A 60,948-nucleotide genomic window follows, 5' to 3' on the forward strand; every position below is an offset into this window, starting at 1 on the left:
TTTAATTTACTATTAGTTTGCTATCCGGAGTTATCTCGGGAAAGTAAAGAAAATTAAACAATAGTCTTTGCATGATAGTTTTTAAAAGTGACAATAACACAAATTGATACTTTACAACAGCCAGTGAAGTGATGCCCCATTTGTTTCACACTTATTTTTTCTATGTTCAGCAACCATCGTATAAACAATTGCACAAAACACGTTTGCAGTCCCACAATCCAACAGCAAAACTCCCTAACAAACTTCTGATCACAGCAGACAGATTTTTTTTTTTTTTTTTTTTTTCTTTCGGCTGTGTAAGAACGTAAGAAAACAAAGCGTACAGACAAATTCTGCTACGCCCGAGTTAACTCGGGATAATAAATATTTGCAATATATAAGACCCGAGTTAACTCGGCATAATAAATATTTGCAATATACGACCCGAGTTAACTCGGGATAATAAATATTTGCAATATATACGACCCGAGTTAACTCGGGATAATAAATATTTGCAATATATACGACCCGAGTTAACTCGGGATAATAAATATTTGCAATATATAAGACCCGAGTTAACTCGGCATAATAAATATTTGCAATATACGACCCGAGTTAACTCGGGATAATAAATATTTGCAATATATACGACCCGAGTTAACTCGGGATAATAAATATTTGCAATATATACGACCCGAGTTAACTCGGGATAATCAGGGAAGCGGTTAAGGACGGGAGCTGCAAATGACCTGAATGACGGCTATTATTTGGAACCCGTATTTTATAGATTACGGGCAACAACCCTCCATGTTTTGATGATAAAGAATCGAAATCCTTCAACAACAAAAAAATTCGTTTTAATTCAAGGAAAATACGGGTTTGAGTTTAGTTGAGTTATATATTTCTTAAAAAGTGTGAAAAGAATAAAGAAATAAAAACTGAAGAGGATAAAAAAAAATTTAAATGTATAAAATGAGAAACTAAGTAAAAGATTTAAATTACGACTGCAAAAATTCTTCTGATTGCTTGCCAACTTATTAATTATTTAAAAACCGCTCAAAGTTACTTCCGCCCTCCCCCTTCCCTTCCCTTGTGATCCATTTGTGTTTTTCAATCTTTTCTTTTTAAGAGATAAGGTCTCTTTTTAAGAGAGGAATTCTAATTTTTTCTTTCTTTTTTTTGCATGGTAACCATATTTAAGCCATTATCTTTTTTATAGCTTCCTTTCAAACTTGCTAATTCACTAAAAAAATTTTTTTAGTGTTAGATACGTATTAAATTAATAATAGTACATAAAATAATGACGTCACGCATGCAGGGGATGGGTGGAACTTCTTAAAACTGCAACAGTTTGTTACAAAGGGCAGAGAGGGAGTTCTGCAAAACGCACATTTCGATTAAAATCAAAACTTTTAAAATCAGTAGATTAAATAATTTGTATAACTAGTTTTTGTACTGTTTATATATTTTTCATCAAAATAAGTACACATGTTACCAATATTGCTACTATGCTTACAAATGTCATTAAAAACATGCAGTTAAAATTTAAAAATAAAATGTGAAATGCGATGCGCCTTTTGTTTCTGAAATTGTTAATATGTTTAGGTATTGTAGCGTGAATGCCTTTTTTAATATATTAATTTTTAACGGGACGTTTTAAATAATTCCTAACTAATATGCTTGCACGCAATGCTATCTAACATGCATGTTTTTATTTTTCCTAACGAATAACGTGCAATAAATAACAATCAATTGGTCAAAAAATAACATGCTAATTGTTTTTCTTTCTCGATAATTAAATGTAATTGTTTTTCCTGTGACATGTGTATTGTTTTAAAATATTATCTTTCCGAGGTGTATTTCCGTAAATAAATAGTATTTTTATTTTGAATAGGAACAAAAATCAAATAATGTTGAATTATTTAAACTAATGTAAAATAAATGTAAAAAAAATTAATAAGAAAAAAAACGACTTTTTTATTGCTTTGAACAAAAGATAAATATTAGGCATAACTTGTAAAAATCGAGTTGAGTCTCACACAATTTTCCTGATATTATGATCATTTCATAGAAAGGTTTATCTTAAAATGTGTCGTAAAGAATTTCTCGTAAATTTTTTTTTAAAGAAAGCAGATAAAAAGACGATGGTTAATTGGATGTTATTTTATTTCATAACCACCGTTGAACGGGTAACACATTTCTGAGTTTACGCATATCAATGTTCAATTCTGTAGCCTTAAAATATGAACCAACCCAGAAAACAAGGAAACTCCTGGGACAAGCATTGCGAAAATCTATAGCCTTCGTGCAGGACTTTTTGAAGAAACTAATCACACTTACGATAAGCAGGCATACCCTTTCCTTGAGGATATAAATAGTAGAAATGCATGACCAGTTAGTAGTACAATGTGTATGTTTGAGTAGTTTGAAAGTTATGGTAGTGATTTTTTTTATATTTTACAACCGTCGTTGAATAGCTGACCCACTTTTGTGTTTACGACTACTAATGTTAAACTCCTTAGACTTGTAATTTTGAACCAATCCAGAAGACAAGAACACTCCTGGATCAGTACCTCCAGAGGTATGATTTGTTATGGGAACATGGAGGATTTTGTGACTAGACAGATTTAACGTGCATCAGTCACCATTTTACTATGCGGGGAGTCTTTGGCCGGCGGGATTTGAACCCGCGTTCTCTTGGACATGGGCCCAGGCAGGCTATCCCAGCCCTTCTGTAGTGATTTGTGTTAAATAGTTTAACTTATTATTATAGTTAATTAGCTTAAATAGAGAAAAATAAACAAGCCTGTTTTTTTTTTCTTTTATCGCATTAACCTAAACAAATCGGGAATTTAATGCTACAAAATATAGGTTGTTTCGTAAAAGCTACCACGATGTATATTTTTAGTACCCTTTTACTTTTATGACTTCTATTTTTTAAAATAGAAGTCATAAAAGTCTGCGTAGTGGGAGTCGTGAATTTAATAGAGAGGAAAAAAGAAAGAAAACGCTATCAATCGCCGCCTGAGGGGATCGGTCTGAAAACATCAAAACTTGGTTCACTGACAGAGGAAATATGGAGACTTATAAAGCAATTATAAAAAACACCAAGTTTAAACCGTATTCAAAGTGGTTTTAATATTTTCTCTACCCCATCTTCATTACTGTAATGCAGTGTTTCCCAAAGTGTGGTACGCGTACCCCCAGGGGTACGGGAACAGTTTAGAAGGGGTACGCGTTCTTATGCGAACATCTTATAGCAAAAGAACATTTCAAAAAAAATTATTTAAAAACGAAGCTCTCCATGAAAATTTACAATTAAGTATTTTTCTATTGGCTATTTTTTGCTGAGTTAACAGTTAATAATTACTATTGTCAAAAGCCAGTTGTAAATTTTAACTTTCGTGCAATTTTTTTTATAGTAAAAGACACAGTAATTTTTTTTATTAGGGTACACAGCGTTACGAAAAATTTAGAAAGGGTACACTAAAGTCATAAGTTTGGGAAACACTGCTGTAATGGTTCGATTTTGACAAAGTATTTTCTTTTTCTCTCTATCGCTGAAATGCTGATTTGAGACTTGCTAAATGGGCATATTTATTATTTTTTTCTTCTTTCGAAAAGGATTCTGAAAGTTTATAATAAAAGCTTTTTACGAAGCACACCGCATGTTCTGTATGTTTTAAATCCTCGGATTTCGAATTCATAACAAACTTTTAAAAAGAAAAAATAATAATAAATCTAGCTCTACCTCTTCGTATTTCACTCAAGGAAAAAAGAAAAAATAGAATCCTTGAATATTAATAAATAAAATTTTTAATGTTATTTTAAATCATATAAGAAATATTTTCAACTCTAAAAATTAACATGTTTTAGTGTGTTTTTTTTTTATTCGTTTTAATACGATAAGGTAAAATGAAATTTAATTCATCGCCGTTAAAACCAGCATACGAACTCTTTTTTTCCCACTACCATAAAAAAATAATTTTTTTCAAGTATTTCTCTTTATTTCAAAAGAAGTATAAATCACGAAAAAAACACTCTTATTATGGCACATCTAACCATATCTTGAAAAATGGGTTTTCAAAACAAAAAGATTAAAATCAAAGTCGTTAACTAGGATTTTTAAAAAGATACTAGGATCATCAATCATTGAATTGGCGACTTTTTCCCAAATGCAAATACATCATAACCCTCTTAAGTTCTGAGGTGCAAATTTGTACGCGCATCGTTGAATTTGATTGGTTAACGAACGGCTTTGGCGAAGCGCTGTTATTGGAAATCTTAAATTTGCTAGTCGCTCTGTCTGTACATTTGTCTTTTTTTCCAGATAGATTTTTTAGTTTTGTTTTTGTAACTACAATATAATATCACTTCCGTTATATTAAATTAAGTGTTTTTATTTACAATTTTATGTATTTACAATTATTATTTCTCAGTTACAGCTGCCATAATGAAACAATTCATGAAATCTTTAAATTAAAAAGCACTCTTTTTATTTCAGTAACAAATTGACTTTTTGTTATTGGATGAAGTTAGTTCTTTAGCTTAACTTTGCAAATCTACTATTTGAAATGTTTGTTGTTTCTTGTGTTTTATTTATTTTCCTATAAACTACTGTGATCAGCGGTGGTCTAAATTGAGTTTTAAATCTGTTTACATTTTCAAATGTATTAATGTTTTAATTTTCCGGTGATTTTACAACACTCAAATTAAAAGAATACTTTTTTATAGTTCAGCTACATAGAATTAACCATTTAATGTGAGTAACAAGTAAGCTTTCTGTTAGTTGCTTTGGTTTTACATTGCAAATTTGTAATTTTTGTTACTTCTTTTGTTTTTTATTCTTTCTATCTACTAATTTGCTGACCCTTGGCTTAAATTAAGTTTTAATATAGGTTACATTGTGCAATATATTAAAAGGCAATAGGTATTTCATGATTTAATTTTAAGGTTACTTATTTTTGAGCTCAGTTTAACCATTTATTATACTAGTAAATATTTTATGCATTTCTATATTGATTTTCTTAAAAGATATAAAATGTAATAATTTTCATTTTTAAATTTTTCTAAAATGTAGGTGTAATATCAGTATATTATATTTAAAATATGGTTTAAGTATTCATAAACATTATATGATTTTAAAAATTCCTTTGCTAAGTTGTGAGGTAAATTGTGATTTGGAGTTGTGCACCTGTTATATTTAGTTGTATTAATTAAAATTCATTATATTTCAATAATTTTTAGATCATAATTTTTTTTCTAAAAAAAGAGTTTTATATTACTTGTTTACGTAAAATATTGAAGGATTACAGCTGTTTTAAGCCGTTAAATTTATTTTTCTTGCTTATTGTATTTTAGTTATCATATATTTGAAAAAGATTTATTATAGCTTGAAAATTTTTATACAATCTATATTATCAATTAGATTGTAATTATAAGATGCTTTATAAAAAGTTGTATTAATGTTTGATATTTCTCTAGGAAAAAGTGTTACTCGGGAGAAAAAAAACATATATATTCTTGGGCAATGGAAAGATTTCCCTATCATGATCTGTAGCTGAATAATCTCCAAATATTTGCAACTTCCGGGCAGTGGCTTACAAGGTACTGGACACCTTACAGACGAAGACCAACTTGAAGGGTATATATCTCATAACCTCCAATCAAGATTGTATATCTTTTTTTTTTTTTTTAAATTTAGATTTTGAAATCCATTAAATGCATTGGCAATTGCAATTTACACGACAGGTTCTTGTGATATGGAAAAATTCCTGGAGAGATTTCATTTACTATCCAGGGTTTTAGTTTTTGCATCAAAAGCTGGTTTTGACACGACATGTCAAAAACCTGTCAAAAAGTAAAATAAACTGTTTGTCGAAATGTGGCAAAAACTTATAAAAACCATGACAAGTATCTTTTTTGTCATTGAAGATATTTTATTAAACACCCATCTACTTAATTATTTCAATCATGCATAATATTTGCATTATAATTACTCATATAATTATTATTCATATTATACATCATATATTAAAAATGTATCTAAAATAATTTATTTGCTTTCTTAATGACTAATGTATTATTTATATTTTAAGGTTATTATGTCCGATATATTATAACTGTTAAGTTTACATTACAGATAATTACTATTGTTCTAATTGTTGAGTTGGAAGTTGTTATTCGTCTGAATATTGATGGTACAATTTAGACAGATTTCTTAGCTTAATTAAAACTAAAGTTGTCACTAATAATTGTATAATATCAACCTGTGGATTTTTTTTGTAATTCACATTATTTGTTTTTCATGCTCATGTGTGCAGCGTGAAAAAAATAAGCAGACCACCCGGAATGATTTTTGATCTAATGATCAGATCTTCACATTCTAATCTTCTTCTGATCTAATGTTTTTTGCACTAATGTAAGATGGACAAATACCTAGTAAAGGCAAAATCTTCTATGATGCAGCAAGAATATTCAATGCTTTAAAAAATAGAAGATGTTAAAAATGTATTATAATGAAAGAAATTTTTTTTTCAAGGCTATATGTATTTTTTCAGTTTTTAGAAATCTTACCCTGTTTTTGAGAAATTCTCACCCATTTTTTTTCTATGATGAAAACACTGGTGTATAATATTTGGTAGCTTCAGCATAACTTAATATGAAAATATTGGATTCACACAAATTTAATCAAATATATTATTTTCAAGAAATTTTATCTATCATTTAGATATTTCAAATGGAAAATACTAATAAACTGCAATAGATTTGAAGTGAAAATTAAAAATTTGACTGTAGCAACTGTTTTATCTGTTAAACTCTGACTTATTTTATTAGATCTGTGGAGAGGAAAAAAGATTTTCTTCTATTTTTTTATTTTGTAACTTCATTTATTAGACTTTCTATTTTTCAGTGACTGTACTTTGTGCTGAAAAAAAAAAAAGAAATCACAATTGTTCTCAATTTCTATATTTTTTTTCCAGTAGTGAATTAGATAAATTGCAATTTTACAAATTCTGAGTCATAACTATTTATTATTGATAATCATCCTCTTCACCAAAGCTTATGATTTTCGACAGTGATTCTCAAAACTAAAAGGGGGTTAATGTCAGAACGATTGAACATCATAGTTGATCACTTGTTATTTTCTTTGTATATTTATTTATAATTACTTCACATTTGTATTAGCTAATTATTTTCTCACCTAAAATTTTAGGTTTCTGATATGACTGTTAAAACTATGGTTAAATCTGGATAAAACAGTCAATTGTCAAATGCGTGCCAACTTTGACTTTAGTGGTTTCGTTTGTCAGTTTTCTCCACTGTGAATAAACCTTGTCCTCTTAGCTTCAATTTTGATTTTTTTCCCAGGCATGAAAATTTACTTCATTTCAATGAAGTAAGTTGTCATGCCTTTACTCTGAAACATTGTTAAATACTCTTCTATGGATGTTTAGTTGAAATTTTATAACATTTTTCTATTCTCTTTCAGAGCATATTCTCAAGTTTGAAATGACTTTTTACAAAGTACACTGGATGAGGAACACAGGTTCAGGATCTATTTATCCTTGTGGTATGGGTTGACAAGAGAGTATGAAAACAAGGTATTTTTCAGTTAGCTTGGCAAAATAAATTTAATTATTTAATTTAATTTTTATGTGTTAAAAAAAGTTGGAGGTCTACATTTTTCACCAAAAATATTTCTTTATGCAGGTGTAATTATTTCTTCCTTTTTTGCTGTTTACTTATATTTTGTGGCTTTTTTTAAAAACATGGTATTTACTTTGTAAGAGGAAGATATAATAATTTATATTTATTAAACATTTCTATGTTTAAAATTTTTGTTTTTCTTTTAAATTCTAGTTTTTCACTAAGTGTGGTAAAGTAATAAGCATTTCATTCAAGTTATTTGTTGATGAAATTATTTTATTAAAAGTCTGTTTATTTTTATAGATTAGTTTTTAGTTTTCACATACAACTTATTTAATGTTTCTTTTGCTTTTGTTATATTGCTTCAGCCAAAAAATTTTTAATCTTTACAAAAATTAATGATCAATTTAATTTGCCATTTTAAAGTTTTTATAATATTTTTCTCAATGTTTTCTGTTCATTAAGTAAATCTATTGTGTATAAAGTGCAAAGTTTAAGATACAAAATATTTTCAAGTCAAAATCTACCATCCTTTTTTTAAACTCTTAATTATTGAAGATTGTTACCAATTGAAGATTATTATGGTCTTTGGTGTAATGTATTCATAACATTTCAATTTTATAGCTGATTTCTTTTATAGCCAGGCAAGAGATTCATCTGACTTTGGACAAAATTTCAAACTTTTTAAACATCAGAAAAAAATTCCGGAATTAAAAAAAAAATCTCTTGTGTCTATTTTTCTTAATATTTCTACATTATTTTGTTTTACTTTACTATGTTATCCTATTTAATCATGATAATCTTTAGTTTGTTAGACTGCTAATGTGCACAAATTAAAGATAACTCTAAATAAGTATGTAAATAATGAAAATTAGTTTTACATACTTTTTTTTAATTATTTTTTCATGAGTTGATATGTGTATTTTAGCTTTTTTATTCTTTTCCCACTCTTACAACAAGCCTAGTTAGTCACTATAATAAGCTATCTGATTAGAGGAAATAGTCACTCCTGGGTCGGGGAAGCCTGTTTCAGATGCCTCAGACTTTTCCGTTGTCTTGTAGAATTTGGTCAGGCATAAATTATAGTATTGTAAGTTTTTAGTGTCACACCAAACGAGAAAACTTTAGTAGACCAATGGGACTACTATTCTTTTAGTGGTCCAAAAACTTAATGTGGTAGATAAACTTGAGGGTAAAAAATAGAACTTACATTTGCATAATTTATGTTATGGTACACATGCTATGAAATAAGAGACAGCATGTAATAAGAGACAGAAAATAAAAAACAGAAATCAGGACACATATAATAATGAAACTTCACTAGAATTTATTTGCATTAATAAATATTAATAAAAAAAATTAAAGTTCTCTGTTTTTAGATAAATGCAGTTTTCATGAACTTCTATCGACATAAAAAATTAAAACCATACACATCAATAGCATTACACTGCAATGCATCTTATACATAAATCGGAACTTCAGTTTTTTTTATTTTAACAAATGCATTGTCTGAAATAGTAAATATCATGTAAAGTAATTTTTATCAACAACATTAAGAATAATTATTATAAACACTAGGTATGCTTTTACCGTAGTTATAATATAAGATGTAAAATCTTTTTTCTTAACTATCCTGTTCCTCTCTATCCCCAACATTTAAAAACTAATAGTTTGATATAGAATGATTTAGGAGTACTATTTATTAAAGTTCAGTTTAAAAAAAAAGCTATAACATTTATAAATAATTTAAACATACTGAGTAGAATAATAAATTCAACATACTAATGAAAAAGGGAAGTGCGTGGAGAGACCTCTCCAGAGTAGCCACTTTCCAGAAAAATTTAAAAGCTGGTAGCAATTGTCATCGAAAAATATTTCTAAATTTATGTGTTAACAGCTGACAAATTGTATTCCTAAAACTTCCCTAAAATTAAAGCCTTTAAAATGTACAAGAACATCATGAAGTAGTTGACACCACTTTTAAAATTTTTCTAGATTGTGGCCACCCTGAAACACGCGGGGGAACTTCTATACTTATTTATTTCTATTATATTTGCTGCCGAAGCCTTCAGCTTAGAATAATAAATTTAGAAATTTTTTTTTCAAATGCATGGAATTCAGTACAAAAAAATTTTTTTTCATTGCCATTTTATTAATTCTAAACATTTCAACAAATTTGTCACCCATGCATATTATTTCAGTGACTTTTGTAGAACGTTTCACGAAGATTGTCGCCATATTGGCGTAAAGCTTATAAATTTTAATCAAACTCGTTGCAGTATCTAGTTCTTGTGATACCGACCCATTTATTCAATTCAAAAAGTTAGCAATTTCAAACAGTTGATAGTTCTCTACATCATGCATCTCAAATTTATTTTAATGCTAATACAATTTTTTATACTTTTAGGATGAAATGGGCATGGTCTTAATAGACTTCATCCTAATGGCTGTGATAAGAAATCTTATTTCTTTTTAAAAGTTATGCTGCTGATCCAAAAGTGCAATTTTCTTTCCTAATATTTCGGGTAAGTACATTTTTTTTTGGGGGGGGGGATTTTCTTGTTTCTCAAAATCTATTGTATTTATATAACTTTAAGTATTGTTTTTTCTATTCACTTTATCATGTTAATAAAAATTTATCTTTAGGTTTGCAGATAAATAATTTTTATTGTGCAAAATTTTTTTTCTATTGCAATTGTTATATAAAAATAGCATTTTACTAATTTATTTAAGGAAATGCTTACAAAAAACTTAGATGTTGACTAAAAACTGGGTAGTTTTGTTAATTAAGTAACTATTCAACTGAAGCATATTGTTTAAATGTAATTTTAAAAATGTAAGCAGAAATGTAATAATTCTAAGAGGAAGTTTGGGCTTCATAGCTACTGCTTCGCATAGCTGCAAATGCACTGAGACTCAATAGTCATACAGTGGACTGATGGTCATGACACGATTCCTAATGGAACACAGAAGTCAAACATCACTGGCTGAGGTCAGCGTGCGGGTGGGTGACCTCTTTCATCTGCCCACAAAGGGACTGAGGGTGCATGGTATCGGTATCTCTAAACTGTTCTGAGTAAAGTGCTCGACTTCAGGCACAGATTATCCTACTACAGAAGTAGGGGACTCTGGAGGATCAAAAATTGTGATGGCATGTCTTTGAATCATCCTCAGGGATGTTTCCCAAATCGTCGCCAATAGTTCATACCCATTGTTCAGATCAAGTTTGATGTAAACCAACAACTGAGACTCAGGTGTTCTATATTTTAAAAAATTTAATTTTGAACTAATTATGTGTACTCATTTTATTTTTCTACCCATATATATTTTATTTTCTTGTCCAAAGTAAATTGCGTTGAAGATTATTTGTTTAGAAAAAAAAAGTTTCATTTTCTGTTGTTTAATTGCAAACTTTTATTCATTAGTACATTTCCCTTAATTTATTTCTTGAATCATAGTTTGTTGGTTTAAAGCAAGGTCTAAAACCTAAACATTTTTTAAACAAAGTATTGGTTTTCTTATAAAAAAAATCTTTTAAATAAATTTTCCATTATTTTTGTGTGAATGTTTTCAGCTTGATTAATGAAAAAAGATTTCTCAGCTTTGTTACAATTTTTAGTTTAATTGATAATTGGAATCCACATACTTTAAATAGACCTAAATCTGCAATTTTTCAATGTAGAATTAGTTTTGACAAAAAAAAAAAAAAAAAAAAATTATGTAAAACAATTTAATGCAAGCAAATTTTAAATAAAATCATAAGGACTCTTAAAAATGTTTAAAATAAAATGAATTGTTAGTTATTCCATGTTCTGTTAGTTTTTCATATCAGTTAAAAAGCATGTAGTTCCTGAAAGAATTAAAGTTTTTCAAACTTTATTTTTACATACTTGTTAAAGATACATGTTTGCTGCAGTGAAACATGTAAACATGAATGGAGTACTTTTCTAAATCATATCTTTACAGTTTAATTTCAGAATTATTTTCTATCACTTTGGTGATCAAATTTGTATTGTATATATGCAGTATGCTCTTATTTATTATTGTAATATTCTAAATTACTATTTATATGCTATATTAAAAAAAAAAATTTTCTTTAAACTACAATATAACAATAAGAACATTGTTACATTTTAAGCTCTGTATATTAAATTTTAAAAATATTAATTTATTTTTTGTGTTTTAGAACCATTAAGACTAAAATATACTTTTACAATTTTAATGTTTGTAATTATGTAGCCCATTTATTAATTTTACTCTTTACATCATTCTAATTATATTTTTTCATTGAAATATTACATTGTCTTCTCTCTCCCATGGTCCTGCATTTTAAAATTTGTTTTGATTCAAAAAAAAGTTTCTCTTTCTTTCATACATTTTCACCTCAATTACATTGATTTCACATTGCCTCGATCACAGTGTTTCAAAGTAGCCAGGTTGTATAAATTTTTTTTTTAACTATATCAGTTCATAAAAGCATGTCTAAGCAATAACAAAAATAAATTATCTATAGACGGCTGTTATAACTGTAAACTTACACTCTGAGTAATTTGTTTTATGTGTTTTATTAATATTCATACATAGAATTTTCATTATAGGTAAAAAAAAAATTATTGCTTAAGGGATCGCAGTACTCTTGCAACATTTTTTTAAAATAAAGGTATAATCATTCATTCATTTTATGGATGCTTTACCTGCTCATTTAACTTATAATCAATAATTTATCTTCAAAAAATAGTTTAAATTTAAAACTGTTTAATTTTTTTTTTTTTTTAAATTGCATTTTTTAATCTTTAAGGCCTTTTTTATTTTAACATATTTTCACTTTTGTTTCCTTAGTGCTCACAATATTCATCTTAACAATTTTATGCATTCAATTGTTGATACATCAATTAAAACATTTTTTATAGATTATTCTGTAAAAAAGTGGAAAAAAAAACGGTTAAAATTCTTGTTAGGTATATATAACATGCTGTAAAAATTTTAATACCACATAAAATGCTTATTCCGTTCACAGTTTAAATAAATATATTATACTTAAGATAGAAAAGTTTACTTCAAAGCTTTATCTTAAATAGAAAAAATTCCTTAGGGATTTAATTAAGATTAAAATAAAAAATTATCATCTATGAGATAAACCACTTTAAAGTCTGTCTGCTGATCAAGTTTCTGTTTTAGGGCAATCTGTTTTTGTTTTGTTTTTTTCTTCATAAAAACCCAAAAACCAGGTGTTTTTTTTTTTTTTTTAAATTTTATTATTTTAAACGAATGGTTAAATAGTATTTAATATCTAAACGTTATTTTAGTAATATGTGAATATGTATTCATATTGTGACAAATTTTAATGTAAAGGAGAATGATATATTCAAGAAAATGTTTTTCTTTTTCAATTAAGAGATATTTAATAACAGAATAATGAAAAGAAGTAAAACTGATAAATGTGTTACATAAATATGTACACACATGTAAAATAAATGTAGGTATAAGTTCTGACCGTTCGAAAAACAAAGAACTATTTACTTTTTTGTCATTTATTTTAACATAATTTAGCTTTAAATATAATAATGTTCTTATTGACATATTGCAAAATTAAAAAAATATTACTTAAAAAATATTTTAAATGAATTTTGAAAATTTTACAATAAGGAATATTAGCATACAATTCAAAATTTGTTTATCTAAGTAGCCAAAAACAAATATGAAATTGAATTTGAAAAAAAAATTTAGAAAAGCACCTTGTTCTTATTTATACTTTTGACTGTAGTAAGCATTATGTATATTTAATTAGTATATATAAAAATAAAGTTTAGGAAGTTTCAGTTATTATATGATTGGCTAATTCTACTAATTACAGAACATGAAATTAGTTATGGTCTAATTTATTTTAAGCATTTTTACGAAACCTCATGTTTTTTATTTTAACTTTGCTTACATTAATTTATTTTACATTGGCATTTTTGTGAAAACTTTGCAATTAAACTCAAAATTGCATAAAATGTGAGAAAACTATCTTTTTACTTCCCAATATTTAAATAAATAAAAAATCAATAAACATACAAGAAAATGTATTTATTAGAAAGATTTTTTTTTTTTTTTTTGAATATTCAGGCTTTTTTTAAAAAAATCATTTGGTTTAAACTGCATTGTTTTAAACCAGCTAAGTCTACAGCTGAACAGTGTCCCACATCATTAGTGTAAAATATTCTAATGCATTTATTAATTCAACAATACATCGAAATAAAAATCCGGATAACATATTAAAAAAATATTTTAGGAAGAGAAATGGGAAAGTCATGAGTTTCGATATTGAACAAAATTTGTCATGAAATGTCATGATTTTAACTATTTTAAAAAAAAAATCATGGAAAATCATGAATTTATGTCGCCAAAAAATTTTATTTTTAAAATTTAATTACCACCTCCAATTTTGTGTTCCAAATATCTGAATTTGTAACAAAATCCACACTCATAGTCATATTTTATTACAATATAAAATGTTTTTATCACGTTCTTTAAAAATTGTGTTCTTTCAAAAAATGAAAGAAAAACCCTTCTAGCGCAAATTATCTTTTAAACTTCTGTGATTTTAGAATTATTATATTTATTTTTTTATTTTATCAATTTAAAATTCTAGCTGAAGCAAGCCAGTCATTGGCAAATTTTTTTTATTCGGAAATGAGAACAGAAAAATCAGGAGTATTTCTTTTCTTTCCGATGAACAAGAAAAGTATCTTTCAAATATAATTTTGCAGAAAAAAAAATTATTATTTCCTTTTGTATTTTTTTCTGCTATTTTATTGGTTTAACTCTTTCTTTACTCTATTTTTTAAATTTAAAATCTATGAACATGAAGATGCAGAGTATAACAGTTTTGTTTATACCTATCATTTCAATTAATGTCATTATAATGCTTTTTTAAATTTATTGTGTTTTTGTTGGAGAAAATAATAACTTCGTTAAGTCATGAAAAATTCTTGGCATTAGTCATGGAGAGTCATGAATTTGAAAATCTAAAATGCAGCAGATACCCTGAATGGGGCAAACGATTGTTAGAGTGATTAAGAGTTTTCATGGAAAAACTGTAATGAAATGTGATAATTTTAATTTCCAAACATTTGAATGTTGAAAATTGTTTAGAAATAGACATTTGCTTAGAAATTTATAGAATAGTTGATATCTAACTAAGCTTAAAATTAAATTAAGGAAATGAAAATACTAATCTATAAAATAACTTTTTTGTTCTATGAATTATTCTTAATTATTTCTTTTAAATTAAATTTATTAATTTTAAACTTTATTTGTGAAAAAAAGAAAAAGCTTCATTCTTTTTCTAATGTCTTCAATTAGATATCTCATTTTATAAATTTTTTGCATTTAGCTGAACAGGTCAAAAAGTGTCCAGTGGTAACAGCTCAACTAATAAAGAGCCATATGCTCAACTGATGTTATTTCTTGACAAGACTGGAAATTTAAAAAAAAAAAAATGAGTATGTTCATTTTAATTATGTCTTAAATTAGTTGTAGTATTTTAGTATACATTTTTTTTTAAATATAGTCTTGAGCAAAATCCCTGTATTAAATTAAACTTGTTTAACACTTGAAAGACTGAAAGTTAGTATATACCTATATTGCCCATAAGCAGTCAAAATGATTGGATTGTGGATGCATAACTAATGTATAAAGAAATTTGTTTAAAATTATATTTTTTTATATTACTTACAGTTATATTACTAGTTATCAGTAAATATTAACAATAACAAAAAATTACATGTTGTACAAAAAGTCACAAAATTTTAAGAAATTGTGTCATTATATTATACATCATTGTTTTTCTTATTGAACGTAAAAAGCTGTCAAAATGACTTCTTTGGGCAATCTAGAGTAATTTAAATAATTTTGTTTTAAAGCTCAAAAGGTTGTGAATTTTTTGTTTAATTTTTACAGTTGTTTACTGTCTATTGTAATTAATAACTGTTAGGTAATTAACTTAGCTGTTCATCTTGTTTTAACTTCTAATTGATCTTGTTTTTTGGAACAGTAAATAGAAAAAAAAATTCATAAGTTCAAAAACTTTTATAACTTATGATCAATAGAGAAATAGGTTTAAGTTACAGCTTGTTAAACAAAATGATACATGAAATAAATATTTTTGTTTCTATTTTGAAAGTGATGATATCCAATATTTCTGCGATAGTCAATCACATATCTAAGTAAGCCAGGCCCACCGTAGCCCTTTGAATAAATGTACAATGTTAAAATTCCTGTTTGTGTGTAAATAAGAGCAATAATTGACCCTTATGATTTTTATCTTCATGTATTTTATCCTTAATACATACCCCATAAAACATTTCTTAGTTAAAATTTTATTGATCTTGCTTTTCATGATAATTCCTCAAAATGGGCTAATGCAAAATGTTATTTAATAAAGTAGCTTTTTTAGCAGTAAAAATATTATTTTTTCAAACATTCTTTATTGTATGAAATTAAGCTTCAATAATGGTAATAATATCAATCTTAAGCTCAAAATTTATTTTTATGAATCAGAAAATTAACATTGATGAAAATATTAGTAAAAAAAAAAGTAAAAAGTTTTAAAATATCTTTTTGTAATTTTTTATAAATATATTAATTTTAGATCATTTTTATTTCTACCCATTTTTGTATTTCCAACAAGTTTTATCTAAATAGTTGTAATGCAGGTTGTATGATGTAAAAGAAAAATAAATTGTGATTTTTTACTTTATAAATAATTTATTCTTCATTTGGATTTTTTTTACAGGAAATAAAAAAATTTCATACTAAAACTATGATACATAGATGAGTTTCTGTTAACTGACATGTATGTGACTTATGCAGATATCCATGAGATATCTGAGGGACTTCTTTTCTATATTAATTGTATGCATTATCTGGATATCTCAGATATATTTTTATTGGATATTCGAGCAATATCTTAATCGTTCAAACACTTGATTCTATTAAATTTAATGATCTTATATAACTAGTAAATTTAAGTTTTATGTTTCATTATTTTAGAAGTAAAACTGATGTTAGATTATTTAATTTTGCAATATAAGTTCACTAAATTTAAAGTTTTGCAAATTATTCATGATTTATAAATAATAAAGGTGTGGGAGAGATGTGTAAAATAAAAAGAGTTTGCGATGAAAAATTTTTAGTCTATTTTGAAAACTATTGCATATAGAGAAAGCATCAAAGTAGTAATTTTTTTTTATTCACAGAGAAATGTTTTATCATAAAATCAAACAAAATTATGTAAGCAATTCATGACTGTTTATTCATGATCATAATAGTTTTATTTATTGTATTACAAATTTAGAATTGCTATAACTTTTTTTTTAATAATGATTGACTACAAAGCATTAGTAATACATTGCAAATCTGTATCTGTTTAAAATTTGGCTTTGTGAGTTTGGTAACAGAAATTTTTTTTCCAGATAAATCTGTTACAGCGAATTCTTTTATATGAAATTGTATCTTCAACAAGATAAAATACACTTTAATTGAATAATATTTATAGTAACTTCACTAATATTTTAAATAAAAGTACAGACTGAATAAGATTTTCTGTACAAGTGCAACAAAGTAATTAAAGTTTATAATTTGTATTCTAGATGAGGGAAGTTAATGACAATACTTTTTCAATCAAGAAAGTGCTTAATTTTAATCTGAATACTTTAAAATTATCTGAATCTATTTGTTTTTACTTTGTTTTGGCAATTTTGTAAATGAACAAATTTCAATTATATTTCTATTCTTAATAATTATTAGGTAATAATTTGTAATAAATCTTTTTTAAAGTAATGAATATAAAAATTTTGTAACAATTATAAGTGCCTAGTACCATTATCCTTAGAACTAAAAATATTTTACATCAACTTATTATGCTGTATGAATTTAAATTAACAACTACTTTCTAAATTTACCGTTAAAAAAAAAGAGAATTTTTTTTAACAAACTTTTATTTAAGTTTTATATCAAGTTCACCTACTTAATACTTGGATTCTAAAATTCATTTGAATGGACTATGAAAATCATAATGTGTTTTAACCACCAATATTATGATATAAGTGTTTTTCTTTTAATTTAGACTATTACAATTGTTGCAATTGTGTCCAATTTAAGATGCTTAATTTTAACACTTACCTGTTTCTGAAAGAAGAAAGAAACGTAAAATAAAATATGCTTATCTTTTTCATGGGTGGAGCATAAAACAAAATATTATTGATGCCAGGGATACTTTTTTAATGGTTGTATTATTAGTTTGCTACGGGTTTTGTGTTAATATGCACTGTTATAAAAGGTACCCAACCCAAGTAGCACCTAATATTAGGTACCATCAGAAAATCGGCAAAATCTAACGTTATATTGCACAACTTCTAATATTAGAAAGATACAAGAGGTCGCTGTTTGCTCTGCATTATATAATATTAGATTCTATGCAAGCTAATATTATCTAGCGTTCACCATAGTATTAATTCTGCATTAGTTTTGATGCTATATAATATTAAATTTTGTGTTTTCTGATATTATTTTGCTTTGCTTTTTATTTTTTTTTGGAGTAAGCAAGAGGAAGATATGGATGGTAGTAGAATAATTCGGCGATACAATTTTACTTAATTTTCTGTATTGTTGTGAAGCAGTAAAGCATAGAACAATAGTTTTATGTCATTCCATGCATTATTTACTTAGCAATACAGAAATACTAAATAAAATTATAATAGCGAATTCTGCTACCTTCCATTTTTCTCCTCCTTACTTCAAACTATATCTTATGTTCAACTGATTTTTTTGAATATTTTAAACTTAATTAGGAAATAATATTTTATTGCAACTTTTATTGATATTTTTTTCTTTTATTCATACAATGGGTTTTCTGGCAAATTTTATACCATTAATAATTTTCAAGTCTTTAATTTTAAAATGTACTCTTAAATTTTTTTAAAAAACTGGGCATATTTTATCAAAATCTCAATTTAATTTGTCAGTTTGTAATATATACATTTTTTAAATGTGTAACTTAAGCCATTTGAAATTTCACAATTATCATTCATTATTTATATTCTGAAATTATAAAATAAAAACCACACTATATAATTATAAAGTTATATATTTACATTTGAACTGGGTGGAAATTTAAACTTAAATTTTTTTCCCCTTATAAAATTAAAGTTGTTCAATTTTTAAGTGGACATTTCTTGTAATAATTAGCACAATAAAGAACAAAATTTAAAAATATTCAAATTACTTACTTCAGCAAATTTACACATATTTTTTCCCTTCTTTTTTCACTGGAATTGCTAAATGGAGAAATACTTATGTAACTTTTTTCTTTTAGTATTGAAATTTTATTTAGCGAAACACCTAAAAACAAAACTTCAAAGCAAGGTAGAAATTTTTCCAGGGAATGAAACCAGGAAAGCAACTAATATCATGAAAATTGCTAATATTTTTTTATAATGTTAAAATAACTTTTATAGGCACATCAGAAATTTTAATCAATTCGAAAAAAAGTGTTATGTTCTATTAACCTAACTATCTTTGCAAAAAATTTACATAACATTTTAATTTCAAAACTGTCAAGTAAATATTATGTGTTATCTAAATTAAATTTGCACAAACATATAATTGCATACAAGAATGAGATGAAAAACATTTTTTACATTATCTTTTAAAAGTTGCCTTTAGTATTAATGTTTAAAATTTGACTACAATCAACTACTCTTTTGAGATAGTTACTATAACAAAATAGATTTTTGATTAAGACAATTCCATTCCTCGTTTTTCTCTGATTATATAGTATACGTTATGAAGAATTAGCCTAAAAAAAAACATATATTATGCATTTGAAAAAGTTGCTCTTGCAAAGAACCTTATATATAAAAATTTAAACCATATTCTTCTCTAAGTTGATTTAAATTTTCTGTTTTTACAATGATGTAAATACATGTTTTGCTAAATTTTAAATATTAAGCTAAAGAAATTTTTACTACTATCATTATTTTACAATTACATTAATTTAAACATCATTAAAATATAAACACATTTCTTATCTCAAATTTGAACTACAAAATTGAAGTAATAAATACAATGCTAGTAGTATAATTGCTCATACGTTAGAGTTAATGTTTAACAATGATGTTAAAATAAAATTGCTTCTGATATCTTCAAAATTTCTTGAATTTTCATAATACTTAAACATAACTATAATGACTAGAATAAATTACGCAATGCAGTAGTTAAGAATAAAAAAATTAATAAAATCATGACAAACATTTCACTACTTAATTATTTTATTTCAAAACAAAACACAATATAAATATAACTTCATTCAACTATAAGAGCAATACATTCTTACCATCATTGTTTAATATAAGCTTATCGATATTCTTTTGTTAAAATATAAGTTAAGAACACGTATTCGTAATTAAATAAAATAATTTTTATTTCAAAAAGCAACAGTAGGACCATGAGTTATCATTTTAATTATTACTATTTTTAAATTTTAAAAAATTCCAAAACTTTACAGTCATTTCATACAGTTTAAAGTTTTTCTCCAATTCAATTTTTTGTTTTTGTACAACTGAACTATATTTCAGAGCAATAAACTGAAAATCTTTGCTTTATTAAAAGATTTTATAACATGGTCAGCAACATATTTTATATCACACGAACACACAGCAGGGATGAATAGCACAGGGATGCACCTTTCTTGAAACTTTCAGCTCCAGCAGATTTAAAGAGAACCTCCAGTCGTTTTGTTTTCTGTCAGGATCGAACATATGGCTCCCAGTTTTCTACCAGAATATACAGCACCCAATTTCAAAAATGAATGGCTCCTTCCTGGTAGATAAGCTTGTTTATCCAGCAGACGAAGCTAAAATTATAAGAGAGAAAAGTTAACTTTACATTGAAAACACTAAATTTAAACCTCTACATTACTTTATATTGAAAACATTAAATTAGTTGAAGTAAATTTAAAACTATTAAGCATTGAATATTTCTTTAAAACTTAAATCATTTCATTTGAAAATGTTTACAATTTAATGGGTAGATTTCCGTAATAATACCTGCACCAAAAAATCTCAGTATCACCGAACAAGAATAGAAAAATATTTCACTTATAACCGCTTTCAAATAATAATTTTATTCTTTCTTAATTATTATTATTTAAAAAAAAAAACATGAAATTATAGTTCAAAATGTTTAAGCCCTTTTCAATTGAAGTGAATATTCAATGATAAATACAGATACAAAAATATATCAAATTCAATACTTTTTAATTTTTTTTAAAGATTAAGTACAATAACACTTAACTATTAAAATATTTTTGTACATTGTATAAGCTCATAGAGCCAATGTTCACATCTTTTAAAAAAAAACTTCATAAATAAAAATTTTAACACCTTTTAAGCACTGTTCTTCATTTAACGTAAACACATTTTGAATAAACCATATTGTTTGCTTGTTTTTTAACTGTTTGCTATCATTCATAAATTAATATAATTAATCATATATCAAAAACATCTGTCTATATTCATAAAATGAAAATAAAGATATTTACCTCATCATTTTACAATATATTAAACAGGAAATTCAAATAAAGTAACAACAGTGCTCGACTTGTGAATAAAATTTCAAACATTCTAAACTGCAATGGTTTTAACTTAAAATTAGTCGATTAATTAATAATTAATTTAACATGGCAAATTTGTTTACTAAAAATTTATTTTTATCTTTATCATTGCAATGAAAAAAATTCAAACTGCAAAACTCTTCGTGACAAGCCAACAAAAAAAGTGGCGAAAAGCGTTAAATAAACAATTGCTTATTTTCTTCCATTGTTTATTATTTATTTAAAATTCGATTAATGTAAAAGAACATCAATGTAAAAAGATACTATGAGAATTCAAAATCATCAATTCATGGTTGAAAAAATCATGTAGAAGGAGAATTCTCTAAAAATTCACATATTTCAAAGTTGTAAATATATATTAAATATAGTTTGCCCCTCCCCCCAAATATGTTTACATAACGTTTTTTAAAAGTCAGTATGCATAACATTAATTTTTTTATTGTTTAATTAAATTTTTAGTCACAGATTATATCTAAAAGAAATTTATTTAAAATCTTTATTATACAATAATTATTTATTAGACTAATTATTATCATAATAATTATTTAATAAATATTTATTAAACTAAAAGAAACATTACAGGATAGGACAAACTCAAAAGGTATAACCCCGGGCAAACATATACATATTTTTGTTTAAAAAAAATTTAAAATCTATTTGGCATCAAGTTTAAAATCTATTTGGCAATTGCACTTGGTGAGACAGATCACAATACTGAAATATCCCCAAGGGATTTAAATAAAAATGTTTAATTCTTTGTTTTACAATATTTTAGACATGAAATTTTAATACAGTAACAATATTGTTTGTATTGAACTTTAAACATTCTAGAATGTAATGGTTTAAACTGAGCTAAAAGTAGCAGATCATTAATTTTCTAATTGTTTTAACTTGGCTAATTTGTTTACAGACAATTATTTTTATCTTTTTCACTGTTGCAGAAAAACTTTGTCACAGTCGAATTACTTAGCAAACGTTGTTTTAAAAGCATATTTTGAACTAATTACATTACTTATTATTTATAGCTAGACAGTAAGTTAACAGAGAAGTCAACTACTATGTGCGAACAATAATGATCACAATTCATAATGTTAACTGACTTTATCAGATACATGATTTATCACATACAGATACTAAAGCGAAAACATTACTTACATCTTTAACGTTTCATGTAACTATCATTGAAATGTATAAAGTTTTCAAATAATTACTAAATTATAAATACCTTATGTAATTGAAAAGAAAGCAGCCAAGCTCTAATGGCGTCATAAACAAACGTACAGCAGAAACAACAGTTGAAAAAGTTTTTCGAGTTCAATCGTTCGCAAACTACCACTAATATTATGTTTCGCTTTCTTTGCATTGGCTAAAAAGGATATTTTAAGTAATATTTAATTTATCGTTTTCTTTCATAAATAAATGTTTATTTATTAATAATATGGGAAAACCTTTTGCAAAAATGTGGCGCTGAACCAAAAATAATGAAATAGATATTAATTTTGAAAGTTTGAATGTGAGATTGAATACTATTTAATTTTATATAATATTAGCTCTAATATTAGAAGATAGGATTCAAGAGTATTGCGTTTTCTAGCACAGCAGTATTATATTGCCTCTTTCTAATATTAGATCATATCTTTTTGCTACCTGGGAAGTTACTCTTATAGAGACCTGATGTAGCTAATGTTTTAATATACTTCTTGTATTATGTGTAAAAGCATAAAAAATGCTTTTTAAAAAAAATTGACCCAATAAATATTTCGTGTTTAAATTTTTTTTATCCATACTTTATATATTGCTGTAGTAATAGGCTGCAAATTAATTATATAATTAGCAATTTTTTTTACATATTATATAAATCACAATCTTGTAAACAGAGCAAGATTAGTTCTGTTGATATTATATTTAATGTATCTTTGTTCTAATTGATTTTAAATTTCGAATGTTTTAATGTTTTTGAATTTTTTAAAAAATTTGTTATTCTTTATGGGCCAGTGTGGAGGGTTTTTACACTCCAGTGAATGATGCACACATCAAGTGCTGCTGCTAAAAATAATAAAAAAATGTTTAAAATTTCGGGTTAGTTTTACTATGCAGTTTAATTAGTTTTACTTTACAATTATGTAATTAGTTTTACTTTACAAATATATAGTTAGTTTTACTTAACAGTAGTATGAAATAAATAAAAACCAAAATGTTTACAATTTTTGTAATATTTTATTTTGCCACAGGATTGTCATTTGACACAGGACATTTTATTTTAACTTTTTTTATGAGTTTAATGCTTCAAAACTTGTTTTTCTTTATCATTGATAAGTTAAAACAAACCTAATGTTTCTAAATTTAAAAGGAAATATCATTTTTCAATTAAGTCATTTATAGTGTACCCATTTTTTTTTTTTTTTTTTGTAATATCCTTTTGTCATTATTCGCTACAAAATATGAAATTTTAAATATGTTTTTGATTTTCATATAACCCCTAGTTTTTCTACTTAAAATTTGAACAAATATTCAAATTTTTGCGGCTGAAAGATGGATCCTACTTGCCGTGGTTTAGACTGCCTAAAGTATGAGCGATTTGTTTAAAATAAAGAAAACTAAATTTTCTGTTAGGAAACATTTCAGTCAACTAGCCAATGAAAAAGGCCAGTTAGTGTCAACCGACATTGCTATTTGTATTATGTTTTGCTATTTGTATACAGTTTCTTCAAAAGGTGGAAGTACAACAAATTTAACCGTACTCCTTAAGGTTAACCATCCAATGATTTTTTTCACAAACTTCTCTTGATAATCAATGCATGCAGGTTGCAGCAATTGCTGAAGAGGAATGTAATGGTCTTGTACCCGTTATTTCTGACTGAAAATGACCTCAAAATCTGGTCATATTGGTGATTTGCCTCTCAAAAAGAAGCATAAAACGACACTTGATTTTCAACCACTTGATAGATATTCTGCTAAACAGTGCACCGAATCTGTTGCACAATGCATTGTTGGCAGCTTGCAACCATATAACATTGTTCAATCTCAGTCATTCATAAATTTGATTAAAACCTTAAATCCATGGTATAATATTCCTAACCGAATTTTTTTTTTGCAAACAGCAATCCCAAAACTATGTAATGAAACAGTTGATAAGGTAAAAAAAGAATTATCACTCATAGAGGTAAAAGATGTAGCCATAATAACTGATTGTTGGACATCAGTTGCCTATGCCCCTTATATTGCTATCGCTGCACATATCATTGATCTTCAATTGAATTTAAAATCTTTTTGCCTCTCCTGCATTGTTTTTCAAGATGACCTTACTTCTGTAAATATTGCAGAGACCTTAACAGGGATATTATCTGAATGGAAAATTTAAGTGCCAGAACTTAGCTGTTGTACTACAGATAATGGGGTCAACACACCTAAAGCTATAAAAATTTTAAATGCGCGTCATAGGCCATGTTTTACTCATACAATAAATATAGGAATCAATGAAGCCTTGAAAATACCAGGGCTAAATAAGCTGTGGCGAGTCTAAGAAAGCTCAATAGCACATAGCTGGAGCTAAGGATTTTAAAGAAGCATAAGAGTTTTTTCAAATGAAAGTTGTTTCTTTGCCCAGCACATGCGTAACTAGGTGGTGGAGCATTATGAAGTTTTGTAGATTTTTGGATAACCAATTGCCACTATGCAGGCTCCTTCAGATAAAAAGCATCTAATGCTTGATAATAAGGAAGCTAAAACTATAGAAGAGTCATCAACAGCAAATCTACCACAGAGTTAAAACAGCGAAAACTACCCTACCATGTCATCGATTCTTCCTCTTTTATGAAAAATAATACTATGCTTATTATGAGGAATATGATAGCAGTTTGTGGAGACAAATCAAAGTAGAAATTTTGTCATCATTTCAAAGGTATGACGATAATGATTTTATTGAGACTTAGCTCATTCAGCAATCCACGATTTCGTCTCGGCTATGTGGAAGATGCAGAAGAAGCTTTGGAAGAGATGAGTAGTCTGTATATCTAACTTTCCAGTACCTTCGAGCTGTGAAAGAATAATTCCACTGCCCAAAAAAGGAATAGAAAAGCTCTTAGAAGACGACGAAGGGACTGAAAGCATAGGTAATTTTCTTCCCTGTAATGAAGCAATAAAGAACTGAAAAATTATTATTTATCTAAACCTGAATAAAAATCTACTCATCTGGTGAAAGTTCTTGCCAAAAAATTATTTGGCTATCCATGGATTCCAGAATAAATTAAATAATTTAAATGTTCTATATTACATAACAATTTAAATTACTTTCTTTGAAATTATTTTTTTGTAATATTTGCAATTTAACCTCTATTTTTATTTGATACAGACTGTCCTCATGCTTTTATCATTTAATGAATTTTTTTCTAACTACGTATAGCAACTTTGTGGATGATATATTTTTGTTTTATTATAATTTGTCATTTTATAGAGTTATTGAGTACAGCATAATTTTGTTTATGATACATGCAATGTAAATAAAAATTTGATGCCAAATAAAAGAAATATAACCATACTTAGTTTTTTTCTGTCTCGAAAGTAATTTTTACAGTGATTTTTGTACAGTTTATTTACAAAAAGGTATTTTAAGTTATCAATATTTGATTATAAGGTTTGTAAAATAACAAGGTACAAGGTAATCATTGTGAAATAATGGTTGTTTAGTAAAATTGATTTTCAATATCTGATTACAATTATATTGCTTTTAACATATTCATATTCTTATATAGTATGCACTTTCATCTGGTTTTTTTTTTTTCTTTTTCAGTCGGAAAAAATTACTTGACAATTAATAATTACTATAAGGATTACATTTTGTAGAAAATAGTGGATATGAGAAGGCCCAGTATAAATGCATGCTACTAATATGATTTATTTTTAGTATTAAGACATATTTATTAAAAGTTTTGATGTGTTATGTGTTAGATGATTAAAGATTGAGTTTATTACAAAAATATAACTGCCCCAATCAATCAAATGCTCAAAAAGTGCAAGAATGCAAAATTAGAATGCAAGAATGTGAAACAGTAACGTAACATCGTGATGTTTCAGTGGTGAAATCGTAACATCGCCTAGTCCTAATAATTGTTAAGTTTTTAAATATTAAAAAATTAGACCACAAACGCATTTCATTTTCACATGAGTTTGGCTTTTCACAATATTGACGTTTGTTACCATTTTCAGAACAAGTATAGACAGCGCTGGCTTAAGGTAGGCTAAATCTGACCTAACAGTTAAAGAGAGTAACTGCTGCCAACTCACAAGAGCTATATAAATAACATGTTTCAACGGAGCATTTGAAAAACTGGCTTATATGTCCTAATTACCAGAGAAAAAGATTTTTTTTTAGCTCTTTCTTGTTTTTAACATTAAACAGTTAAAATCGATAATACTTAATTAAAATTTTCGTTATTTGTCTGAAATATTGAGGGGTATCATTTAAAGATTTCTAATTATTTAGGACGTCCTTTCCAGGGACGTTCATGTCAAAATGCATGATGCAGAAATTCTACACAGCTCATAACAAAGTGGGTTTTTAAAGAAATGTTCACAGCTCAAATTGTGTAGTTTCTACCGGAAGTAAATTTTAAATTAGGTGAACCAATCATGGAACAATAAGTGCTTGTAAGAGAGATTTTTAATAGTTCGATAGCTTGTTTCAGAATTGAATATTTGTAGTATATATTTATTGTTCGCCTCATATAACCGTTGTTCGATTCGTTTATTCTTTGTTGTAGCAGTTAGAACTTGTTCACAAATTGAAAGGTTATTTATTTTAGCTAATTTAAAATTTGATATATGGTACCTTGTGGTATCTTAGTTAACCGTAAAAGCTCTCTTAATATGATAATTTACAAATGCCCTTTTGTTTATGTTTTAACCCCTTAACGATCGGTTAAATTTTCAAGAAAAAGATCATAAAATTGCCTTTTTTTTATCCCTGAAAATTATATAAAAATATGTGTATGAACAATATATATATATATATATATATTCATTTTTGATTTGTTTTTATCTTGAAATTTTAAAAAATTTTATTTTTAAGAAAAGTTAACATTCAGGATTACTATGACTTAATGTTGGTTTTCCAGCAAGCAAGGGAAGTTTAAAAAATATATGTTTTAAACATTAAAAAAGAATTTTATAAAACTTACGTATAAAATAAATAAAGATTAGTAATTTTTTCTTGGGTGATAAATTTCAAAGCATGAGATACAGAGGCCAACGTCACAATCGGGACAGTAGTACCTAGTTTCCTTCCTACATCTCTTATTGTTTTCATCTCTTTTTCTAACTATCTACAATTACCTTAAAAATATACTGGTGCCGCCATCTGGTGCGTAAAAGGAGAAATAAAATGTTTTCCGGGCAAAAGAAAGGAATTAGTTTTATTCTTATTGGCTCGTTGTTACTGAACACTCCAGCCCGGAAATATCACGGGAGAGAGAAATAGAGGACGAAACCTCACTCCGTCATTTTCACGGGAGCGAGAAGGAAGGGGTTAAAGTTCATACAGCTCTTAAAGGCATAAGCAAATGAAAATAGATTTTGACCAAATATAACATTTTAATGTAATTCATGTAACATTTTTTTTTCTTCTCTTTAATGTTTCTGTTCCCCTCTCGACCTGATACACTTACAACTTTGAAATTTCAGGGGAAAATGTTCATGTCAACAAAATTTGTTCAATAGTTTCTAAATAATTAAATTTTGAAAAAATGCATGCCGTAAAATTTAATTTCGCACGAACTATTTGATCGATTTTGTATTTTACCGGTTAAATTTACATAGAGCGACGTCAAAAGTTATATACTTTACCATTAAAAAAAAAAAGTGTTTTTTTTTTTTTGAATATTAAATAAAAGAAAAATTAACAAAAAAATTATTTTGCTGGGATTGCGTTAACGAATTCTATAATTTTGTGCAAAAATCTGTCAATTCATTAAGAAAATATCCAATATGGCCAAAGTTATGGCGAAATACAGAAAAAGTAAAATGAACATTAAGGGGTTCGAACTTATGACTGCTTTCCTGAGCATTAAGTCATGTCACCGTATGGCACGTATTAGTAAAAAATTTATTTCGGTCATTTTGTACCGAAGTGAGAACTTTCGGGATCGGTAGAGTTTCTGAAGACTGCAGGGCCCTATCATGAGCTACAGAGAATGGAATTAAGATTCCCGTCTCGAAAGTAAAACTGGGGCAAGTTTGGTGTTTAGTACCGTAATATGAACACTCACTTGGAATCAGACATTCCACGATAATTGGTTCTAAGGGTGGGGCTAAAATATGTCCTATCATACAATTTACTTAACATTTTCTTTTTAAGTGTAGCTATTTACATTAGCATGATAAATTAGCGAAATGAGCTTTTGCTATTTAGATAATATTTTTGACTATTGTTTTTAAACATTATTTAATTAGACTAAAAAAATATTCATTGTGAATACTGTAGACTAATGTTTAATCTATTATATACAAATATATATATTTATATACACATACTATTTTTTATTAAAAATTGTCATATATATCAATTTATAGAATAAAACCCTTTTTTCAATAATAAATGTTTCCGAAATATTCTTTTTATTATTATTATTATAATTATTTTTTTAAAAAGTGCAAATTTTAAGTACTTTATATATTTTAATGAAGTCAAATGCAAAATTCTGTACCTGTACTGCATATGACTTTAGTAACTACTACTTCTTTTATAACTTAGTTTTATTTGCTACATTATTAAAGTGACTGTTTTTACTGATAGTTAAATAAATATGTTCGCATGAAATTACATTAATTTACAGAGTTATGTACTTATAATACTGTATACTTATAAAAGTATAGTTCAATGAGCTGCTTTCACTGCTTTTATGTTATCCATCTTAATGGAAGAATGAGATTTTAAAATTAGAAGAAGAAATAAATATTTATTTCCAAAATAATTTTCGAAGCTACGTTATTCTAATTATTTTTCTTGTCGTTGTCATTCGCATCTTTTATTGTAAGAAATGTTTTCTTCTCTGCACCAAATTCTTTTAATTGTGCTGCCATCTGTGAATCGTATTAAGAAGCATCGTTCGGAATAAAGTTAATTAAAATACTTTTGAATTATAAGTTCATCAATAGAGAATTAAAAAAAAAATGATACGGGCATTAAAAAGACAATTTGGCCAGGGAATATATCCAGTAACCAGTGATGTAACTAGCCTATTGGGCGCTTTCTTTTTTTTTTTTAAAGCATATATTTCAAAGCTTAGGCTCTTTAGTTTTCTTTATGACTCCGTAATTAAAATGTTACTGTTTGAAACCATTTCTAATAATCGTATCGGAAAAAAAATTATAAAACAAGCACTAATTTTACTATTAATTATAACTTATTAAAACCTTTAACTGATTAAAAAAAAATAGCCAATACATTTTAAAGTGCATACACTTTTAGTTATATTTAATGCCAACACCGCCCTTTATATATTATCAATATTATCCCCTCATAAGTTGTCAATATTTAGAATCTATGTATATATAGTTTCAACTTACTATGTAAGTGAGAAAGGAAAACAAGCATTCGTTACCTAAATCAGACAAATCAGTATCGAAAACCATCTAAACGTAGGTTCCAGTAAGATAATTGAACCTAATTCATTTGACTGATAAAACTCGAAATGACCGACGCCCACCATTTAATTCTTTCCAACAAATAAACTGGTTTAATTTTTTAAATTTTGCGTTAACGTTTACTGCCTTCTTTTAGGGGCTGAAAAGATTTTGATAACTTCGTTGTTTTTTTTCTCACTTAAACATTAGTTAGCAATCTATAAAGATTATTCAGTATATATACAGTGAGTGAAATAAACAAGGAGCGCTCTAATTACTGTAACGCACTAAAATACATTTAATGGTTCGAGAATCTAACTTCAAATGTGTTAACTGTTAAGTGGAAGTCGTGGTGGCTCAGGGGATAAAGTGCTACCCTAAAAATGAGCTGACCCTGGTTCGAATCCCAGCGGTGGTATGCGATACGAATTCCGCACCGATCACAGGGCGGAAGCTAAATATCCTCGGTGGTAGGCGGATCATGGGTTAGTGCCCCCTTGCCTTCAGGCTAACCGTGGGAGGTTTTCGTGGTTTTCCTCTTTTCGTAACACAAATACGGGTTAGTACCATCAAAAAAGTACTCCACGAAGGCAAATTTCTCACGAGACTTGATCCAGGATTTCCATTGTCTCCCGGATTGAGTTCAAAATTGCAAGATTCATTATATTTTTCGAACGGTTCGCTTTTATTGACCGTAAAAAAATATGGGTGAATTTGTGATCTGTGAAATATAATCCTAAAAGATTAATCTGTTGCTTGGTTGATCCAATTTTCAAGAGTATAAGGGATAATTGTACTTAAAGAAGAAGATCACAGATACCCACATTTGACCTATGACGTCAGTGCCAGCCTGATCGTTTATAGGCAAAATGGCGGGTTAAAGTCGAGTTAAGTTTCTCCTCAAAAGTTAGAATTTTAATGAAAGTGTTGTAAATAACGTGCTATAAACATTAGTACGTGTGAACGAAAAAAATACTTTTAGAGTTAGCTGAGAAATATAAATTATCCTTATTCAGGGGTCTGTTTAGAAGAAATTTGGGTACGTTAACGGACCCTTCACAAAATATCTTTCCATAAAAACGGACCCTTCACAAATTTGTTTATCTTCATTATTGTTTTGTTAATCGAAGAAACCCTTCCCGGGAAGGGGGGGGGGAGAAAGACAGATGTATACGAACTAAGTTTTGTCTTCGGCAGACGCTTCTTCCTTTATTCGTCCGAAATTAATATTCTGCGTTCAGCAGTATAGGCTAAATACCAAATATTTGTATGTTGCATCTCTAACTTATAATTTTACTGTGTTGTGCATGAATCTATTTACAATTTAAAAACTCATTGAAAAGGTTTTTGCAATAACAGGACCCTATTTGCACAAAAATTTCAGGACCCTGGTTGAAAGAATGTGACGTTTATTTTATGTTCACAAATTACGAGTCATTTTTTCACAATTTTACAAAAACAGGACCTTTCACAAAATGTCTGGACAGACCCCTGTTATTATATGATAATTGCTACTATTTCTATGTTACGGGATATATTTCCTGGTCCATGCGTCTTTTTGAAATCCCATTCACATCTTTGTTTATTTATTTTTAATCTCTATCGATGAACTTTTTAATTCAACAGTTTTTTCACTTTATTCCGAATGATGAACAAATGGCAGCACATTTAAAAGAATTTGTTACAGGGGTGTATTATAAAGAAAGCAATTTATTTACAATAAAAGTACAATAAGAATAACGGGAAAAGCAATTAGAATAAAGTAGTTTCGAAAAATATATGTGAAATAAATATTTATTATTCTTATTCGCATCCATTAATATATATAATATGATTTCACAATCAAGCATAGACCCGCGTAACGTTGGATTCGAGCAGGTGAATGACCATGTGAAATCGTAGGAAGTGGTCAGTTGTGTAAGCGGACCAATTTGTAGCTGCAAGCGTTGATGACCGTTTCCGATTGTTCTTTACAATTAAGATTATTTTTATTAAGGTGAATGGCATTTACTCGATATTCCTTCAATTAATGGAAAACACCAGCCACAGTGTTGACTTAAAATATCTTCATTATTAGACTGATGATGGATCCGAGTCCCCTTCCCATCAGGCTAACCATGAGATGTTTTAGTAGCTTTCCTCACCGTGTAACGCAATTGTGGGTTTGTTCCATCGAAAACTATCTCCAAAGCGGGAATTTAATTTCTCCAATAGTTGATTCGGGAAGTTCGTTGTCTTCTGGATTGGGTTCAAAATTACGGAGACTAACGGAGTTGAACAATGGTAGTCGAAGATTTGGATCGGCTGTTCAGCGATGGTTATAAAACCAATTCATGAATTCTTAACCACCACTAAATGGGAAAAAAATGTTCAAAATTCTCAAATGGAAAATAAATTATGTGTGTTGTGACTGACAGATATGCATTCCTTTGTAGCGACTAGTATCAACCACCATCAACAGATGGCGATACCAAAGGAATGACGTCAAACCCCTTGGTATCGCCATCTGTTGATGGTAGTTGATACTAGTCGCTACACCTTAATTTATTTAAAAAAGAAGAAGAAAAAACGAGAACAACAAAGAAACAGAACAATAAAAGTTGTGATCGCCTTATTACGATCACTGGTTTCCCATTGGTCAAATGCTTTTTCTTTCTGGATTAACTCCGTTAAACATTTCAAATCATGGGTTTCAAAAACTGTCTCCAATTGATGTTTGTCGTCGGATTGATTTTCATATCCTGCCTTAGTACGTGTTTCTAGACGTCACAAAATACTTTTCCTTCTTCAGCATTATATTGAAATCACCGTCAAGCCACACAGTAGTTATAAGTTAATAATAAAAAGAATATGAAATTACTTTATTTATCATTATGTAAATACGTTAAAAATGGCGGTAAAAATATATTTGAGGGTGTCTCCTTGGCGATTTTTTTTGTTCGGCGACATTCCTGTTCGCGTGGAACACTGCAAACAGAAATGACGGCTAAAACATAATAAAATTTTAATAAAACATTGGAAAATTTCAATGAATCATCGGGATAGCCTGGTTGGTTGGTCATTGGGCCCATGTCCAAGAGATCGTGGCTTCGATCCCCGCCGGCCGAAGACTCCCCTTGTAGTAAATGGTGACTGATGTCGGTTAAATCTGTCGAGACACAAAGTCCTCCATGTTTCCATAACAAATCATACCTCTGGGGGTACTGATCCAGGAGTTTCCTTGTCTTCTGGATTGGGTTCAAAATTATAAGGGTGCGGAGTTGAACAATAGTAGTCGTAAACCCATAAAGTAAAATAAAATAAAACATCGGCCAAAACTTAAAAAATGGCAATGAACATAATCTAAGCAAAATTAATAAACCCAATAAAATGTATTTCGAATCGAAACAAAAATTAATGTAGTAAGCAGCACAGATAAAAAAAAAAAGGAAAAATATCGACTCACTTTATTTAGCTTGAATATCCTCACTTTTAGGTACACATTCATTTCAGGACCAGAAGCACAATTAACTTTACCTGCCGACATCCAACGTAAAACTAACTGACCTCTGAAATTACATATACCGTTGAACATAAAATAATACATATACCGTTGAAAAAATAACGCTAAAATCTAAACCAATCAGAATCCCGATTGGGTTTCCAAAATAGAACTGTAGACGTACCCATAAATAAAACAATTTCGCCCAACTTGGCGAGAATCCGAGAATCAAGGTGCACCCTCAAATATAGTCTAACCAAAATGCCTCCTAGTGAAATTAAGAAGAAAAACAGCAACGGTCGTCATAGCAACGCAAGCAATGACGACGCATGCGCACTGTGTACTATTACTCTTGAACACAGTTGAAAAGTGTGTGGACGCCATCAAATCCAAATCTAGACCCATTTTGCCAATGGGTAAAAAAAAAGAGAGAGGATTGTAAAAAACACAAATTTACAGAAGAAGCCTAGAATCGACGGGCTTGGTTAAATTTCAATTCCTTGGCGTGATAACGTGACTCTCGATGTGAGAACTTGGATACGACCAAATAGTCTTCTTTGTCCTTGCATAAAGCTGGATGATGTTAGATCATATGTAATCAGAAGTTTTATTTTAAAGTAAAATAGTTTCAACAATTGGTTGCTATTAGCAACCACTAATTGAAAATAAAAGTTAGTTTAGCTTCAAGATTGGGCATCTCTACAAGTTATGAATATTTGATAAGAGCTAATTTGAATAACTACAAAACAATATTTGATTGTAACCGTTAACGGAAATAACATCAGTTCTAATCCAGTTCATCCTTGAAAAAAAAATTTTAGAAATTCCCTCACTCAAAATTCATTGGTTTAACAAGCAAGAAATCAATTTTAAAACGAATTTTTATTTTCTATCAGCTGAGTTGAATTTAATATATTTGTTATTTAATTCTTAGTTTTTGATCTTTGAAATGTCAGATCCCTTTGATGACAATCCAGATCCTGGTCAAAATCCAAAGAAACCTGAAAAATCCCCTGAAAGAAAAGATCCTCCGATTCCTGGTCAAGATCCTAATAAACCTGAAAAGCCTCAAGGAAAACCTGATGAGAAACCATTGTAAATAAATAAAAGTAAGAATTTCAATATCGATTTAAATAAAATGTAGAAAATTACTTTTCTTATTTCAAATTAATAATAATAAAGATGTAGAATCTTTATAAAGATCAGATGCTGGGGTAGACTATACTTGAGGGTGCCCCCGCCAAGTTGTGATCGCGATTGATCGCCAAACTGGGCGATGCTGAAAATCAATCGTGATTCTGATTAATTTAGAATTTAGCGTTGTTTTTAAATGAATTTTTAAATGTAATTTCAGAGATCCGTTACTTCTACTTTGGATACCGACTGGTAAGGTTATTTTTGCTTCTGGTACTAAAAATGAATACTGTCAATAAGATAAATCTTAAGTTTCTGTACGATTTTAATAACAATGAAAAAAGACAGTGATTGAATGGTGTATGAATGAAGGTTTAATTAGTAATAGATATAAATGTCCTGTTTGTGAGTTACAACGGCGTTCCGGGCAAACAAGTATGGTTCCAAACATAAGTCGCCAATTTCGCCAAGGGGCACCCTCAAGTATATTTTTCCCCAGATGCTGTCATAGAAGCATTTGGCTGAAACCATATCCATCGATTCCAAATAATTCATGATGCATTGGAATTCAAAATCTTTATTTGATCTTAATAGTGATGAAGTAAAAAAAGAAGAGCTAGTGATTATAAATCGTAACATTTTAAATTATTATTAAAAAAAAATAAACATGTATATTGCGTCAACGTTATTTCATGGGCATTTGCATTCTTAGATATTTTATTTGGCGAAAATACTGAACACTATATATTTGGCGAAAATATTGAACGCTATATATTTAGTTGAAAAACTAAATACTAATACTAATCATGAAGATAAGTCATGAAACACTAGAATCGCAGTTACAATCGGCTTTATGGCAATAAATTATAAAAGGCTCAGGGGATAGAGCGTTCGCCTCCCAATGAAGTGAACCGGGTTCGAATCCCTACGATGGCTGGTCGATACGAATTCCGCATCCGGCTTGCACCGACCACTCTGCTGACGTAAAATATCCTCTGAGGGAGATGGATCATGGGTTAGAGTCCTCTTTCCGTTAGGCTAACTGGGGGAGGTTTTCGTGGTTTTCCTCTCCATGCAACACTAATGCGTGTTAGTTCCATCAATAAGTTCGACACGAAGGCTAGTTTCTCCCGATGCCCGTTCCAGGAATTCCCTTGTCTTCAGGATTGAGTTCAAAATTACAAGGCTACGGAGGTGAACATTGGTAGTCGGAAACCTAAAATTGGGTTGGCTGTTCAACGACGGTTATAAAATAAAATGTATTTTAAAGTATAGAATATCTCTTGCAGCAAATTGATTTGGTATACGCTGAAATTCAGGCAGTATTTCAATTTGCAAACTTTATCGTAAATAGTCAAATACGTATGAATAAATAAAAAAAATCAAGTGCATACAAAATCGAATAGCGCCATAACAATGGATAAAACTTTTCGATTTGTCAGACGTAAGTTAAGTTCAACTGTTGATTCTTACTTTTTATTTTTTTTTAACATAAAACAAAATGGCCGTTAAGTATTTTATTAACTTCATTGGATTTATGTGTCACTAGATATTTAGTTTTTGCGAAATCATTTGTGTTTATGGCATTTAAATCAAAAAGGTAACTTCTAAAACAATAAGTAGAATTATAGAGATAACTACCTTCGTAGAATTAACATCTCATCTCTGTAGTAAATCGATTTGCTAGTACTGAATTTTTCCTCAACATTTAAATTCGCCAAGTATCACAATACTAGATAATATGAAAGAAAGTGAAAATAAATGCATATTATAATAAAGATTAAAATAATAATTAAAAAAGGATATTTTTTAAAAATATTTACTTAACGTTATTTGAGGAATGTAGTGCGACATATTTTATTCAGTGAAATTATTGTTATATTGTTGGAATACGAGTTCCGAGTAATTAAAAAGGCAACTAATAAAATAGTAAGTGATAAGGCAGTGACGTAATAGAATAATGCAGTGAAAATCACTTTCATTGAAGTGACATTTTGATAGTAAATCGGTTTAATCGTAATAATATTTACTCAGCGTTTAAATTCGCCAATTATGACATCAGTAGTAAAATCGGGGACAGCAAGGCTCTAAATTAGCGGTACCCAAGAGGAGTTCCTCGGAACCCTTGGGTTAAGTATTTTTGAAGACCAGTAACAAATTTGAAGTCTGTAATTATATTTATATCAAATTATTATTTATATTTTATTTTATGTTTCGGTTAATCCTATTAAATTATTCAAGCAAAATGACAGTAAAAAATATAGCAATTTTTAAAAAATAACAATGATTACACTAGAATTTTCCATCAAACTTTTTTAACACAAAGGAAATAATCATATTCAATAGTAAAGAAATGTGTTTCTCTGATCGCCATTTTAAATGCTGTTGTTGTTGTAGTTCATTTACGTCGCACTAGAGCTGCACAGTGGGCTATTGGTGACGGTCTGGGAAACATTCGAGAGGATGATCCGAAGATATGCCATCACAGTTTCGACCCTCTGCAGAGGGAATGGCTCCCCTTTTTCGGTAGCCCGACTACCTTATTTTCAATGTTTGCAACAGTTCTGTTTCATTTCAATAAAAATCATACTTTAACTTATTTTATTCAATTTTAGTTTATGCCTGCACTAAATACAAATTCAGAACTAAACAAGAAGACTGGGAATTAAACTATTTGAGATGCCTTTATCGTTGACCCCTAGTAGTGCAGTGTTGACAGTCTGGCAGCACTTAGAGAAAAAAAAGGTGACTGCAAGCCACTAAAAATTTAAAACTATTTGCTTCAATACGCCCACCGCATTTTAGCAACCAATATTTTTAAGCAGGATGGAGCTTAAATATGTTTCTTTACTTAAAAATCACAGTTGCTACCAATTTAAAATTTTCACTCAAAATTTGCTGTGCTGTAATGGTTAAAACGATGAAAAAAATTTTATAATTCCTCACCTCAAATAGTTTCAAAATTATTGGTAGTCTTTCTTTGGTTAATGCATTTACAGTTGGGTACTTGCACTTCGAGAAGAAGAAGACCTCCCATACCCACACATGTGCCGTCAGGGCCATCTAATCTTTATCAGCAAAATGGCGTATTAAAGTTGAGCTAAGTTTCTCTCTCCAAGAATGTTAATTAACGATAAGTTAGTTAAATACGGAGCCCTATCGCACATTGAATTGACTGAAATATAAAATTCTTTCTCGCCTAATTCTTTTACTTAACTTAGATTTAGTATTTATTTATGTATTTTATAGTAACCGTGATATTTTTTTCTTTTGTGAATCTGGTAACTTAGATACATAATTAGTTTGTTTATGTTCCACGTGGCTTCGTACCTGTCTCTGCTTCAAGTCTCTGTGTAAATACATAGTGACGGAATTGAAATCTTTGAGAAAGAATCTTTGCGAAAATTGTCACTTAAGAGAATTGATACTTGTCGGGCTTGGCTTACTGGATATATAATGGAAATAACAGTTGCTAAAATAAGCAAATGCCACATTTCAACAACCAATCAGGTTCAAGTTACCCACACTACGTCACTTGCAGGCTAAAGAACTTAGAATCATATTGCTAAAGAACTTAGAAAAAGAAGGTCAATCATTTAGGGTTCAGTATACGGGAAAATGGTGAACCGCTGCTCTCAATAATAATTAAATTATTTTGGTTTTTTTTTAATATTATGTTAATGCTATTTTAATGAATGTGGAGTTATTTAAAAAAAAAAAAAATTGAAGCGAGATAGTGTTCCTTAATTGAAATTTTCAAAAGTTTAACAAAATAGTTGTGTTGTTTTAAACAATCTAATTTTGAAAATATTTGATTTGATTTTTTTTTTACTTAATAGGTATGTGAGTAAAATACCTTTCATACTCAAAAAAGAAGAAAGTACAAGAACAAAGTTAAGAAGATGTTAGTTGTGAAGAAGACATCATTCTGTTCATTTTCATTGTCTACATAGTTTAATAAAAATTTATTAAATTTGTTAGTCAACTTTTTCTTATTTGCCTAACATTATCCAAGTTTTAAATTTTTGTTATATTTGCCAAAGATTTTAATTTTATGGCTAAAATAGATGTTAAGCATGTGGTTTTAAGTTTTCGTGTCATTATAAGGACATGACATTTTATTAAAGATTCCACTTGCCAATTCCAAAAACTGCTGCCCACTCCTCAGAGGTACGAATTAATTGAGCGGCAAATTTTTGTTGATATATACTGATATTCGTTAGAAAAAGCACAAATTTATAATTTAAATACATCAAAATTAATCAAAAATATAGACAAAGACATAAGGCCGAGATAGCCTGGTTGGTAGGGCCCTGGACCCATGCTCAAGAGGTCGTGGTTTCGATCTCCACTGGCCGCCTCGCCGTGACTCCCCGTGTAGTAAATGGAGACTGGTGCACGTTAAATATGTCGAGTCACAAAGTGCTCCATTTTCCCATAACAAATCGTACCTCCGGGGGTACTGATCCAGGAGTTTCATTGTCTTCTGGGTTGGGTTCAAATTTGCAAGGCTACGGAGTTGAACATTTGTAGTCATAAACGCAAAACTGGGACTGCTGTTTGAGGACGTTCATAAAATAAAAAACAAACACATAGTTTATTCGGATTCATAAGAAATCCAAAAGATCAGAATTTCATGAGAAAATCAGATCTAATACTTTTCACTAAACTAATTATGCGACGCAAACAATATGACTTAAAATAACTCATTTTATTATAGAAGCTACGTTTAATACTCGTTGTCGATAGCGAACACTCAGAAGTGTTTTTCAGATAGTTTTGCTATCTGAGCTTGCTCATTTCGCCTGTTCTGAAATAAAAATAGCATGCCACTTCCCTAAAAATTCCAACTGTAGCATTTAGAAACCAAGGTTCATATTGATAAAGCGTTTATTTCCGATTTTTTTTCTCCATTATTTCTATTTTGAAAAAAAAATTCTCCCTTAATTGCATGAATTTTTATTTTTTATAAATAATATTTGGAATCAACTCGTAAATGGGAGTAGTTAATGGGAATAATGGCAAAAATAAATAAGTAAAAAACATTGATGTACTTCTACATTTTCATGAACATTTACTCTATTAATTCTAATAATCTATTGTATATATGTTACATCTAAATTAATAAATCAGGTAATTATTAATGTGGGACTACTTTGTGCAAATTCGAATTTGGCACTTTTCAAGTGCTGCTATTCAGTATTATGTTTTTTCCACGTTAAAAATGCGTGGAATTTGAAGATAGAAGTCTCCTCTATTACTACAAACATTTTTTTTCGAATTTTGAAACAATCTCAGAGTGTGTTTTGTTTATCCAATGTCAACAACTTTCCGAGAACGTTCGACGTCGAAAAGTGTGCGTGGAAACTTTAGCTGTGAAATGCAAAGACGTTGATAAAACAATTGTCGTAAGTGCAAAATTTTTATTTATATATTAATAAACAATTATATCATGTTAGCGTTAAAAAATTTTGAAAATTAATAACAAATAAACGGAAAATAAAAAAAATGCACTGTGGGGGCTACTTTGTGCAAAGTTTCATTCGTTTTTTTTTTCGACAGAAAAATGGTCAGACGTTATAAAAAAAATACCTGGAAAGAGGAACTACCGTGATTACACTTTAGAAAAGCTGCAACAATGCTTGCAAGCAGTTGCTGGTGGTATGTTGATTGCAGAAGCTTCTCGGAAGTACAAAATCCACAGAAATAATATCTCTATTAAAATTCACAAGAAACACGTGAAACGTGCTGGTAAACTATTATTTTTCTGCTACAAAGATTTTTCAATGAATTAATCAAACGATTTAACATATAAAAATATATTTTATAGGGCATCAGGTGATTTTGACAGAAACTGAAGAGCAAATTCTGTCATGTTCATTCAAGCATGTTATGTTCAAATTTACCAATATTATAAATGTTAATGAATATGTAATAATTATTATTTTTGAAATTTCATCTATTTCAATGTTCAAAAATGTATATGGTTTCCTTTTGTTTAAACTCAAATGTTTTGAAATAAACATTCTTTTTAAGAAAAAATTCTTTACAAAAAATGTTTTTTTAACGCTGAAAATTATTTTCAAACTAATATCTTTACATATCTTGATGTTTTTGTTTTTAAAATGTCAACAATTAACTTTTTTAACAATTTTATATCAATATTTTACTAAAAACATGATTATTAAACTGAATTCCTATCACTGCACAAAGTAGCCCCACTTGGGGCTACTTTGTGCAAGATATGTTTTGACTTATTATTTGTAAATATTACATACAAATAATGCCAATATTGATCAAATTCACTCGTCTGAGTCCAGTTATGAATATAATATCGATAAATTTTACTGAAGTTTGAATTAACATAGTTTTTTTACATGTCAAAGTTCAAAAACTGCGAAATCCTGCACAAAGTAGCCCCACATGACGGTACTAAAAGGTCAATTTTAATAATAACCGCTTTTTTTTGGTCAAAGTGAGAAAAATCGCAAATTATTCACTTTAACCGGTTATTAATAATAATAACCAATGAAGTTTTTACAATGTTATTAAACGGTTTATATTGCATTGTGACAGGGGTGTGCCTCTTTGTATATTATATGTGTTACGGCTAAAGTGGTAGATACGGTTATTACTAATACTAACCGTACTATTAATAATAACCGCTTCTTTTGGTCTAAGGGAAAAATAGAACGGAGAGATTTCCGTATCGTGATCTGCGGTTGAATAATCGCCTCGTCTTGCCATCTTCTGGGCAGCAGCCCGCTAGAAACTGGAAAAAAAAATCACTGAAAGCGACCAACTTGACGGGAATAACTCGTGGCCAACCCCGGTCAAACATCTACAAGTTTGTTTTTTGTTTAAAAAAAATTCCACTTTAAAATCAATTTGGAAATTGTAGTTGACCTGACAGATCACAACACGGAAATATCCCCAATAAAAACGCGAAAGAATGACATTGACCTAACTTCATTAGTTATTATTAATAATAACTGGTTAATGTGATGAATTCGCCTAAATTATTCCATTTAACCGGTTCATTTGGTTGTTATTAATATTGACCGGTTAGTTATAATAATAACAGACTATTCACATTATCGTTCCCCTGCTTTGGAAGCGCGGCGCGCGAAGTCGAGCACTTTACTGTAGAACAGTTTAACGAAAACCGATACCGTGCTCCATGGTCCCTACGCAGGCTGATCAAAGTGGTCACTCATCCGCTCACAGACCACAGCCAGTAATGCTTGACTTCAGTGATCCACTGGGAATCGTGTCTTAACGATCAGTCCACTGCGGGACCCAAGTTGCGACAGAGAATGCTGTTGGTTTAAATTGCTCATCACAAAGAACTTTAGTAGTTACAAACTAATATCCTACAAGTTACGTAAAAAATAAAGTTATCTGTAAATTTTGCAGTGCTTATGAAAGTTTGTCTTCTACAAAACACTTTTAAGCAAGGAGTTTGCGGGTTCTATTCCAATCGTAACCATGTTGTATCTTTTATATTAGTTTTTCATGTCTACCTGCATTTTGGATAACTTTACTTTCGAAATTAGAGGCACATTATCTGTTGTTGTTGTAGTTAATTTACGTCGCACTACAGCTCTACAATGGGCTATTAGCGACGGTCTGGGAAACATCCCTGAGTATGATCCGAAGACTTGCCATCACAATTTTGAACCTCTGCAGAGGCGATGGCACCCCCCGCTTCGGTAGCCCGACGACCTGCACGCGAAGTCGGACACTTTACGGTAGAATAGTTTAACGAGGACCGATACCGCACACCCTCGGTCCCTACGCAGACTAATCCAAGTGGCCACCCACCAGCACACTGACCGCAGCCAGTGATGCTTGACTTCGGTGATCTGCTGGGAACCGTGTCTTAACGATCTGTCCTCCGCGGGACTCACATTGCCTGTAATTGTACTAGCCTGTTAATTTGTGTATGATTGATTTTTCTTCAGTTATACTTTATTCCGTATTCAGTTATTAAAATATTTGAGGTCCCGCAGTGGATTGTTCGTAAAAACACGGTTCCCAGTAGAGCGCCGAAGTCAAGCATCATTGACTGCTGTCAGTGAGCGGGTGGGTGACCACTTCGATCAGTATTCGTAGGGATCGAGGATGTGCGGTACCGGTCCTCGTTAAACTGTTCTGCCGTACAGTGAGTGCTCGACTTCGTGCGAAGTTATCGTGCCAAAGTGAGAATGCCATTCTCTTAGCAGAGGATCAAAATTGTGATGGCATGACTTCGGATCATCCTCAGGGATGTTTCAAAGACCGCTGTTAATCACGCATGGTGGAGCTCTAGTGTGACGTAAATAATGTACTTACTTACTTATCATATCATCAACTCAACTCAACTGTTTCAGAAATTAATCGTTATCGATATTAAGGGATATAAAATAAGAGGCACGACTGGTATCTAATGAGCTCTTTCTGTCTCCGAACTGTAAGTGTAGTCTTGTGTGCTTAGTCTCATTTTAAATACTGAGATGGATGTTTTCTCTGAAGTTTTGGTTCAAAGAAGCATTTTTGTCCTAAAGATTTTCAAGAAATAAATTTGTTACCGATGATTACCACTTTTCAGAAGGTTGTTTATGGAAGACTTTTCTCTTGATGTTTTTTTAAAGTAAGTTTTTCTAATTTTTTTACTTTTTGCATTTAAGTTTTTCGTGGTTATTAGTGGTACGCTTGTAATTGTGTGTGTCTGTAATTTGTGATTGCTTTTTCAGAAAGATTACTATACCTGTTTTAATAATTGATTCTCTTGGATAATTTTAAAAATATTTTTCTTCGTATTTGTTTATGGGATATTAGCTTGCTTAAAATTTAACACATACTAAAAGTAATTTTTAAAGTTTTGTTTTCTCAAATATTGAGTTTTCAAAGTTTCGTGATTGTTTAAAACTGAAAAGATATCCCCTCAATATTAAGAAATATCTTATATTTATACATTTGTATAAGCATGTATGTATATTCTATACAACTATATTAACGCTTCATTTTAAACTGAGTTGTAATATTTTTTATACTCTAAATATTTTTAATCCCACTAATTTGAAATTTTTAAGATCAATAGTTTAATAACGGTTAGTGTATACCAAAATTTTTTTAAAACTAATTTAACTAATAAAGCTTGAGTTTGGTTAAAGAAAAACAATCTTCTGTATTGAAAGCACTTTTTGCAATCAAACTAGGTTTTTAGGTCTCGCAGATTTTTTAAACAACCCCCATACATTTTAGTATCTTTTGTCTCCTTCTGTTCTTTTCTTTGACCAGGTAACACCGTTTACTTTCGTTATCCAGTTAAGTAGTTTGCTTGTTGCAGTTGCGCAAATAGTTTCAACTTTAAGCCGGCGGTGTTTTGCTTCAAACTGTTGTCCAGTACACCAGCTAAAATGTAAAGATGTAATACTGAAACTGATTTTTTTTTTGAGAGTGCCAGTTTAAAATTTGAAGTCAAAATTAAATTCCAGGAATTAAACTAAAATGCTTGGCGTTCGATTCTCCGATAAACCATATTAAGACTAATAGAACTTAATATTAAACTTTATTTTGGTATTTTACTACTAAAATAATCATTAAATCTTCACCAAAATAATTTTCAGATGCGTGATTATTATAGCAATATTTGAGAATCTGTTGAAGTAAAAGTACTAGTTTCAAAATATAGTCTAAGGTTAAAATACACGTAATCTAAAAGTTTAGGCCAAACTTTAAAACAAATGATCTAACAAAATTTATATCGAATCTATAAAATTGTTTGCTCACATCTCGATTTTGTCTGCTGTGATTAAAATATGCTAAATCCAGGCTTAAACTTGTTTCACTCCAAAATTCAAGCGTGCAAGGAAAAAACAGTTCATTGAATTCACATTCTTTAAAATCGGAAAACTTTGTCTAGCTTGTATCTAGATGTTTGGAAACCAAAAACTAGAACATACAATATGGTATATTTAGTGTTATTTAAAAAAACACGCGGTATTAATAAAATGACAGTTTTAATGAATTTTGCCTCTTCAGTAACTTACTGTTATTCAGCATAAATTTTAATATTTAAAGTAACACATTCTGTTCCAAATAACAATTTCCATCTGACAATTCAGAATCTCTCTGTGAAATTGCCGCTTACATTATTTAAAACCCTTAAAACTTAAGACTCGCTATCACGTAACATAGCACAGCATTTTTAAATTTATTTTCGCCTTACAGTGAACCTAAATAGAAGACATTTAATCGCACAGAATTTTTATTGTTTCAGAATTTTCATTTTGGTATCTTTTCTATTTTCCCTTGGACCAGGTAACGTCGTGTAATTTTCGTTATTCAGTTAACTAAAGTAGTTAGTTTGCAATTGATCAAATGATTTAAACTTTCAGTAATAAATTCAAATGAACTACTCTTAATTGGAAGTAAATCAATACGAAATACAGCATTGTTGTGAAATAAGTTTTTCCTTTAATTGTTATTTTGTCTGAAAATTTCGTTCCTAATTCAATTGTGTAATTCCTGAGGTGAATAACTAATATGTTCGTTGAGAAATTCTATTTGTGTCAACTTTCTTCGAAATTGATAAAAATTAATGTTTTCAATACTTGATCAACTTTCTAAAGTGTTACGTAACTTTCAGAATAAAAATCTCTTTATAGGGAGATTCTACTGTATTTTAATAGAGCACTTACCCCAAGGCATTAATATCAGAAAACTATCTGCTAATTTCGGTTAAATATGTTAAATAATATCACACTGATTCGTAAAATTAGATTGCTGTATATAATTTACTGGTTGTGTACTAAGGTTTTGCAATCATTGTTGGCTAATTTCAATTTTATGTGATCTTTTTCGTGAAATTTAAATGCGTATATCATTGCAAATTTCTAAAAGGAGTTTCTTTTCGGGAGGTTACTGCGTTCTTTAAATTTCCATCGCAGCCCAACTTAGCTAAGCTGCGAACACCAATATGGAATTCTGTTTGGCAACTATCTGTATCGAGCCATTTTTCATAATTTCTGTAGTAAACCGATTTAAAATTCTAAACAGTTAATGTCATTCGAAAATTCGGACTAGAAGAGAATTGTTTTTAATATGAGCAAAAATATTAATTTAAATTCTTTCTTTTCAAAATTTGAGGTTTTAGTTTAATGGCATAAATAAGTTGCACCGAACTAATCGTAGAATTTATCATAAGTATAAAATTTTCAGTAGCAAACTTAAAAGCAATCCTAACTAAAACAAATCTAAATATTTTGTTTTCTAAAAGTTGAAAATTTCAAAAACTTATGTTCAATGTACTAGAACAATTGTTTAAAAGTTCACGATGGCTTAGACGCAGGGGAAATTGGCTATTGAAATCATTGGCTTAAATTTTATGAGTTTAATTTTAATTCTTTTTTGGGGAAAGTAATCTACATATTCGTTTTATAAAAACCTTCACATTGAATTTCAGGGTTTGATGTAAATGTCTTTATAATTTTAAGCTAGTGATATGTTAATGTTTTTGTATAAGGAACCAATGGCACCAATATGGTATTGTGTTCCATAATTCTCTGTATTGAGCCATTTGTCATGATTTCTGAAATAAACTGATTTAAAATTCTAAGCAGATAATGTCATTCGAAAATTTGGACTAAAAAGTGAAAATTGTCTTAAAATGATCAAAAATATTAAGTCTTTAAGTTCTTTTCAGAATTTGAGATTAATATTAGTGATACATTAGTCATAAGTATACAATATTTCGCAGCAAATTTAAAAAAAACTTACAATTTCGATTTGTTTTAGTTAGGATTGCTCTTATGTTTTCTACAAATTGAAAATTTAAAAATCCAATGTTCATTGTACTAGAACATTTGTTTAAAAGTTCACGATGGCTTTTGCTTAGACGCATCGATATTGACCTATTACATTCATTGGTTTAACTTTTATAATTAAAAACTTAATTTTTTAAAATTCTTTTTGGGGGGGGGGGAAATCTACATATTTGGTTTATAAAAACTTTCACATTTAACTTCAGGTTTCGATATAAATGTCGCTATAATTTTGGGGTAGTCATGTGTTATATTAAGTTAATGTTTTGTAGAGATCATCTTTTGATTGGTCATTTAATCATATCAACAAGCCTATCAGTGAAAGGTTGGTGCGAAATGTTTGGTAAATGACAAACTTACGAATACGAAGTGTTTGTAGCTTAATGTCTGCAGATTTACGTGCGGTGCATTATTTGCGTTGCACTAGAGCTGCACAATGGCCAATTAGCGACGATCTGGGAAGCATCCCTGAGGATGATCCGAAGACATGCCATCGCAATTTTGATCCTCTGCTGAAGGGATGATTCTCCTGCTTTGGTAGCCAGACTACCACCACGCGAAGTCTATATTTACGGTAGAACAGTTTAACTGGGACCAATACCGCACACTCTCGGTCCCTACAAAGGCTTTTCAAAGTGGTCACCCACCCGCTTGCTGACCGCAGCTAGTGATGCTTGACTTCGGTTTTTCTACTGGGAACCGTGTTATTACAATCAGTTCATTGCACGCTACTGATCAAATTTTTCAGAAGAAAGGAAACATTACTTATAACTTTGCTTCAGGTACAATTTTTTATTTAACGAATGTTTTGTATGCCCGAAACGTTTAGAGTTGCAACGGCCCGACCCTTAGGTATAAAACCAAAGACATCCACGCTGCCACCAAGGATACCGAAACCTAAACTAACAGCTACTACATTTAACAGGTACAGGTTTTTGAGGAAAATATTCGGTCAAAAATTTTGTTATTCAAACAAAACTTAGCTATAAGTTTTAGGTGATTTTTAAATTTAAGAAATTAAAAATATTATGCTAAGTCATAATTAAACAATATATTTGCATTTAAAAAAAGGTAGATTTAACTTGCTACCTGTTTTTTTTTTCTTTTTTTTTTTTAGTGATACTTTTTTCAGGGGGGTTAAAATAGTTTTACCGTTCTTTCGAACAATACAAATACTGAAACTTAGTATATCTATAATGCACGAAAGCAGTCAAAATGACTGCATTGTGAAAGAATAACTAATGTGTAAAGAAATTTGTTTTAAAATTAATTTTTAGTATTTTTATACCATTTACAGTTATATAACAAGTAAATATGAACAAGAGAAAAAATTATGTTGTACAAAAAGTTAAATTCTAAGAAATTGTGTCATCTTTTTCATCATTTTTCTAACTGAAATTAAAAAGCAGTCAAAGTGACTTCCTTGGGCAATTTAGTGTTAAATATTTGACTTATAACCGTTTAATATGGTTGTGTTTTATATTTTTAATTACATTTTCTTATTTGATGCAGAATCCAAGAAGCTACCTTGATTTCCTTGAAATAGATGTTAGAGATTCTACCACAGGAAGTAACTAATGCTAGATTGAAAGAATATAGACCTTGCAGCAGAATGTTGATTATCACTCAAAAGTTTAGTGATTGGTAAGAATTATTTTGATCTAATCGAGAAATTGTTTGATAATTTTTAAATGTATTTAAACTCTAATACAGTATTTGATTAGAGATTCAATTATGAAAGATTTTACACATTGTGAAAATCAAGTTACTCGGGTATCCAACTGGGAAAAAAAAAATTTCGAAGAAAATTTGAATTTTTCATTATTTATGTTTGGGACATGGTTTAATTGGCTTTCCAAAACATAACTTTTTGTTAGATTATTAAAAATTAAGTTATAGTAGTTTTTTAGTGTGCTGACAAATGGAGCCGGAAGTAGACTCCTGGAAACTAAACTTTATTTGTAACGTTTAGAGTATTTTAACCTTTCCATTTCATTAAATTATATGAAAGACTTATTCAGAGGACTAAAATTAATTTTATGAACGTTAAAGTAAAATCATTTTCTAAGCGTCTATTTTGAGATTTTTATCAGTTTATAATAAAATTTGAGATTATTTAGATTTGTATGTTATCAATTATTTGCACTAAAAGCTAGGGTATGAGTGAATTTCTTATGAGTGTGTTTAAAATTTTTCTTCATAAAGATTCAATATTCATAAATATATCTAGTTATATTTACTTTTTTCAAAGATTTCAGTTCAAAACACACGTAATCACACTAATCTAGAGAAATTATATTGAATTTTATGCATTATAATTTGTTGTCGAGGGTTTAGCATGGCATGGAAAATTCTTTTTTTTTTTTTAGCTAACTTAAAATTTCTAATAGTAATAATTATATTAGTAATAAAATTATAGTAATACAATTATAATAGTTATCGTAATAGTATTAGTAAAATTTCTTCCAATTCATTTTTCCAAAAAATTCAGCCCTGCAGTGGACTCATCGCAAAGACACGGTTCCCAGTAGAACGCCGAAGTCGAGCATCACTGACTGCGGTCAGTAAGCGGGTGGGTGATCACTTTGATCAGTCTTCGTAGGGGCCGAGGGTGCGCGGCATCGATCCTCGTTAAACTGTTCTGTTGTACAGAGTGCTAGACTTCGCGCGCTGGTTATCGGGCCACCAAAGCAGCAGTGCCTTCTCTTGGCAGAGAGGATCAAAATTGTGATGACATAACTTCGGATCATCCTCAGATATGTTTCAAAGGCATTTGTTAGTAACGCATGGTGGAGCTCTAGTGCGACGTAAATAATGCACTTACCTACCATACCAACTCAACTTTAGTAGAAATTAATCCATATTAAGGGATATAAAATACGAGGCACGGGTTGTATCGAGTGAGCTCTTTCTGTCTCTGAACCGATTTATATTTAAATCGTAGTCTTGTGTATTCAGTCTCATTTTAAATACTTAGATGGATACCGTACGTGATTTTGTCTGATGTTTTCTTTGAGCTTTTGGTCAAAAGAAGCAGTTTTTTTCTAAATCTTCAACCAATAAATTTATCACTGATTACCAATTAAATTGAAGCTTGTTTATAGATTACTTTTCTCTTGAGGCTTTTTCTTAGTTTTAAATTTTCGTGGTTATTGGTGGTACGCTTGTATTTGTCCACTGAAAGTGATTGCGTTTAAGAAAGACTAGTATACCTGTTTTAATTCTTGTCTTTCTTGGATAATTTTAAAAAAAAATTTCTTATTTTTTGATGGGGGGAAAGCTTAAAGTAAAATAAATCAATACTAAATATAACAGTGTAATTTTTAAAATTTATTTTCTCCGATGTATAATGAACTTGCGAAGATCCATGATTGTTTAAAATTGGAAAGACTATTCCCCCTCAATATTAAATATCATATATTTATACTTTTGCATACATTTGTATATTTTAAACAACGGTATTAATGCTCTATGTTAAACTGCGTTGAATTATTTTTAATCCCACATTCGAAATTTAAGATAATTAGTTTAATAAAGATTAGTGTATACCAACATCTCTTAAACTAATTTTAACTTTCATAAGCTTGAGTTTGGTTAAAGAAAAACAAAACGTAGTTTTGCAATCGGGCTAGGTTTTTTAAGTCGCACAGAATTTGTATTGTTCTTAACGACCGTACATCTTGGTATATTTACTTCCCTGAGACCAGGTAACACCGTTTAATTTCGTTATTCAGTTAAGTAAAGTTGTTTTTTGTAGTTCAGCAAATGATTTAAACTTTCAGCAATAAATTCAAATGAATTTCTCATAATTGGAAGTAAGTCAATACGTAATAAAAGATTGCTGTGAAATATTTTTACTTTGATTGCGATTGTTTTGTCTGAAAATTTCGTTCCTAATTCAATAGTGTAATTCTTAAGGTGAGTAACGAATTTGTTAGTTGAGAAATTCCAACTATCAACTTTCTTCGAAATTTATGAAAATTAAGAAGTTGACCTAAGTATTGAAAACATTAAAGTGTTGCGCAACTTTAAGACTAAAAATCTCTTTATAGGGAGATTCTACTGTATTTTAATAGAGCATTTACCCCCAAGGCATTAATATCAGAAAACTATTTGCTAATTTCAGTTAAATGTGTTAAATATCATCACACTGAAACATAAGATCAGATTGTTGTATATAATTTACTGGTTGTATGCTAAAGGTTTTGCAATCATTGTTGACTAATTTCAATTTTATGTGTTTTTTCGTGATATTTAGTACAGCATTGAAAATTTCTAAAAGGTATTTCTATTTAGAAGGTTACAGCTTACTTTCAGTTTCCATCGCAGCCCAACTTAGCTAAGCTTCATGATTTCTGCAGTAAATCGATATACAATTCTGAACAGTTAATGTCATTCAAAATTTTGGACTAAATTGAAAATTGTTTTAAAATGAACAAAATATTAGGTCTTTAGACTCTTTCCTTTCAGAATTTGAGACTAATATTAATCTAATATTAGTGATACATTACTTATAAATATACAATGTTTAGCAGCAAATTTTAAACTTAAAATATTTCGATTTGTTTTAGTTATGATTGCTTTTATGTTTTCTACAAATTGAAAATTTAAAAATCGAATGTTCATTGTACTAGAACATTTGTTTAAAAATTTACAATGGCTTTTGCTTAGACACACAGGTATTTACCTATTATAATCATTGTTTTTTTTAATAATTAAGTTTAATTTTAATTCTTTTTTGGAGAAAATCTACATATTCTGATTATAGAAACTTTGGCATTCATCTTCAGGTTTTCATGTAAATGTAGTTATAATTTTAGGCTGGTGATATGTTATATTAAGTTAATGTTTTTGTAAGGATCATCTTTTCACTAGTCGCTTAATCATACTAACAGGCCTATCAGTGAAAGGTTAGTGCGAAATTTATGGCAAATGCGAAGTGTCTGTAGCTTCAAAAATGCGTCTAAAAGATTTAACTTTAAGAATTTTAATGGTGCTTTACTTCAGGTACAATTTTTCATTTAACAAATATTTTGTATGCACATAACGTTGAGTGGCAACGGCCCTTAGGTATAGTTCGTTCACCAGGAGTTGGCACTTGGCTCCACCTCCATGGAGGCCGTGTTCATTCCATCGCGGGAGTAAGAAGAGAAAAATCTCCGTTCTTGAAATTGAGACAACCCTTAATGCGTGCCAAGCACATGCAGTGAATTCTATTATACATTTCGTTACTCTAGCTAATTAAATATATTTTAAATTTAAAAACTGCTCTTTTCCCAACAAATATCTTAAAGGACAAACTATTCACTCAAAAGAGAAGTATCATCAAATTTATGAAACATTTAATATTAAAAAAATGCACATAAATTGTGAAATAAATAATTTTGTCTTAGCCAAATAGCAACCTTGTTCAGGATTGTTCACATCCTTTTCCTAAAAATAGCGAAATGGTCGGTTATTACGTGATGTAGGCAGAACAAAGTGTTCACTCCTGGTGAACGTACTATATAAAGCCAAAAACATCCACTCTGCCACGAAGGATACCAATTTCTAAGCAAACGGCTACTAAATTTAACAGGTTCAGGTTTGGTTTGAGGAAAATATTTGATCAATAATAGTGTTATTCAAACGAAACTTAGTTATAAGTTTTACGTCATTTTAAATTTAAGAAATTGAAAATATTGTTTTAAATTATTATTAAACAATATATTTGTATTGACATAAGAGTACATTTAAATTGTTACATGTTTTTAGCTCTTTAGTAAGATACTTTTTCAGCGGGTTAATATAGTTTTTTCGTAGTTCTTACGACACTGTGTACACAGCATTAAATATTTCACTAATGAAACATAACCATATTAAACGATTATATTTTTAATTACATTTTCTTATTTATTGCAGAATCCAGGAAGCTACCGTGATTTCCTTGAAATTGATGTTTGATACTCTACCACAGGAAGTAACTAATGCTAGTTTGAAAGAATATACCTAGCAGCAGAATACCGATTATGACTTTACAGCTTGATACTCTACTGCTGAAAGTTACTTATGCTGGATTAAAAGAATATACCTTGCAGCAGAATATTGATTATTACTTTAAAGTTTAGTGATTGGTAAGTATTTTGATCTGATTAAGAAATTGTTGAATATAAATTTTATTTGGTGTATTTAAACTCAAATACAGTGTTTGATTAGCGATTGAATTGTGAAAGATTTTACACATTAAGCCATTTAACAAATCAAATTATTCTGGTATCCAACTGGGTAAAAAGAAAAAATTTCGACAAAATTTGAATTTTTCATTATTCATGTTTGGACTTGGTTAATTAGCTTTCCAAAATATCTAAGTTTTTGATGTCAGATTTTAATAAATGGTGTTTGATTAGTTTTTTCGTGTGCTGACAAATATAGCCGGAAGTAGACTCCTGAAAAATAAACATTATTTTTTTTTAGAGTATTTAAACATTTTCATTTGATTGAATTATATTTTTAAGACTTTCGAATTTTTTACTCAATGAACTTTATGAACGTTTAAGTTGAACTTCTTTTCTAAACGTGGATTTTGAGACTTTTATCACGACAGTTTATTACAAAATTTGAAATTTTTGTTGATTTGTATGTTATCCATTATTTGCACTAAAAGCTAGGGTATGAGTGAATTATTTTAATTTACGTTTTAAGTGTGTTTTAAAATTTTCTTCACGGAGATTCAATATTCATAAATAATATATTTAGTTATATTTCATTTTTAAAAAGAATTTCAGTTCAAAACGCATGCAATTACACTAATCTAGAGAAATTATATTGAAATTTATGCATTATAATTTGTTGTCAAGGTTTTGGCATTGGAGTATTCGTAGTTTTTGAGCAAATTTCTTTTGAAATATATTTCATAAGTTTTTAATTTTCGGATCCTTGCTAACAAATTTAATTTAGCCTTTGTAAAAATATGTTGAAGCCAGTCTCCTACCTTAAGGTAGGTTTCAGTTTCAGAAAAATTGGTTTACTCTAATTAGTTAGGAATGTTTTGGGGTCTCCCACACATGTTACCATGGGGGAGGAGAGAGGGGTGTGTGAGCATCGTTGAGGTAAGCATCATTGTGGATAGCATTTCACATAAGCTAGGTAAGTTTTTCAAGTTAATTTTTAACTTGTTAGGACAGGAGTTAATTGCGTTAATATTGTGCCTTGCGTATAAAACTTATTTCACCTTTTTAGTTTTTAGTGGTGGAGGGCTAGTTTTTTACGTCTTGCTGATTAAATCTGCTCATAACTATCGGGAGGCTAATGAATTCGGCACAATGTTTTTTGTCAAATAGTTCTAACTCAAATGAACTCTATCGAATATTTGACTGCAATATTTCCCTGTATACTTAAAAGCCATTTCACTTTCATAGAGACTTTAAAATTTTTAGTAATTGAAATTTCGACTTCACCATTACTCAGGGTTTTCATTTTAACTTTGTCTGCGTTTGTTAATAAATTTTTGTGTTTTTACTCGAGTGCTTTGGAAAGTAAGCACATAGTGCAGAGGACTTGCGAGTAGGAATTGTATTTTTGTATGAATGTGATCACCATTATAAGATTTATGACTATTTTAGAAAAATATTCAAAGAGCTTACCTACGAGGGGGATCGAAAGAATCATTAGCTTCGTAAATGATTATAAAACTTGATTCGATGCACCGATATTGAACATTGCCTCTCTAACTAATTATTATGTTAATTTTGCCGTGACAGTAAAGGCATTTTATATTTTTAACACTAGGCTTTGTACTGGACACTTCAACGGACACTGTACTGGACACTTTAACACTTTGCCAAGAGCTCCATTTCTGACCTATTTTCCATGAGAAACATTTGTGCCAAGATGTCCTCAATTACTAACACAGTTGCCAAGATAACCATGTGTGCAAGGATTACTGACTTAGTTGCCAAGATGATCCCAATAAATGACCTAGTTGCCATGAAGACCATGTGTGGCAAGATGACTTACTTAAGTTTCCTAGTTGTCATGACCTAACTGTAGAGTTAAACCAACTTTATTTCTTCAGCTCAAGGTTTATTTTTATGTTCTCCTCTAATATGAAAATTCCACACTTGTATTTTATGAATATTGTAATTTAGTTTTTTCTCCTAAAAATTAAGCAACATACTTTTCAATGAAACTTAAGAAATCTAAATCCATATTTTGAAATGCCTTGCATGCAATTTAAGAGTACTCAGTATTAAAGTAAATTTATTTCTAATATTTTCTTAAATACGAAAAATAATTAATCTTATTAATCTAATGTTTATTCTATTCAACATTTTATTCATGGATTATTTTAATAGTCAATTATTTATTCATTAAATATCATAAATTAAATTTAAAGTCTTAGATAACGTTCATCTAATTTGCGTACACTAAATACTTATTGATCCTGCTTAGTGTGTGTACGTACAATTGCGTGTCAAAACGTTTTAAGACTAGCTTATTGTTAGCTACTGCTCTTTATAAATTATGACTTAATGACTCAAAAATAAACCTAGAATATTTATGAGAATTAACTTTCAACGAATAAAAACTAATTTCGATTTATTGGTGCTTTGTCTTCAAACTGTTGTCCAGTACAAGAGCTAAAATGTAATATTAAAAATTGCTTCTTTGAGAGTGCCAGCTTAAATTTGAAATGAAAATTAAATTACGGGAATTAAACTAAAGTACTTGGCGTTCGATTTTCAAACAAAACATATTTAAATTAAAAAAGCTTAATATAAAATTTTATTATGGTATACTACTAATTAAATATTCTTTTTCAATAAATCTCCACCAAATTTTCAGATGCGTGATTGTTATCGCAATATGTGAGAATCAGTTGAAGTAAATGTGCTAGTTTCAAAATAATATCTCCGATTTAAAATACACGTAATATAAGTTTAGGCCAAACTTTAAAACAAATGATTTAATAAGATTTATATCGAATCTATGAGTGATCGCACAACTTTGTCGGCTATTAAAATATACTAAATAAACTCTTAAACTTATTTCAATGTAAATTTCAAGAGTACAAGGAAAAACCGGAATAGTTTATTAAATACACAATCTTTAAAATTAGAAAGCTGAAAAGTATTTGGGGTATCGAGATGCTTGGACAATATCGCATATTTAGGGTTACCTAAATAAAACGCATTGTATTAATAAAATACTTTTTAATAAATCCCGCCTCGTCAGCAATGTACTGTTATTAAGTACAAATTTTAATACTTGAGGTAACAAATTCTGTTCCAAACAAATAAAAAAATTATCTGACAATTCAGAATCTGTTTAAGTACCGCTTACATTATTTAAAACCCTTAAAGCTTAAGACTAGCTGTCACGTGTCATAGCACTACATTTTAACATTTCTTTTCTCCTTATAGTGAACCTTAATAAAAAAACATTAAATACTGTGTATTTGACATGTTAATACTTCACACTTTAGTCTGCCGTCGTATATTTATGTACGTATTTATAAATATAAATTCCTCGAAACAAAGATTAATAATTTGTCAAGCATTTATGTAGTATATATGGGCAATAACAATTATACGTATTCTATTAATTTAAAAAATTAATGTACTCTATATCAAAAGTCTAAGAATGAAACTGTTAAAAAAATTTTAAAAATAAAAACTAAACAGTCAAGTTATTGTTCAGGAGTATACGTTTAGGCAAAAAATGTTCGTATTTTGTCACTCTGAGGAAAAAAAACAGGTTGATATTGGTAGAGCGGAAATTTTTTGAATTATCTATAGTTAAAACTTATGTTTTCTCACCTAATATGAATTGAAGAAATTTGGTAGGAACAAATAATTCAACTTCGTAAGGTAATTCCTTAAGATAAACTGGAATTATATTTTCTAATTAAATTACGTACGATATATTTTTATAAATAGACTTGTAGTGTCATACAAAACTAGTTTCGTTTTTAATCTTATTTCTCAGCAGAGTCTATTTTGTGTAACGAAATTCTTTAAATAGATATGCCTCGATTTGCTTTTCCTCTAAAAAGTAAACAAAAGTTGCAAAAAGTAAACAAATTTGGAAGATTAAAATTGAAATTTAGTTCCCTTTTTTTAAATGTAATTATACCTGGATGAGTAAATTTAAAGTAGTTCATGTTTAAGGAATTTCGTTATGCATTCATATTGTTCAATTCATTCATATTCACGTCATTCTCGTTCCCGTCATTCATATTCACGTTCACGTCATTCGTATTCACGTCATTTCACTTAATTCTAGCTAATTACTAACATACAACTAACTATAACATATATTTTAATCATAAAACATTAATTCATGGACAATAAGTTTAACTGCTAAATAAGTTTAAATAACGGAGCATAATTACGCAGTATAAGTTATTGAAGTTTTTCTTAATTACGAGATAGCATTTCGTATAACTGAAGTTGTGCAATAGTAAAATGACGCAGAAAATATGTAGAAATTTTTAAAAGAAAGTGTAAATTTTACTAAAATCCTGTCTTGTTTCAATGCATAAAATTTTTGAAATTTGTATAAATTAAACAAATTAACGTAAACGGTGTACATTATTAGAGAAATCGACAGATGAAATTTAAAAACGTGTATCTATTTTAAATTGAGTGAAAATAGTACTTATTAAACTAAAAACAAATTAAATCTGTAGAAATTCTACAATAACTAGTGAATTTTACTAAGACTGAAATGCCTGTACCAGTTATTCTAAAGGAAACTGAAATTAAGAAAATACAAAAACTTATGAAAATTAAACTTGCCAACTTTGTTTTTGTAGGTCTCTCGTATTAAACAATAATCTAAATACCCTGAAACAGTCTCGTATGTTAGTTCGGGCATTTTTTAAATGTTCGCTATTTTAATACCAATAAGAGAGCAGAATATTGTCTACTTGTAATTATCCATCCTCTTTCACGTGACGCTTCTGAATTGCTCAGGGTTAGCGAGATTTTTGGAGAATAAAACAAATCTTTACGTTCACGTTACCGTTTACTTGACACAAATTTTATAATATTCAACGGATCTTTTTAAACTTTTATAGCTATTAAAGGATAATGGATGTTAGCTGCTAGGCATTAAGTGATGAGAAACTTCATATAAATAGTACATATCCAATAGAGAATTAACTTTACTTAAGCTACTCTAAAATTAGGAAAGTGGGTATTGGGTGCAAAAAATAGTTTTCGAAGTAAGCATGGTGCAGCTTAGTTAAAAAATAAATTTAACAATCATTACAGAACAGATACTCCTTAATCTGATAAAAAATTGTTTTCATGATTTCGAAAATGGGTACATAATTCATAACGTCCTAAAAGATCCAAATCAGATTTTAGAATTTACTTTATAACAAAGTTTAAATAAAAGTTAGACAACAAAATATGAACATTTTAATATTGCTTCGAAAGTATAAATCTGTTTGAAAATGTGAAAGAATGTGCAAAGAGATTTATCCAACCTATCCGAATTTAAAATTTAATAACTATGTTAAAATAAATCTTAAGAAATAAAATAAAATCTTTCAACTTGTATATGTTTCTAGTAAAATGCAAAATATATTTTTTTGTATATGTGTATTTACCTGCGTGTCTTCAACATTATTATATCCAACGTATTTAGTAGAATTTTTAAATGTTAACTTAAGATTTCAAAAATCTGATTTTGATGCTGTGTAAAGTGAATATATAATGAATCAAATGATTATTTCAATATCTCTCGAACGCATATTTTTTAAACTAAGCTAGTTATTGCAAATCGATTTGATAAAAAAAAAACTAGTTACTGTGCGGTGCTAAAAATATAGGTTCTTCGTCAGAGAAGGAAAGTTTCCGTTATAAACATGAATCGACAATTTGAAGAAAAGCCGAAAAAATCCACGAGGTAAAGTATAAACTAATTTTCTAAATCGATTCATTTTTAAATCCTTTTTTTACAGTAAAATTTCCTTATTCTCATGGTATGTTGATTATGCGTTTAATACTTCTATAAGAATAAATGACATAGATAACAATAAGCTTGATTAAAACGAGTGTATAATATGAAATGCAGATTTGCAAATTCCTAAAAATTTCATCTCTAAATTTTTATTCATTTACGTTTCAACCTAAGCTAAACATTGTTAAGGCTAAAAATTTTTACACCAATTGAAAATTCAATAATGTTAGAACACCAGGGTTATATTATACAAAATCTTAAATTAACTTTCGGAATCTGAACTGTTTTAAGTCTAACTTTCTAAGAATTAAAATTTATATGAAATTCGCAGCAACTTTTAGGTATTAAACTTTAAAAATTGTACCGCTTATCTCAAAACAAACAAACATGGTAACGCCATTGTAAGAAGAGTGCCATAAAAATTTTATACACCAAAGTAAATCTTGAGATACTATATCGAAATTGCAACTGTATCATTTTATAATGGGATACCTGGGTATCTCGATCCTGATTGGTTATTGAAACGTGGCATTTGTTTACGCTAGCAACTGTTCTTTTTATTCTACTTTGAGGAAGCAAAGCCTGTCAAGTACCAATTCTCTTAAGTAACGCAGCCTATAATCTTTCACAAATAATTCAATTCTACCACTATATAATAACACAAAGACAGGCACGAAGCAGACTAGAATTAATTATATTTCAACAAATTTGATTTGCTATACGGCTCTCATTTTAATTAACTCAACGTTAATTAATATCTTAAGTTATGTAGAGAGACTTAGCTCAACTTTAATACTCCATATCGCTGATAAAGATTAGCTGCTGCTGACGTCATAGGTCAGATGCATGGGTATTGGTTGTCTTTTTCTTGGAGTGCAAGTACCAAATTGCACAGAACGAAATTTAAACCTGATAGCACGTAAATATTAAGACATCGATTATAAGACAGCTGAATGAAGTGTAGCTAGTAAGCACGGTTATAGTTGATGATATAGTAGGTTTACGCAATTTGGGGACATCGATCTGCAGCATAAGTGTGCAAGTGTGAATCTGAAGTTTCGGTATGTTCTAGACTAGAACCCCCTGAATTAAACCAACACCTCCTAGAAGTAGAAAGGCCTCAGCACGGATCAATTTAGTAGTCCGATGTGACGAAGTTAATTGCGCAGTAGACGAAAAATAAGAAATATGTCATTACGTTAGGGGTACTAAGCTGCGCAGTGGTTGAAAATACAAAATATGTCATTACGTTTGGACTACTAAGAGATATTTATGGTAACCCGTGCTGAGGCCTCTTCTTTCTAGGAGGTGTTGATTAAACAGGCCGATTTATCATTTATTTTTGGAGCAAAGAGCTAGCATAAGCACATAACATAACTAATACTAACATAACGTTAACTTGCTAACTTGTTTGCTCCAATATTACTTGATAGATCAGCTCTGATAGTATAGGAGCCTTATTCTAGACTAGTGTGGAATATGACGTGGAAGTGGGAGACGGCCGTTCTACTTTCTCGTTATGCTTCACACTAGTCTAGCCGTTTCGGAACTTCTCGATTCACACATGCACTCCTTTGTAGTGGATCAGTATCCTCTTGCTGTGAAGAGACCTTAAATCTTTAACGGAAGTATCTATTGATTAAAGAACGTGAAACTAGTTATTAATTTTTTAATATGTACTCAGTTTTTACTCTTAATATGATATTGCAATGACTTTTGAGAAAGCGAGTGTTCCCAGTTTTCTTCAATCGCTATATTGATCGTATGTTCAACAAAACGTATACAGATTTTATAGTAAAAATTAGAGGAGTAGCACTAAGCCCTCGGGGAAAAAATCCGTTCTTAAAATTCTCGAAATTCTTGGAATTTTTTTTTTCTTCTAACTATGCTATTTTTTGAAAGTGATAAATTAAAAGCTTGGGAAAATTTTAACTAATAACTTGGAACCTCAAGCGAAAATAGTGTCTGTTTTATCTAAAAATGCAGTCCAGAAATTAAACTAAATGCGCAAATCTGCCTTTCATATTTAAAAGTTTAAACATTTTTAAATTTATCAAAAACTAATGGAATAGTTTTAGTTGTAGAAGAAAATTTTGAAGTAAAATCTTTAGTGTTAACTTTCCGATTTCTTTTATGTAATATACTATTTAAAAGGAAACAAAATTAATGTAAATTTAAATGTATATAGATTAATTTTTGTGATGAATGATACATATTTTTGCAGTGAGAATTTTCAATAGAGGATCATAAATATTTCTTACTCTGTATTGTGCAACTGAATAGCAAAGTTACTGTTTTCATATCTCACTGTTCATTTCATACTTTAAATGCATGTGAATATAAATATTTTGATGTAAATTATGTAAGATATTTCCATTTATGTAAGATGTTCTGTAAATAGGGCAGAAGCTTAATGTTCATGTAAATTTTTAATGAGACTTTATTGTAAATGTGATTAGAGCTCCATGTAAATTAAGGAAGATGTTGTTTAAAACTAATTTGTAAATGAGTAACATGTAAAGATGCGGTTTTAAATAAATATATGTATTATAAAATGCTCTTTTAATAAAAATATTTGACAGACATAGTGGCTTTAATTTTTTGATATGCAGAAATTTTTATTTCCCTCTAAAATAAGTTATTCAGTTTAAAATTAACCCTTTACAGATAAT

General features: G+C 29.0%; 2 long non-coding RNA genes across 5 annotated transcripts; both read left to right on the forward strand.

Moving 5' to 3' along the window:
• The first annotated feature begins 4,203 nt into the window (after positions 1-4,203).
• On the forward strand, positions 4,204-38,500 carry LOC147816049 (uncharacterized). Of its 3 annotated transcripts, XR_015431619.1 has the most exons (8): positions 4,204-4,513; positions 5,464-5,653; positions 7,196-7,378; positions 7,472-7,583; positions 10,037-10,154; positions 15,008-15,116; positions 34,343-34,495; positions 38,360-38,500. It is a non-coding gene; the product is annotated as an uncharacterized LOC147816049 (long non-coding RNA). The 3 variants fall into 3 exon arrangements; XR_015431618.1 differs by lacking the exon at positions 7,196-7,378 and having other exon boundaries at positions 4,226-4,513; positions 5,464-5,623; XR_015431617.1 differs by lacking the exon at positions 7,196-7,378 and having other exon boundaries at positions 4,227-4,513.
• A 4,447-nt stretch (positions 38,501-42,947) lies between these two features.
• On the forward strand, positions 42,948-55,146 carry LOC107445330 (uncharacterized). Of its 2 annotated transcripts, XR_011636221.2 has the most exons (4): positions 42,951-43,152; positions 47,840-47,971; positions 52,229-52,440; positions 54,095-55,146. It is a non-coding gene; the product is annotated as an uncharacterized LOC107445330 (long non-coding RNA). The 2 variants fall into 2 exon arrangements; XR_001584242.4 differs by lacking the exon at positions 47,840-47,971 and having other exon boundaries at positions 42,948-43,152; positions 54,095-54,649.
• The last annotated feature ends 5,802 nt before the right edge of the window (positions 55,147-60,948 follow it).

The sequence above is a fragment of the Parasteatoda tepidariorum genome, chromosome 2 (genome assembly GCF_982258835.1).
Source record: "Parasteatoda tepidariorum strain Cologne lab strain chromosome 2, Ptep-v5.0, whole genome shotgun sequence".
Classification (NCBI taxonomy): Eukaryota; Metazoa; Arthropoda; class Arachnida; order Araneae; family Theridiidae; genus Parasteatoda; species Parasteatoda tepidariorum.